The following is a 72,089-nucleotide window of genomic DNA, read 5'->3' on the forward strand; positions in this document are numbered from 1 at the left end:
GTTCTGATTCAGAGCATACCTGTGTATTTTGACAAAGACTTAATTTTATATTTTGGTAAAAAGTATTTTCCTTGTAAGATCAAAGGTTAACAAGAGTCACTGCATGTATGTGAGCAGAACTTTAAACAACTGCACCACAATATGTATCTTTAGACACTGATACCACTTTAGATTATAAAGGAGAAATGAGAATGTTTTCATTTCTCCAGGAGGGTCTTTCAGATTTTAGAAAGCATATGTAGTCCAATGACAATTGGGATTTTGAGATGTTACTGTGATTATAATACACACTAAGAATAATATGCAAACAGTGGAAACAGAAAACACACATTATCAAGATGAAGGAAGGCATTTCTACAACTGTACCAGAGCTGACCTAACATTTCACAAGGCTGGCTCACAGACCTAGAAGACTTCTGTAATAACAGTAAAGATATACATCATTCTTACAGCTAACTCCACTTACTAAAGAAACTCACCAGTTGAACTTGGCACAAAAGAGTTTAATGATCATAAAGTGCAACAGTTGGCTAAATACATTATAAATGAAATCAGCCATCATATAGCATAACATCTTCACACACAGAGAAATACAGATGGGACACCAGGAGTCAAGCTACTTGGGGAGTTTGCAGTATATATGGTTATTTATTTTGTTTTCTTTTTCTGTAACTCACTTGCCTCAAAACTGTAATCTATTTTGAAAAGAATATGTCTTGATTAGTACAAAGAGGTAGTGTTCCGAATGAGGCAAACTCCACTGGACCAATGGGTAGAGAATTGAGTTGGATTATGCAGAAAATATCCAAGTATAAGATATTAATAAATCGGGGCACTTATAGTAAGTATCTTGACATTAATTAATCATCATTTAAATCAAGGCTATTTTATCATTTTGCTTATCTAATTACAGATCTTCAAGACACATTATCTTTGGCTTTAGAAAGTCATCTTTTTTTTTTTTAAAATAGTATTAACATTTCAAGTAAGCAATTTTTATTTAGAGATGATAGACAAGGCAACATTTCAAACTGATTCATCTTTATCTTCCCTATGGTGTCCACTGATTTAAACCTATATCATGTCCGAAATAGAAACATTACCCAGATTCTAACATGCAATTAGTTTTCACCTAATATAACTGGTGATTTAAGACAAGTACACATAACACACACACACACACACACACACACACACACACACACACACACAGTAGAGCTTGGAGCAATATACAGGCAAGACACTGTAATAATTTATGTGAAGTATTTAAGAATATGGGCCCTGATAACAATTCTAAATAGTTTTTTTTCAGTGTGGTAAATACAATGTTGGAAAAGACAGTTAAAAGCAGCCATGAATATAGTTCTTATTCCAATAACTTAAAAAAGGAAACTTTATGTAAACTTTATACACGTGCACTCCTGCTCTCTTCTGTTCCAGTCTTCTTCAGAGCAACCTGCTGAGATGGAGAGCCCGTCACCAGTGTTAGTCATCCTCAACACTGTACGCCAACTGTGCGACCTCTATGTCTGCGATTGTACTTCTGGTTTCTCTAGGGTTGAAGTGTGGCTTATTAATAGCTCTGTAAAAGAAGAGGATCACCTCAGTGAAGTGGACAAGGGCAGACACATGCGTTCACTTTATTGCTATCTTCTCACAGAAAGGCTACTTACACATTTATTGTGAAGTCTTTACATATTTAACCAGAAATTACTTGTGTGTCTATGTGTACATGTATATGCAAGTTTATCTTGATCACAGGTGAACTTTAGGTGTCATTCCTTACATGCTATTCACTTAAAAGTTACATTCATTCAGAGAGAGTGTGTGCATACGTGTGTGCGTGCGTGCGTGTATGCCCCTGTATGTGTGAAGTCAGAGGAAAACTTAAGGGAGTTGGTTCTCTCCTCCCACTGAGATGGGACTAAGGAACTGGATGCCAGTTGTCGGGCTTGGCAGCAAACACTTTTACTCAATTAGCCACCTCACTGGCCTCTACCTGATTTCCCAAGAAAAGTCTCACAGTGGCCTGCAATTTGCCAATTTGGAAAGACTGGAGAGCCAGCCAACTCACTTCTTAGGAAGAAACTAGGGTACTTTAATATCTTTCTTTTCTTTTTTTCTCCATGAGCAGATTCATGATCTAGTAACACAAAGTTCATGAAGAATACTCTTTGGATCGAAATGTGCAGGCTGTAGAAAACTAAACATTATTGTGCTGGATAGTTTTATGTCCACTTAACACAAACTAAAAACATCTGAGAGGAGAAACCTCAATTAAGAAAATGTCTCCATAAGATTGGGCTATAGGAGAGCCTGTGGGGCATTTTCTTAGTTGATGATCATAGTGAAGTGCCCAGTCCACTGAGGGTAGTGTCCACCTCTGGGCAGTCCTGGGTTCTGTAAGAAAGCAGGCTGAGCAAACCAGAGGAAGCAGGCCAAGAAGCAGCTCCTCTCCATGGCCTCTGCATCAGCTCTTGCCTCCAGGTTCCTGCCGTGTTTGAGTCTTGACTCCATTCAATGATGAACAGGCAAGACAAATAAACTCTTTCCTCACCAAGTAGCTTTTGGTCTTGGTGTTTCACCATAGCCACAGAAACCCTAAGACAATTATATACCTAGAGTCTTCATCCAAGACATCCCGACTGACTTGAAGTACAGAGGATTCCACCCTTAGGATCTGCCGACCTTCTGCTCCTGACACATACGGTGATGCTTCAGGTTCTAAGGACAATGTTCTAGAAGTACATTACAACACAAAGTTACTTCTTCTGAATAAGACAGGTGTGCCTTCGCTGTCATGAAAACATGCAGCATTCTTAGTCTCCAGCCACTAAGTCTGCACAGTCAAGCGGCTAGTAAATTGCTGAATGAGGACTCAAGAGTGAACTCAGCAGCTGTAATAACTGAGAGTCTTTCCCACCACATGCATTAGTATATACCAGTGAGGAGGAAACCCCAGCTTTCTCAACAGTCAGAGTTCTAGCTCCTGAGCGTTCTCATCCTGAAATGTTCAGCCTCCTACATCTAATCGGTTTACAAGAAAGTAGGCCAAGAGCCCAGGGCATGCAGAATCAGAAATTTCTTAAGTCACATTCAGATCTAGAGGCCACTGGGCCTACAATGTGAGGAGTCAGCTTGCGGGACTGGAGGGAATGTGCCATGACCCACCTCATTCTGCTCTCTAAAGTGTCTATGTGAAGTTGTTTCTCCCCGAGCAGTTTCTTCAGGGATTCCACCTCCTTTTGCTTTTCCAGTAGTTCTCTCTGTAAATGGTAGTTTGTCTCTTCTAAAGTCTCACAGAATGCCTTTATAAAGAACATGCAGGCAAAGAAAAATTATGTACTGAAGCAGTACCCTTTTATAAACATTACTAAAGAGGAACACAGATATTAAAGAAATACATATAAAAACTCAAGCAATTTCTTCGTCATGCTTATCTTTTTAGATTACTGCTATTTTGTAATTCCCATACACAGGGGTACTTGTAAATTCTCTTCCTTGAGAATAATCACAGTAGGGAGCACTGGAAGTGGATGTATAATTACAGATAAAGTAATAGAATATCATGTAAGAAAATGAAGAATAGTATTACATGGCTTTATTTTTAAAATCATAAAAGCTGTTGATTTCTATAAGAAACACAAAACTTTTTTTTCCCAAGTATAATCTGAATAAACTATAGTCATTTATTAAAAACAATAGAAACGGTTATTATATCTGATAAACTAAAGGAATTATCAGTCAAATTAGTCTTTCAGACAAGTTCTAAGAAGACTCCAATAACAAAAGCTCTTAACAGTACTCAAGTAGCTCTGAAAAACAGAGAAAGGAATGATTCCTGACCTTAGGAAACCAAAATAATCCTAACACCAGATTCAACAATAGATAGAAAGAATAACAATACACTCAGGAATTTGATACAAAATCATTATCTAAATTCAGCAATTAAAAATGAAATTTTCAGTCGGGTGGTGATGGTGCATGTCTTTAATCCCAGCACTCAGCACACAGAGGCAAGTGGATCTTTGTGAGTTGAAGACCTGCCTGAGCTACAGAGAGCGAGTTCCAGAAGAGGTTACAAAGCTACACAGAGAAACCCTGCCTTGAACGCTGCCCTCCACCCCGCCATGAAATTTTCTCCGGCAAATAATTATCATTTGAAAATCTATGAATATAATTCATGTTGATTAAAGACCGCTCACAAGTTATCCTTACATATGTAATAAAACCATCAACAGGATACAGATACGTACACCCTACAATGTAGCAAACTAGGAATAACTTCCTAACCCACGAAGAGACAGTAACAAGTGAACAAACCACAGCTACCAACAGCTTACAGAAAACATTTCATGATGTCACAGTTTCTTCAAGGTTAGGAAGAAGTGTAAAGTATGCCTGCTATGATGGTTTCACTTTATCTCTAAGGATATATTAGCAAGCACAATAATACAGAAAAATGCCATGCACAACATTAAAGACCAGTAGGAAAAAACTGGCTATCAGTATTGTAAGGATACAATGAGATATGCAGACAACTCAAAAGGATCTACAAAAATACAGTAGGGATGTGACATAAACATACAAAATCCAACAATTTAATAACAAAAATTTAGATTATAAAACAGCAACTACTAACAGAATTATTGAAATTAATGATGTCTTGGAAGTTAAAGGAGAAAAGTAATAAAACCTTTATTGAAGAATATTCCCAAGTAAAATGCAATAGGATTTTCAAGGAATTCACGAGCTGATTATCAAATTCACATGGAAGAATAAATAGGCAACTATGAAAACAAACAAACAAACATGGGCGAGAACCTTTGCTCTTTGGACTCTAAGCTTCTAAAGCTACTATAATTGCCTATACAGAACTGGCAGGAGGAGATAGCTAACTGAAGCTGGACTGACTGGCTTCGAACAGGCCAGATGAATGACTCATGAGACAGGAAGACTTGACTAGTGACGGAGGTGAACACTTTATAAGTGGTATTGGGATGAGTGCTCACCCATACAGAAAAGCAAGTTTTACTATCAGAACATAATTTAAAGATTACATTTGCGTACTGGAGGGTAGTTAAATAAAAAGCACAGGAAATATGATGAAATATGGTAATGGGACAACTGTATCAGAGCCCTATCTAGGCATTAACATAGAACAGCCAGCTGGACACCAAGAAAATCAGCCTAGAATCAAAAGGCTAATACTTTAGGTGAATGAGGACAGGAGTGCTGGGAAAACACACAGCCGATGTGTCAACTGACAGACACTCCACCCTACATCTCCACAAGGGAGCGCTATCTTAGGAAAGGTGTCCCTAGAGACTATGCTTGCAGAATAATCACTAGAAAAGTGTGCTGAGGGAACTATTCTCCTATTAATGAGACCTCAAAACGCTTTGTGCTCTTAGGAAACAGCCAGACCCAAACTGCCTTGGATGATGGATGTGAGGTATGCAATCTTCTGTGACTGCAAATACTCATTTTCAAACGCAGTCTTAAGGCCCTACATTCATTTCGCAGAAAAATTCTAGGAGGTACAGTCTACATTGCCTTGTTGAATGCACAGGCTTAATATAGCTTTGGTGATTTAGTCCATTAGTTTTTCCAACCAAACTGGCAATGAATTCATCAGTTCTCCTTGCCAAAGAACTAGCCAGTCCCTATGCAATAGTTTTAGAGTTTCAAAAATCTCAGCTCAAATCAACTCCATTCTTTCTCAACTTAGTCAGGGCATATTTATTTATTTATTTATTTATTTATGATTTCTGCCTCCTCCCTGCCACCGCCTTCCATTTCCCTCCCCTTCCCCCAATCAAGTCCCCCTCCCTCGTCAGCCCGAAGAGCAATCAGGGTTCCCTGCCCTGTGGGAAGTCCAAGGACCTCCCACCTCCATCCAGGTCTAGTAAGGTGAGCATCCAAACTGCCTAGGCTCCCCCAAAGCCAGTACGTGCAGTAGGATAAAAAAAGTCAGGGCATATTTTGAATTAAAATATTTAAAAGATATTTTTGTAAAAAGGAAAAATGTAAAAATTAAAAATGTTTAAGAACTGTGTTGGAAGAAGGCAGAACACTCTATCTGAAAGGAACAGAAACCATGAGCTCTCTCCATGAACAGGAAAAGTAGTAATGCCAACTGTTTTGTGTGTACCTAAACTGAAACTTAAACTTTTCAAACACATTCTAGGTCAAAATAACAAAACGAGCCCAAATCCATTGACTACATATGCTGCAGAGACTAATATCACAGTTATTAAATGTGGAGACCAATAACAATCTAGAGAGCAGAAACCAGATCAAGGCTGCTAAATGCATCTCCTGAAGTATCTAGTATTTAATAAAACAATAGGAAACAGACAGACAAAACCCAAAAAACCCCAAGCACTCTCGGGAAAAACAACAGTTAATAGAAACTATCTCTAAATGACCTCAAATAATGGTATACAAAATAAATGACTTTTGAAGCAGCTTGTGCATTAGATGCACTAAAGCCAGAAAAAAATTAAAGGTGTATTTATTCTCACTAAATAGTGAATCTTAATAAGAAAGAGTGACAAATAGAAGCAAATTAAAATTTTGGAATTAAAAAAAATGCAAGGACTAAAATTAAAAAAAAAATCAGTAAGAAATACTCAATGGCAGACCTGACAAGATTGAACTGTGGATCCCCGAATTCAAAAACAAATCAACAGAAATAATCCAATCTTGAAAACAAAGAAAAATATGACTTGAGTAAAAATAATTGAGAAAAATCAACAGCACTTCAGAGTTATGCAACAAAATGAAAGTTACAGGGAGACACAGGGAGAAGGGAGTATGGGATTGAAAACAACTTCTTAGGAAACCTCCACAGCTGAGGTAAAGCAGTAGGCTCCAGGCCCGGGAAGCTCAGTGAAGGGCAGAGATGAACAAGGCCTCCTGGGGATTCATCACAATCAGGTTATTAAAGTCAGAGACAAAGCAAAGTATCCATCACATCATAGCAATGGCAATAAAATAAAGGCTAAGTTTTCATTTAGATCGACAGAGAAGGTAAGGTGATGAAATGACCCATCCAAGGGGCTGGAAGAAAAGCAACCTGGGGGAAAAGGAAGTGTCTACTGTTAATGTTTGTGAGGGAATGGAGAAACAGAAGCTCTCCCAACTACCAGTGGAAACTACTCAGGTGAAATAGTCCATTTGTTCAGAAAAGTTTCTTTAAAGTTAGATGTTAGGATGCAACAAGAAAACAATTCCTTTCCCAGCAAACCACTAAAGAGAAAGGAGAGCGTGCATGTGTGTAGAAGTTGTCCATAGTGTGACTTGGTATAAAACTGCATACACTAAGTATCATTCAGCTGGTGATGGGGGAAATGTAAGTTGGTGCACACATTATAAAAGGATAGAAGCATAAAAACGCATGATAGAAGCTATAAAATGGAATACCCTGTAAACATGCTAAGTGAAGGTAGAAAAGATTAAAGTATGTAAACTCTACCATGCACATCATATATACAAATGATTATGTATACTGCACGTGCATTGCAGATACAGACATGCCCACATTATTGCATGAACCTATATATATGAAACAAATAGAAATGGCAAATTTGTAGGGAATGGAAGCAGATTACAGATTGTCTTGGGCTGAGGTGCAGACTAAAATGTTTGAGGTGATGTGAATCCTCTAAAACTGGATTTTGGCGATGGTGCCACAGCTGTATGAATACTAAAAACTACTAAGCTGGATATTTGACAACAAAATGACAAAACAACAAATGAGCAAAGCTTTTGAAATTTTCCTTAAATAAGCTGTTTAAACAGCTACAGCGTTTACTCCAACACAAAGAAGTGCTATAGTTTAGCTGAACAAAACTGCAAGCCTACCAATTAAATCTGTTTCATTTCAATGCCATTAAACATTTGAGGGTAAACTTGCATAAAATTCCAGCTAATCTATTATAGCCAAATCTGTTTTGTGAATCTAGCCTATTGCTTCAAGAAATGGGCCACTTTAATGTGTCAATTATTGCAATCTGAGTACCATCAAATATGAGCTGAATAGCTAACAAGACCACCCTGTCTACTGCAGAAGAGCAGCTCCAGGGGAGTCTAACAGCAGGTTCCTCACTTGGAAAGAAATGACCATCATAAAATCACATGCCAATTCAAGCAAATTCCTGTAGCATTTCATTAATCTTTTTGTAGTAAAAATATAGCAGAAAGGATTTCAGATTTTTATTACTACATGCCACGTACAAAGTTTTATCTTTTCATTAAACCAGGACCACATATTTCCATGAAAGTAACCTTTGACTAAACATTAAAAGCTGTCTGTATAAAAACCACTGTAGTTTGAAGTGATAATATTTTGCTGTTTGCTAATCCATCCAAGAAACAGTGTAGTAACTGTACTGTATTATCTATTCCTATTTCACGTGACATATAATACAGCACTTACCCTGCTTTCTTCTAGGCTATCAAATGGACCTGGTGGATCATCCAGACAAAGAAATTCTCTCACTGCAAGGCTTTTCAAAGGTAAAAAAATTAGCTGGCATACAAATAAGTTTATAAAAGACAGCAGAAAGCAAAAGTTACATTGGCGCTATACAGTGTGTGAGGCAGACAATTTGTAGACAATATATAAAAAAGCGATTCATGTACGTGTCTTCACGTAAGTAGCCACATGCAAATATCAAACTATGAAAGATACAAAGGCATTATGGTAGTCATAGGACCTACAAATGTAAATAAGAATCACAAGTTTCCTGTTACACAATACACACAATTCAGAATATCGCAGAGGGCAGCAGCCTGGGCAGCCACCCCCACTCTGCCTTTCAGCAGCATCAGTACGGCACTGAGCCCGTCGCCTTGCTATGAAGAAAAGCAGTTCTTCCTTACACTCTTCTCCACAGAGTGCTTCCAAAGTCTGAAACACTGTAAAGACCGCCCTTGCTATGTTTATTATTTATATACATATTTCCCCCAGATATTAAGAGAAAAAAATCCTTAATTACTAAATGTTTTATATAATGAAGTATATTACTTTCTATCAGCAGTGGTTTAAAAAGGTGGATCATCAACTCCCTCACAATAAAATGCCCTCCTCTTTCTAACAGCAATGCTGGGCCTGAGAGCTAACTTGGCATATTCATGCAGCTTACAGGTTTTTGCTTTTTGTAAAGGAAAGGAACATGACTAACTGCCACCCTACATAAAGGAGATGCCACCCTGCACTGAAGAGAATGGGACTTGGGGTCGCTTTAGTCCCGAGACGTTTCCAATGACAAAGCCGTGTCACTATAATCATGAAGAGGTAAGTTGGGTATTAAGTGAGAGTTCTCCAAAAAGAAAAATAGGAATATAAAAAAGCAGTGTTAATAACATGAAGTCCGAAAACAGAGAGAAGGAGCCGATGGCAAGCAAATTCTAGACTATTAAAGCTTTATAATACCGGAAGAAGGACACATGTCTAGGGAGGCTGAGAAAAGACAAATGTCCATGAACACGCAAGATCGACAGTGATATAGAACCACCTACTACGTTTTTGTCCCTTTCAAGCTTCAGGCAACCACAAGTGTGTTCTACGTGTGTGTGTGTGTGTGTGTGTGTGTTTACAGAAACCACCCTGTGGGGAACCAGTTGTTTCCTTTATTTGTCTGCCCCAGGCTTCTACTTCTGAGTCTTCACTCATTCTTGGACCATTCACAGTAACTGGACAGCAAGCATTAAGGATCGTACTCCGTCTCCCGAATGCTTCCTGAACGTCTCCTAGGAGCAGCACTAATGCGCTGACACTGACTGCACCACAGCGCTTCAAATGCACAGCAGCTCTGCTGGGCAGGACATCTCCCTATCTCAGGAAGGTGTCAAAGTCTAGGCGGAAAAATGATCTTTACAGTGTCACCAAGTACAAGTGGTAGAGATGGACCTTAAATCTGTGTCCCTTTCTACCTGAAAATTATTTTGTCTTATGTTTTGGTTAAGCCAAATACTTTTTTGGAGGACACTTCTCTCTGAACACACTCAATCTGCATGTATGACTATCAAGTTCTGGCGCTTAGAATACTGCCCCTGGTTTAAGAGCACAGAGTAGGCAGGACTGCCGGCCTCTGGTGGAGGAGTTACAGCTCCTCCCACCCAGCCACTCTTTCTATGAAACACCTACAGTCAGATACAAGTGAGCTACAGGAACAAACACCTACAATCAGATACAAGTGAGCTACAGGAACAAACACCTACAGTCAGATACAAGTGAGCTACAGGAACAAACACCTACAGTCAGATACAAGTGAGCTACAGGAACAAACACCTACAGTCAGATACAAGTGAGCTACAGGAACAAACACCTACAGTCAGATACAAGTGAGCTACAGGAAAAAACACCTACAGTCAGATACAAGTGAGCTACAGGAACAAACACCTACAGTCAGATACAAGTGAGCTACAGGAACAAACTGCTCATGGGTTTAACAGGAAACTATGGATGAAAGAGAGACAAGAAAATCTGAAAACCAGGAACCGAAAAGCAAGGGAAGTCTTGACCCCTGTCCCATGGCAGACCATCTGTTAGCATGTTGGGGAAATCAGTTTAAAACTCAAGAGAAAGCAGTTTGCTGCATACAGTTCAGCCCTGTCTTTACATCCAGGAAAATCTGTGCTCTAACTTGAATCTTTCTTTTATTCTCTTAAACAAGTGTTCTCTAAGAGTTCAATTGTACCTCTAATCTATGCTCCTAATAAACTACCCCATTATTAAACTTTCATCTGATATTTAATATTTCTTGTTGCTTATTTCCTTTCATAGATAATTTATTTCCTTAGACTTTGCCAGTTTTTGAAAGATTAGTAGTTTAGTAGCTAAATAGGCTTCTTTTTTTTTTACAATTCACTTTGCATTCTAAAAGAAAAAAAAACCCATAAAACCAAGGCCTAAACTCATTAAAAGGTCAAATAAGAATCAATTAAAGAGCCGAGTGCAGTGGCACACACCTGTGTTCGGGAGGCTGTGGCAGGAGGATTATAAGCTACAGGCCAGTCTGGCTTATAAAGCAGGACTTTGCCTCTTAAAAAAAATTAAATGAAAGTATATTAAAATAGAAATACCAAATTTGACACAGAAGCCATTACATAAAAGTTTTAAGAGGTGACACGTTTAACTAATTATTCTTTATCAATAAAAATTCAGGAGTCAGATATTGGGGTAAGAACCCGAACGATCAGAGAAGCTGCGGAGAAGCCACCAGTGACCTCCCTTCTTCTTCTGTTCCCTCCTCCAAAAAAGGGCTGAGATCCTCACTAAGCCCTGCCTTACTACTTCCTCAGTCCTCCAAAACCTGGTTAAATTTGGTCAGCTAGTGGTTCCACTCTCTCATTCAAAACAAACTTTATTGTTAGAACACAATCAAAGTATCATACAACAATGAGGGATTTCAGATGAAAAGATACACACCAAGCTATTGAATATACCCTTAAAGGTGAAGACTGAGGAATCAAGGCGGGAGAGACAATCACAGTGGAGAACACTGGGAGGTTGTGAGGCTTCTCAAGCAGTGGGAAAGGGTGGTAAGGGGGCTTAGATCCTGACTACTTTCCCCGGATACTTCTAGCCCACTAGAGCCTCTACTCTAGGTGGTCCTTCGTGACCTGCAATAGTGTGACTCTTCCTCCTCTACCGCACCAGCCTACGTCCTGACCTGGAGCTCTGTCTCAGCCCACCAGCCTCCACTCACGCATGCTGTCGCCCTGGCTCAGCACGCTCACCCTGACCTGCCTCCTGGGCTTCACGGTTCAGCTGGTCTAGCACTAACCGTAGAAGCTTCTCATTACCCACCTCTCCCTTTTCTGACAGATCTGCTGTTAGGGTCTTGAAAGCTTTTTTCCACAGGACTTCTTACGGTTTAACTGGTAGATTAAAGAGTTTAAAAGGAGAAGACACCGGAAAGAGGATGTGGCGTACTCGCGAGAATAGTGACACACTGTTACGGTGCATAATGGTGAGCCAGTGTGGGAGACGGCAGAAAACAGCCGTGTGTAAACTCTGAGACTGTGCAAATAACTGTACTTCCCTCCGGCAAACCAAATACCATGCTGTTCCCAACATATGACCCTAGGCTTTACTGCTGCAGTTGATTAGAAAGTTCTGGCAAACCCTTCCTCACTCTCTCCAACATGGTACAAATACCATTAATTCTTTAGAGACTAGCCCAAATGTCATCCTGTCATAGGTTCTGACATTTCCTCAGCTAACAGATACACTTCTTTCCACTCTCACTTCAGGGGGCACATGTTCTCACTTAGATTTAATACAGGACCGACATCTACTTCATCTTAGTGAAGCCGGACTTTCACACAATATGCTCTAAATAAAAATTTCTTAAATGGGTAAAAATTCTAATACATCCCACTATCATGGAAATAGTGTTTTGTAACTAGACCTGGAAACAATATTCTGAGCACTTTAAACTAGGAGTTTTAATTTCCTTTCCCGTTTCCTCCACTTTCGCCTGTCGCAGCTGGAGCAGTTCTAATGCACTGAGTGCTGCCAGCTGTGCAGTGACAACAGCTGCGTGGTAAGGCGCTCTGGCTCCTGGAGAGTTCAGTGCACATGCTCACCCGAAGGGACAGAGGAGACTGAACGGATAGGCAATTATTTATATATAATAATAAAGATACACTTATGCTTAACTTTTTGATATTTTGCTGTATACGGGAGCTTGCCCATGTATCTGTCTGCACTACATGCACACCATGCTCTCAGAGAAGAGGTGGGAGATCCTCTGGGAGCTGCAGTTACACATGGTTATTAACTGCCCTGTGGGCACTGGAATGTGGAACTCTTCCAAAGGAACAACAGTCAGTCCCGTTAACCCCTGAGCCAACGGTCCAGCATCCCAGACAGACAGACAAACAGTGTAGGCCTTTGTGTAGGCCAGGCTAGTCTGGAAACTGAGATGCTCCTGCCTCATTCCCTGTGTGCTTGAGTATATGGTACACCACTGTACATTTCTTTGTAAATGTATACATTTTGTCGGAAATATTTATTCTCTTTTCAGCATAGCAAAAGGGAAAGATTCTTCTCTCCTATACTTTCAAGTACAATGAAGACTTTGAACAGTGAATTTTTCTTCCCTCTGCTACGCGACTTGACACGGAAGAGACCGTGGAGTCCTGCACATGGAGCACAGCAGGAACACTGCCCCCATGGCAGAATTGCTGCAAGGAATTCAGCCTCAGACAGGCTGAGAAGCAGGCATTATGTTAATAGAGGAACCAGTTCTGGAAGGTGGAGAGAGGATGCAAACACAGAGCAGGCAGCTACCATGTCAGTTTTAAGAAGCTGACCTTGAATTTCAAAACAGATCTTTGGCAGCCTTAGGCTTACTACACATCTTTGAATTCTTCCTTTTTGATTCATACATTTTTTTCTGACCCCCAAATTCAACCTTACCTTCCAAACATACAGATCCTACTTCCAGTTCTGCTCCTCCTTCCCTTCCAGTGTTGCTCCTCCCTTCCAGTGCTGTTCCTCCCTCCCTTCCAGTGCTGCTCCTCCCTCCCTTCCAGTGCTGCTCCTCCCTCCCTTCCAGTGCTGCTCCTCCCTCCCTTCCAGTGTTGCTCCTCCTTTCCAGTGCTGCTCCTCCCTCCCTTCCAGTGTTGCTCCTCCTTTCCAGTGCTGCTCCTCCCTCCCTTCCAGTGTTGCTCCTCCTTTCCAGTGCTGCTCCTCCCTCCCTTCCAGTGCTGCTCCTCCCTCCCTTCCAGTGCTGCTCCTCCCTCCCTTCCAGTGCTGCTCCTCCCTCCCTTCCAGTGCTGCTCCTCCCTCCCTTCCAGTGCTGCTCCTCCCTCCCTTCCAGTGCTGCTTCTCCCTCCTTTCCAGTGCTGCTCCTCCCTCCCTTCCAGTGCTGCTCCTCCCTCCTTTCCAGTGCTGCTCCTCCCTCCCTTCCAGTGTTGCTCCTCCTTTCCAGTGCTGCTCCTCCCTCCCTTCCAGTGCTGCTCCTCCCTCCCTTCCAGTGCTGCTCCTCCCTCCCTTCCAGTGCTGCTCCTCCCTCCCTTCCAGTGCTGCTCCTCCCTCCCTTCCAGTGCTGCTCCTCCCTCCCTTCCAGTGTTGCTCCTCCTTTCCAGTGCTGCTCCTCCCTCCCTTCCAGTGCTGCTCCTCCCTCCCTTCCAGTGCTGCTCCTCCCTCCCTTCCAGTACTCCTCCTCCTTTCCAGTGCTGCTCCTCCCTCCCTTCTAGTGCTGCTCCTCCCTCCCTTCTAGTACTGTTTCTCCTTCCCTTCCAGTGCTGCTCCTCCATCCTAGTGCTGCTCCTCCCTTCCAGTGCTGCTCCTCCCTTCCAGTACTCCTCCTCCTTTCCAGTGCCGCTCCTCCCTCCCTTCTAGTACTGCTCCTCCCTCCCTTCCAGTGCTGCTCCTCCCTTCTAATGTCTCTACTTTAAAAATCTTCATTAGACAGAGCTGTAATTTACAAACTTCCTTCTTTTACTCAAACAGAAGCCCGATTTCTCTACAGACATGAGACCGAGGAGTTATGGGGTTAACCCTTATGACAGATAAATAATCCTTCTTATGCGTTAACAATTAAAGAAACCTCTTTCACTGTAAGCTACATGTTACATAATACCCCAAAAATTAATGTGTACTTTGTCATAAAACAAAAGTATTTCATTTTCAATCAATATAACTTCTTAACTGGATTCCGTGAATCCTGATGATGTAAAACAAAAGCAGTAATAGGCCTAGATGAATAAATGTTGAAGTACACTAGATACTTTGTAAATTTTAATCCTCTAAGATGCCAAGAAAACGAATACTTTCACCATCTTACTTGGCTAAGAAACTTTAATTTTCCTGAAATGCACATTTGTAAATTAAGAAAAGCAACTACCAATGATCAGAGATGTGCTGTCTCAGTAATCTTTCAAAAAATGTTTTGAGATTTATTTTGTGCATTTAAGTGATTTGTCTGCATGTAAGTAAGTAAGCTATGAGCCTGCTGCCAATGGAGGTCAGAAGAGGGACTTGTGCCATCTTAATAGATGGCTGGAAACTGACCGCAAGCCCTCTGTGCAAGAGGAACTAATGCTCTTCTTTCTCTCTCTCTCTCTGAGACAGGCTCGCTCTACATAGCCCTGCCTGGCCTGGAACTCACAGAGATCTGCCTGCCTCAAGAGCTGGGTTTAAAGGCATGCTCTATCCCATCCAGTTTACTTCTATTCTTTTCATTTGCAGTTCTAAGGTTTAAAGTTCCGTGTATACAAGGCATATGTTCTTTACTGACCTACATCTTTTTCTTTTTCCTGTTAAGTAGATTTGATCTACTTTATTTCATCTATTTTATTTTTTGGTATGACCTTTGCACGCATCCCAGGCTGGCCTCAAGCTCACAGTCATCTGGCCTTCACCTCCCAAGAGCTGGTAGCCCAGGCTTCTGTACCACATTTGGCTGCAATGCCTAACTTTTAATGATGGAAATCTAGTCCTGGTAATTTTGAAATCTATGCATCTGAATAAGTTACATTTTGCTTCTTAAAAAGCAAATTGTAAGCAAAGTTACTTAAAGTGGTCCACAGAGTATAATTTAGCACATTTTCAGTACAAAGGTTTACTGAATATGGGCAAGAGAAAAGAGCAAGCGTGTATAGATTTCTTTATTACAGTTCCTTTATGGTATAGTGTAAGATAAATTTCAAGCACCTTTTCTATGATTTGAATACTTAACAGTTATTGTTATTGCTTTTTTGTTCTGGCATTAATAATAACTTTTCTTCTTTTGCATTTTGAAAAATGTAAATATATATATTTCTGTGCATATACACACAGAAGTATTTTGCCTCATTTGTACAAACTTCTCTTTTCTAATAGAGTTAACAACAGGTTTGGCATTCACTTATTCAAGAGATTGTGAGAGCTGACCGAGTCTGCACTGTGCTAGCATGGCACATTGCATAATAAGGAAATAACCACACAACTAAACCTTACAATCTGGTGAAAGAAACAGAACCAAATAATCAAAAAATATTTTGCAAACCAAAATATGGTAAAAGTCAAGAAACAACCGGCCTTTCTTAATGGGCATGCCATGAAAATTACACTGGTAATGGCTAAAGTGCTATCTTCTCATTCTTAAGCTTGGTACAAAGCTAGTATCATCCTACCTAGAAAAACAGAAGTTCACTACATAACCACTAGGAGAGAACTTTAAAACCAGTGATGGCCTCCTACAAATACTATGAGGAAGGAGAGACCTTGTTTTTTGTGCTGGAGAGGCAAGGGGCTAGTCAAGAAAGCCAGTTACCTAATGAAGTGCATCTGTGTTGAAAGTTTTGTGATGTATAGGAGTTACCAGAGAGGAGACGTCTGAAACACTGCCTTTCTAGGAAACATAGTTGAAGACAAAGGAGCACGATAATGTTAGATAAGGAGATGGATACGGCAGATGTACAGAGAATGGAGAAATAACGAATCCGTGATGGAAAGACAGTCAAGTAGGCTGAAACCAGAATGACCTCATCAAACTGCGTCGCAAAAGCATGAGAGGCTGCAGTTAACTACAGAAGGAAGAGTGAACGAGGGGAAGGCAGGCAAGGAGATTACAGCAATTCAGGCGGAGACCTGCTTGCAGGAAGACGGAGATGGCAGCGACACAGGAAAAGTAGACACCTGTGAGTGGGTCCTAAACACGAGGAGAGACTCAAGTCGTGAGGGCAGGTCTGGGGAGACACCAATGCGTCTGAAGGCCATTCTCAGGCCGAGGCCGCCCGCCCTGACGAGCAGGTGCTCATGCAGAGTGTGCAAGGTTGAAGGTGACATGCAAAGACGGAGCAGAACAAAGGGAAGAAGAGACACAGGGTTTCTGGTTATTTTCCATCATGATCTGAGCAGCAAAAACAGCCACAGACATGTACCATATGCTACTGTTCACTGTAAATGTTCTCTGTAGCTTTTGTAAAACAGTCCTAATTTTTCTACTAATGTAAATACGTCCAACAAGATAATTCATTAAGGGATTTTCTTATATTCAGAAGTAAAAAAAAATAATAATCTTGATCCGCTGTTCAATGTTTCCAGAAATTTATTTTACTACATGTATTAATCTAACTTCCGAATTTTTATGTTACTTTTTTATATTACCATAAAAATATTAGCCTTAAAATTATTGTTACATTAACAAAAAGTTGAATACTATATACATTTTTGTTTAAATGCAGAATTTATCTAACATGCAGGATACAAAAATAGAGTTTCCTTTCATGTTTAAAACTTTAATACAAATGAAATGACAAATAAATTCCTTCATTGAAAGAAAGCAAGGAAATTCCATGTAGAGATCTGAAAGAAATAATTAAATCCCCGCCCTCCATTATGTGCTTATATGAAGTTGTTCCTAAATTATTCTTCAGTTTAAATTGGCTTTTGAAATGATTTTATAATCTCTTATTTCAGTTTGTTACATACCAGTTAGCAATGTCCTTGTGAGCTACTAAGTTTTGAAGAAATGCTTGCAATCCTAATTGTCTATCTTCTAAAAAGTCCGCATTGTAATTATCTTTAAACCAGCGCTTTGGAGGAAGTGCTAATCGAAAGCCTGGAAACATCTCTTTCAACTGGAGAGAGAGAGGGAGAGAGAGAGAGGGAGAGAGAGAGAGAGAGAGAAACATTAAACTCAATGACATAAATTGAGTACTGTTCTAAACCATTAACTAAATGAAATTATTCACCAAACAAGCTAAGATAATGAAACCAACTACGGCTTTTTCTGCATGTGCTTCTTGGTGGCTCCCAGGTGTGCTGCAGGCATTCCAGTTGCTCCAGGGCCTGCACATGGGATTCTCCACTTTCTCTCATTAGTCATCCCTGTGCATAAGGAGTGGATTCACTGCGGCTGTAATTTGCATTTCTGATTCCATACATACTGTTAAATACTATATAACTAGCTCTCTGCATATCTTCTTTTCAGCTTCGGAGTAGTCCCTGCAGCTCTGAAGACGGAGGACTCACAAATACGGACAGATCCATGCCCTAAGACAGCAGCAATCAAACAAGTGACTTGTCCCTACAACATCAAGTAACTAAACTCTGACCAAAGCCTGAATGAGCTTGGAAGCTGATTCTTCCCTTGAGACGCCAGATAAAGAGTCCAGCCTGGCCCACGACTGGCTGTGAGCTTGTCTGGGCCTAAAAAGCACCCACACCTCATTGCAAGCCACTTTAGGGAGAGTTTTAAAAGCGTCAGCAGTAACAGAACTAATACTAACACCACAAACTTTTGTTCATTTCCCTTTAATTATAAGTGATGTTATGTAGATTTTTCTCAAACTTTTGAGGTTATATAATCATACAGAAAACATTAAACATTTACTACCTATATTAGGACAATTTTTTTATAAATACGCAGCTAACTGTGCAGATGACAGAAGATTCTTACAGTGAAATGAAGTCTATGATTTCCTATGAACCCATAAAGACAGTGAACAGATCCCTAACTCACAATTGAGAGGCAGCTTGGTATTTACTGACTACTTACTTTGTCATTCAGCCTAGAGAAGTCAGTGTATCTTCTGAAAACCACCCAGCTTTCTTCTGGGGTTTTCTTTACTAGTATTTTATATACCTAGGAAGAGAGAAAGGGAGAGATACAGAGAAAACGATATTGAGAGAAGGGAGGAGAGAGGGAAGACAAAAAGGTCAAACATTTCTAGAAAACTTTACTTGATATATCAAGTACTTTTTACACAAGAAATATGGAATCATTTAGATAATCAAATACATGGAGATGGAGACACCAAAACAATTTTTAAAACTATGACCAAGATAAAATGCACAGCACATGTGTGGAGGTCAGACAGCAACATCTGGAATCGTTCTCTCCCTCTACCATGAGGGTCCGGGAATAAGTGAAGGCCATCAGCTTTGGTGGCGAGCGCTTTTATTCCTGGAGCTGCCCCCCAGCTTGCTTCTACTTATTAGAGGCACCATTGTGGAGGTTAGGCTTCAAAACAAGAATCTAGGTGGACCAAACACTCACCCCTAGCAGACTTTTTTGTTTTTTGTTTTTATTTCATGCGCATTGGAGCCTTGCCTGCATGCATATCTGTGTGAGGGTGTCAGATCTTGGAGTTACAGACAGTTGTTAGCTATCATGCGAGTGTTAGGAAGTGAAACCGGGAACACTGAGCCATCTCTCCAGCCCCCAGCAGACTCTCAATGACTACACATTCTTACATAAGATGGGCGGGTCAAACTAAAGAAACAGCCATCAGGTCATAATTGGTGAAACATTATGAATGATGCTTTCACACAGACTTGCATCTTATCCCAGTGGTATGACAACTGCATCCTATACTAGATTGTTTCTTCAAAAATTTTAACAGTTTTTCTTGGAGGTCCCCTCCTCTAGGCATACGTTAACAGCATGAACCATCAGCATAAAAAAAAAAAACTTTACTGCAAGAAAATCCAAAAACAAACTCTTTGATCTAATGTGTGTCAGGGTTAATGAAAAACACATACAGCCCAATACGCATAAACACACAACATTAAAGTATATAAACTAGGCTGGGTGTGGTGGCCCATGTCTATAACAACAGCACTTGGAAGGCGGAGGCTGGAAGATCTGTATGAGTGCAAGACCAGCCTGGTCTATACAGTGAGTTTTAGAGACAGCCAGAGCTACATAGGGAAACCCTGTATGAAAGTACTATAAAAGAAACAAATGAATCAATACCCCAAAATATTAGAACTGGACAGATATTTTTTTAAAAAGTAGCTAAAAAACAGAAAACAAATAAATATAGATCTCCTCTAAGAGTATCAAACAGCTATACCAGACAAATCTGACCACAAGACCTGCATCGGCAACTACAAAACACTATTGAAGACTTAAAGTCGATGGCTTATCAGCTAGGTGAAGATGAAGGTTCTGTCCAGCTGATCTGCAGACCTAAGAAAACCAGTGCACAGGGTAGACACAGCAGAGGCCATCCCGAGAAACGGCATGAGTGCTGCAAACACTGGGTATTAAATCTGTACTAATCAGGGTTGTGGAACTGGTAAGACAGAAAAATGGAGCATAGAAGGGACTCACCTTTATGAACTATGTCATAGGCAACACTGGGAAAAAGCGCTTTTAAGTAAAAGTCTGATTAAGAGATTTCCCAGAAAAATAGAAACGGCTTAGCCTTTCATCATAACATGGACATAAGAATTGTGCCTGGATGGTCTGCTGATGTAAAACGTGGAAGATCTAACAAAAAACGTTGGGCAAAAACATTAGAGGAGGCAAAAATTATAAAAAAGTGCTAGGCAGAGTTATGCTTAGTAGACATGGCCTAATCCTAGCATCTGAGAAGCCATGGCAGCAGAAGGGCATGTCAGAGAGAGCCCGGGTTACACAGTGAGACAACATCGTAAGAAATGAGGGGAAAATTATTAGTAAGGAAAGAGAACAGCACACTGGGGCACGTTACGGCTGTATCTATCACACGACCTAAGGAAAAGTAAGAACAGTCACAACACACACATCTGAAAATGGACTTGCGTATAGAACGCAGAGAACAGCAAAATGGAGATGTATAAGAGAATATCCAGTAGCTAAAGAGGATGTTTGTTGGATGTTTTTTTTTGTGGGGGGGGAAGAGTTCGAGACTAGGTTTCTCAGTATAGCCCTGGCCGTCCTGGAACTCCCTCTGCAGACCAGGCTGGCCATGAACAGATCCATCTGCAATCTCCAAAGTGCTGGTATTAAAGGCATGTGCCTCCACGTTAGCTACGTAAGAAAACTCACATCTTAGCTAAACTGGAATACACAAATTAAGAAGGAAGAGAAAAGGTGACACACTAGTTAGGTGTGGAAGGAGTGGAAATCCCACACACTACAGTGGAGCGACCCCTACAGAGCACAGCTCACCAGTCTCTTTCACGGCTGGGCCTCCAAACTAGGTCTTTGCTCCTAAGTGTACTGCAAATGGAAATGTGTACGTGTGCTTCCCAACTGATCAACACTAATATCACAGCAGTAGTGTCTGGAAGAACCTAAGAAACAAGTATTGCCAACAATAAAAATGAGCTACCTAACTTATGCAAGCTTCAGGGTGACTCCTACAAGCATAATGCTGAAACAACACTGGATCCTAAAGAGTACATGCTCAACAGCCACATTAAGTCAAGGACAAAATGGGGCAAAATTAACTGAGACTACCAGAAAAGCAGCGGGTGAGTGGGTACCGGCTGTCACGGAGCATGAGGTGCTCTAAGTATGCAGACCATGTTCTTTTTCTTTATCTATGTGCTAGTTACCGAGTTATGTCTGCTGGGTAAAAGTCACAGAACTTTATGGTAAAGAATGTGAAGAACGGGACCGTCTAAAAGAGCACACGCCTAAGGACACAGGCAGCCAGTTTCTGTGCAGAAGCAACACTTACAGTAAACTTGGCTCGCTCTTCCATAACTTCATAACCCAGAATGGTCGGTGTAGAAGGTCTCTCTTCCCAGTTCACTGAGTCAGCATGCTGCTCTTCAGTGTCTCTGGGTCTAGCAGAGTATTCAATGGATGAATCTACGCCTGTAAATTTGGTCCTGATGAGAGGACTGCCACAGACTGAAGATGTACTATCCATCCGATCCTGAACATTCGTCTGCTTAAAATTACCCATATTTGGGTCTTCTAATTGGCCTCTGGAAGAGTTTGAGCTTGTGGAGCCACTACCGAAAGAAGAACTCCGTTGATTTCTGCCGGCTGTAAAACCAGAAGCTGAGTTTCCTATTGGCATGGGAACTGGGACATAAGGGGTTGCCATCTTCTTTGGCCTTGGCAACAAACCTGCACACCTTTGACTCCAACCCTTAAAGGACAACCACTATGCAATTCATTATTTTCTTCTTAGAAATTCACTATCTAAAATGAGAAGGAAATATTGAAGGGTTAGTGTTCTACCTAAAATATACTACAAAAGAATTTTTTTTTTTAAATTTGTGGTACTCAATTATTTTATGAAGATATACTTCTGATATCTTTAATTTGAATTACTTCTGTGGACTCTTGTTTGCAAGGTAAAGAGAACCAACTTACTCAATTTCTCTTTTCTTAACCCTTATAATACATGGAATTCTTTTTTCTGCCTTCTTTCATTTCTCCATTTTTTACAATACTCATTTCAAATGGACTTAATCCTAACACACATACAAACACACCCTCCCAACAGAGTTAAAATAAGAGATTGTTGTCATCTGAGAGAACTACAAGAACAGCATAGGAACAGAAAGGAAAAATCATTCACATTGCCTTTTTATATACCAAGGACGTAAGCATGCTAATCACAGTCAATCACAAACCTAGTAGTATGTATTAAGAAGTACTCTTATAGCCGGGCGGTGGTGGCGCACGCCTTTAATCCCAGCACTCGGGAGGCAGAGCCAGGCGGATCTCTGTGAGTTCGAGACCAGCCTGGTCTACAAGAGCTAGATCCAGGACAGGCTCCAAAACCACAGAGAAACCCTGTCTCGAAAAACCAAAAAAAAAAAAAAAAAAGAAGTACTCTTATTTTGGTAGAGACTTGTAAAAGATAGGCAGATACTCTACCCTTCTCAAAAAATGTTTTTAATTTTTAGTTGGGGTTTTGTTGGGGACTGCAGACCACCAGACCCTGAATTTCCTGTAAACAACTGTTTTCCTCTGCTCTGAAGCCTGCTGCTCTGAGCACGAGACACTGATGGCAGGGGAATGGGTTCTGATGGGTCTGTAGCTGAAAGAGCTGGGGCGTGGCCAGAGTCCTATATAAGCTGCCCCTGAACACAGTAAAGGGGGCATTCTTGTTTCAAGGATGACCCGTGTCCCCGTGTCTCTGTATGTTTTTAAATCTCCAGCCTAGTTCGCGGCTAGCGGACCGTACTGTAGCGCGAAGAGCACACACTGGGCTTTACAGGGTCTTGCTGACTTACCAAGATGCTCCCTGTGAACTCGCTAAGAAGTCCAGATAGACTTGAACTCCTGATCTTCTTGCTTCAGCCTCGAGCGCAGGGATACGCACCTAAACCACCAAGCCAGCAACAACTGTTCTGAAGACAACATTTTATAAAACTTAGCATCAAATAGATTTAAAAATAAATTTGATCAAGTTAATGAATTTTGAACAAAATTTAATCAAGATGTACAATCAACAAGATTAAAGGATTAGGATTTTGTTTTAGTTTCTAGATGACTAATTCTCAATCTAGGGCCCAAAAAGATGTTTGTATTTTGTGTCAGAGTCATTTTGTACTATAAAAGGTAATTATTTATCATCCCATCACTAAGTAACAAACTCTAAAATCTGAAGTGCTGACTTCTAGAAATGACAGGTTTATACACAGCAACAGGGAACCTACCAGCCCAGCTTCGTTTGCTCAACTCTATTGCCCTTGGGAAGATGCTGAAACAGGGTTTTTAACCTCGTGTGGCCAGTGAACCTTCCTTACAGTCAAATATTCAAGAACCCCCAGCTGCTGATTCACCTCTTGAGTTCTTCCTGACGCACCCCCCTCACCAAAAAAAAAAAAAAAAAAAAAAAAAAAGAAAGAAAAAAGAAGAAAGGATAACTGAGAATGACTTCTCAGAGTTCTCAGCGCCAGCGGTTGACATCTGTCACCTGAGGCCCCGGGCTGCCAAAGACGGCCTATGCGTGCACCCCGGAATTCCACCGGCCGGAGCAGCCGAGCGGAGGGCGTGTCGCGCGCATTCTTGGGAACGCCTGACGTTTGTCCCCCATGAGGATGCGCCAATGCTACCTGTCTCACTTGGACGGGAGGTGGGTGGCAGCAGTCCCGGGGGACATGGCAGGGCGGTGTGGTCTCCGCTCGGCGCTTCCAGTCCCCCAGGGTGACTGAAGGTCAGGGCTGACGTGGGGTCCCGCAGCGGCCCCGCACCCTCCGCCAGCCGTCGAGGCGGCAGGTGTCCCCGCATCCTACCTCGGCGCGCTCTGCGGCCCCCGCTTTCAGGTTACGGAAGGCGGCTCCTCTTCGACAGCGGCAGGTCGCCTCCTCCCCGGGATGACGCACGTGACCTTCACCCGGAGGCAGCTGCTCGGTGCTTTTGCTCAGCCGCCCAGCCCGGTTCCCGCGAACCGGAGAGAGGGAGGACGGCCGGGGCTGCGGCTCTAGGAAGTGACGTCACAGCATGGCGCCGCCCCCGGAGGCTCGCACTAGAGTTGTTGGTCCCTGCCTCTGAAGTAGCCAGAACAAATCTAATTTCCTCCCAGGGAATCGATGGCTTGTCACTTGCTTTATTATTAAAAGCGACTTTCTGAGAAGTGGGGCTACAGTATCTGGTTAGCCAAGTAGGTGACAAAAAGACTTCATTTCCCAGGAGGCACTGTGGGTAACCTAGGTTCAGGCTCGAGCTTTGCATTATGGGACTTGTAGTTATCACTAGTTTGGGGGCCAAAAGGTTATTAGTCATAATTAGCAGCTTTTTGATGTATGAAAACTCATTTGAAAAATAGGCACATAGAACATTATTTTATTGTGTATTAGTCCCATGTAATTTAGAATTTTTCTCTGGCAAAGATTCCCGAATTTCTTAGTAATTTATTCCAAGTGATAGCAATACTGGGCGGCTAAGATCCTATAATGTTTCAGTAACTATTGCTTGATGGCTAGAGATCAAAGTTTACAGAACCATTTATCAGTAGGATCGTGCAGTCTTATTTAAAGACCTTTTCATGATTCTAGGTCTTTGGAGCAATATCAAGAGAATAAAAAAGAAATAAAAAGGAAAAGAAAAGGAAACATGAATGCTCTTAGGTATGGTGGAGGAGAAGGTTTATTGTTTTATGTGGTCGAACATAGGTAGAGGCAGTCCCTGGATGTCCGGGGGAGGCTCATTTGGTCATGACCAGACTTAGCTGTGCCCTGTGGGAAGAGGGGGAAGAGAAGGAAGAGGGGAGAAAGGGGACCTGGTGCAGTAACCAGGAAGCCAAAAGTACAAAAAAGGGCAGGTAATCAAAACGTCTGGATTATATAGGGAAAAACAGCCCAGTACCCTTGATTGGTGAGTTCAGGCTAGGGAGCCAAGTATGCCAGCCAGGAGTATCCTGTAACAGATAAGGACTGAGGGATGCTGGGAGAAGTTGGTGACCAGGTCTGCTTTGATGCTGAACAGGGCGCTATTGGTCAGGTTTCTCTAGAGTCACAAAACTTACAGAATGAATCTATTTCTCTCTCTCTCTCTCTCTCTCTCTCTCTCTCTCTCTCCACACACACACACACACACACACACACACACACACACACACACACGATGTGAAGAAAGATGAGTGTCTTGCTTGAGAATGTTGTTGGACATACACATGTGTGTGTGTGTGTGTGTGTGTGTGTGTGTGTGTGTGTGTGAAGTTACTGGAATAATTTACAGGCTTCAGTCCAACAACAGCTAGTCATGAATGGAAAGTCCCAGAATTTAGTAGCAGCTCAGTTCCAGGAGGTTTCACTTCTGGGATCTCAAAGAAGGAATGGATGTGGCGAAGGAGGTGAGGGCAGGCAGGTGAAGAACACAGCCTTCCATTGTCCTTATGTAGACTCCCAGCAGGAGGTGTGGCCCAGATTAAAGGTGTGCCTTCTCAAGGGCTGGATTAAGGGCACGTGTCATTCAGATGTAGTCAAGCTGACAGCCAAGAGTAGCCATTGCAACAGGCACTTCCGCTGTTTGTGCCAGGGCTGAAACCTAACATCAAGAAAGGGCAAATTGATAATAATAATTCCAAGATGATTTTTATGATTTTTCACATAATTGTAGTTTTTAACTGGGGAAATACTACTCTTTAAGTATGAATGAAATAGATTATTTAAAAACAGGAAGGTAGTTTTCAGGATGAATTTGGAAGTTTTGTCTGATACTAATGCCATTGAATAAGGGGAAGGAAAAAAGCAAAGCAAAGAAGAATGAGCCTTGGAATATTTTTCTCAGTATGGACAGGGCTACAGGGGCCGAAGAAATCAAAACTTTCAAGAAATATGAGTGCACAGAGGGAGGGAAGGAGAGGTAAAAACTACAGCAGAAAAGAGGTACTTGAAATGGAAATGTATCTTTTGAAGTGATTTATTAGTTAACCAGGTTTCCCCCTTCTAAGAAATTTCTCTATTTTCTGTACTTTTGGCTTCTCCAGTGGCTAGGTTTAAATTCCCATTAATACACATTATTATTAAACTTTTTTCCAGTAGAATATTTGATCTAACTTGTATCCAATAAGAGCTCTTTCCAAAAAACTGAAATGGAGGTGTGGTTGAAGAAAGCCATAAGGTTGACATCACAGGAACTAATTTGAAAGGAGTATCTGCAGTGGGAAGTCTCTCCAAGTCTCCCTGCTAATTTCTCTAAAATCTCTCACTTCCTTTTCCCTTCTTGATTTTTCCTTGAACTCTATGAAATAACCCAATGGGTTTTTTTTTTTTCAGCATGTTAGCTTTTTGCCGAAATCTGGTCAAAGTTAGTTCTTTAGTGTAAAACCCAAAATGCAAGTAAGACAGGCAAACAGAAAATGAATAGTAGGTGCTGATAAAAGTGTTACAAATATTTAAATTGGCTCAGGGATAAAGCCCTTGCTGGACAAGTGTGGGGACCGGAGTTCAGATCCTCAGTACCACACAAACAACCAGGAGAGTGCGTGCATATTTCATTCCACTTCTGGGTGGCGAACACAGGGGAAATCTCTGGAGCAAACAGGTCTCCTAGACTAGCTGAATTAGCTCCAGTTTCAGGGACAGATCATGCCTCAGTAAACAGAAAGAACAAACAAGGATGAAGGATAATACATTCCTGATCTGCATATACATGTACAAACATCTTCATGTGCCCATACATGTGCGAACACACATGCAAACATACAAATCACACACAAATATATGCAGATAATAATTTGAATGCAAGGTTAGAAAATAAAGTGAGACACTTCATAACGGAACATTATTAGTGCATACCTTCAATTCCTCTATACAGCAAACTGATGTTTATAATGTAGGAAAACAACTCAGTAATTTACACCCAAAATTTCCATGAAATAAACCTTATTAAGTTTTTTTAAAAATAAATTTCCTGGTTCGTGCTTCTTCTCCATGGGTGGCATCCCTGTAAGCTTGCTATTTAGAATTTGTATTCTGCTGCTCTCTCTTGTCACTGTCGGGACAGTGTGAGTCTAGAGAAAGAACCAGGAGCACCGGGAGGTCAGCAAAGCAGCAGCGTGGCGCCATGACACCGAATCCAGCCCCGCGAACCTGTCACCTCTCCAACTTCTTACATTCACAGCGACAGTCATTTGATACCCGTAATGGCACAGAAATGACCTTGCCATGGGTTATTTTTCATGCTGTGTGTAAATCTTACGGGGAACATATTAAAGTGATACAAAGTTTTCCTCAAAATGAGATTCATAATCTTAGCATGAGTGTTATCTGTGAAGAAACGCCTTTGTTTGACTGAGGAAGGCTCCTAGCCACTTGAGCTCAGATGCCGCCAGAATCACACTTTCTCTTCTCCAGTGCAGCTAGGCTCTATCCTAGGTGTCTCCGACTTTTCAGTGGTTAGTGACTGCTACATTTTCAACTACGATCTGACACTTGGGGGGTTTCCATGGATTTTATGTGTGAGGAATGCCTGCATTGGACCTTTTGGGGTTATTGTTAAAGGAGGGATGGTGAAAGGGAGAGGATCAGCACCAAGTGTGGGATGTTGAGGAGGGTTAGGGACAGCCTGACGGAACTGAAAGATGTTTGTACAGTGTCACTGGACATAGAGATGGGCTTCTGATTGTCCTTCAGACTACTTCAAGTGTGACTGCCCACCTTAGATGGAATTCAGGGAAGCCACCTTCTATAACCCTATTGTCCTTGGTCCATGAGTGCAGACTGACACCATATTATATCATAAGTCCCTTCTTCAGCCTCGGGGGGTGGATTGCATGTGAGATATCTATCTGCCCACAGAACCTTAACACCACATAAGGCATTTCCCCCATGGTTACATTCTTAATACCTGGCCTGTTTTACACATTCACAGTTTCACAACATCATTATACATATTTGTACTTTTTAGCTCTAATTTGCAAAACAAAATTCACATACTTTTCAATGACCTATGAGCTCCGTTATAAAGTTTATATTATCTGAGAAAAATCAGCCAGTTATTCAGTCAATCAGTCAGCTACTTATTGGAAACCTGTCATAGGAAATGCACCTCAAAGGCCAGCTGTACCAACTATTTGACCCTCTGAGCTCTCATCTTTTTCTCATTATATGAGTCCCTGATGTTTTGGCCCCTGGTTTTCCTGTGTCCTGCACCCTATTTAAGGGTCAGAGCCTTAGGTCAGTCACTTTACACCAGTGCCCACATTTCTTTTGACAAAGCCCTGTGTGGCTTTACTCCATCTCAATCAGATTATCTCTGTGTCAGCCTCTTGAACCAGAGTGTAAACACCTCGAGGACAAGATAGTGGATTTTCTTCTCCATTGGTTGACAGATACTCCAGTTAAGTTCTGTAGGACTAAGTTGAACAAATAAATAAATGTAGAGAGGCAAAATGAAATTTATATATTTTCTTTTCTTCTGATTAGGGACTGTAACACACACCTTTTCAGTGGAATTTTGTTTTGAAGAAACATATGGAAGCTATAAGAACAACATCAGAGCAGTTTTGGTTAAGAAGAATGAGTACTATTAGTTACTATGTCAAGGGTAATGAGTACTGTTAGCTACTGTGTCAAGGGTAATGAGTACTGTTAGTTACTGTGTCAAGGAGAATTTGTACTGTTAGTTACTGTGGTCAAGGAGAATTTGTACTGTTAGTTACTGTGGTCAAGGGGAATGAGTCCTGTTAGTTACTGTGGTGAAGGGGAATAAGTACTGTTAGCTACTGTGGTCAAGGGGAATGAGTCCTGTCAGTTACTGAGGGTAATTCATTGTAAGCTACTGGTTTGGGTAGCAGACCTTTATGGTTTTCTTCAGATCTGACACTTTGAGTTTATGTTACTTGTAGTAAGAACTCTACCTGAAAACAAATACCATAGTCTAGTTAGCAGCTTTAATGTCCATTAAAGCCCCAGGAGAGTAAATAAATAAATAAATAACTAAAAACTGGGAAGCAAACTTCTGAATTTAACCTCTTAACAAGACCAATGAATCAGACTGTTATACTTTTATGGATTTTTCTTAAGATGGTTTGAGAAATGCTTCTGGCATACAACTAAATAATGAAATCTCTAATTTCCACACAGTGTTAGCATTTTCAACATCTTAGTTTGTTAAACAGTCTTCCGAAAAGGGGATTAAAAAATTCTTCCTGTTAAAAAGCTAAGACTTGGAAGGGCAGCCTGACTCCTGTCTGTCAACACTGTCCTCGTTGCTTATCTCCTCGGGGAGTCCGATACCTTCCAGGGCATCGTGTGTTAGGGTCTTCTTCACCCTTTCCCACCCGCTGTGGCGCCGCAGTGGTCCTCTACAGTTATTTATTGGTCGTGCTTTTGGAGGGCTTAATACTGACAGAAGGAACAGTAGCTTCTACCGCAATTTCTGGAGCATCGAGGCAACTACTTTTCAAATGTGTGAACAGGAGCAGTAATAATGTACTTAGACATATGGCAAATGAATGGCTATTGGCTGTATTGGCTTCATGTACAGTAATTATTTGTGTTTTCGTCTTCATTGACTTTTAGTTACTTCCGCCGTCCCTGTCTTTTTGCTTTACTGAGATAAAGATGACAGACTGTATAAATTTAAGGTATACAGTGTGATGATTTGTATGTATTAGGAACTACTTGCCTCAACAAGGGTAGTGAACATAATGCATTAATTTCCCTAATTCTCACAAATATTTCTTAGGCACCACTGTTACCGTAGATGGTACTTTACAAACCTCTACATGTGCGCACGTGCACATGTTGATAGGAACACTCTCAAAGGTGAGCCTGTTGGTATGTTGATAGGAACACTCTCAAAGGTGAGCCTGTTGGTATGTTGGCTTTCACATCTAGTTTTGTCTCCATCCTGCATTCTCAGATTCCCACTTTACTATGCTTTTCAAATCACTGCAGGACTTGGGTTGGTACCTGACTTTCATACACTGGCCAGGCATTGGTTGAAAATTAACTCAACTTAGTTACAGGAGTTGTGTAATTGTATACTTTACATAATATGTAGGAAAAGCTGATTTTGCCTCTCTTTTTTTTTTCTCATGAACCATTACCTAGTTCTAACCTAATTTACCATCTTAACCAGGCCCCTAAAATATTTGTCTCTACACCCCACTACAATTCCAATACAGTGTTTTGTCTGCATTTATGCTTGCACGCCAGAACAGGCCACCAGATCTCATTACCGGTGATTGTGAGCCACCATGTGGTTGCTGGGAATTGAACTCAGGACCTCTAAAAGAACAATCAGTGCTCTTAACCTCTGAGCCGTCTCTCCAGACCCAGACTTTTGTTTCTATCTTGACTTATTCTCTGCCATTTTTCTATGGTGCTTTTTTCATTTTCCTTGTTGAAAGACTGACTGAACCAGGAGAACTAGAAGATTGGGGAAGCAGCTGACTAGGTGAAAAGTGTTTCTGAAGTAGAGTGTAGGGGTGGAGTTAGGTAGAGCGCTATCCCAGGCAGGACTGGACAAAGGTCATTTTGCAGAAATTCCTTAAAATGTGCTACAATTCAAATAAAGGCTTGAAGACCTGATATTTGATGTGCATGTATGTGATGAAGTCTTGCTAAGCAGCCCATACTCCATATCCTTCTTCCTTAATTTTCTGTGTGCTGGGATTATAGGCACTGTCACTCGGCCTGAGTTTTCATCTGAGCACATCAAATAGTTCTAACAATATTTGTTGAACGCATGGCATATGCAGCAGTTCTTGCTCTAAGCCTTGTGGGATCCACTAACAAGATATACAAGGGCCTTGTGCTCATGGAAATCATGTTCTTGTGAATATGTGGGCAGGGGTAGTCAATAGATTTATGAAATAAGTTTTAAGAATTTAGCTAGACTTTTATTCTTTGAAGATGGTAATACAGTAATATAGTTTAAGTGGCTGAGGCAGAGGAAGCGAAACAGTTCTCTGTTGTACTGCCAACTTTTCTGGGGGGAAAATGTCCTGAATTGTTGAGATTTCAAGTCTGTAGGAGAACAGTCTTGCAAAAATCTGGAGGTCAGGTCTTCAGGAAAGCAGTCTCACACATTCTGGGAGAAGAAAAGGAAGCAAGCTAATTAGCAAAGCCTCTCTTTTCCTTCTGAGTGTCTTTTCCTTTCCAGGAAAACTGGCAGGTGTTTCTCTAATCACAAATGTGGTCTGCACACATGCCCCTGAGACATGTTTCTCTCTCTCTCTCTCTCTCTTTCTCTCTCTCTTTCTTTCTCTTTCTCTCTCTCTAAATTAATACCTGCTGCTTCTAAATCTTCACTTGGTTGGTTGTTAAGGAATCCTCAAGGCTTGTACATTTTCCCTTTCTAGAGTATTTTCAGCACCCCTAGGGGTGTAATTCAATGCTCCAGGGAACCTGTTCTGGTTATTGCTTCCACTGTTGTCAGATGAGCTACTGTCATCGTTTGCTGCTGGCTGAGTCATGCTTGCCTTGAGAGCTCTACAGACATCTTTGTCCTATCAAGATTAGATGTACAGTGTCTCTTAACTTTTCAAGCCCATACGGCTGCAAGCTGAAACTCTGCCAGCAGTGGTACTTGACTCCTCTGATAAGGGATATTCATGGAGCAGTGGACAGCTGATAATTGTCCTGAAGCGACTTCTTTCTCTTCAGCTGGAGTAGGAAAGCATTCCAGAGTGGTGAGTCAACTCTTTCAGCTCTGTTTCTCAGGGAACTGCAGGCCACGTGGGTGGCTCATGTGAAAAAGGACTCCTAACAGCCTTGTAGTGTGGGCTGAACTGGATTCCCACTCTCTGAATCTCTTTGTGTCTAAGGCGTTGGAGCCTTATGACTCACAAGAGGTCTGAGCACATTGCTGAACATCCCACATGCTCTTGGCTTCTGAGGCCTTATGAGCACTTTTGATTAGTTGAGCCATTGAGGGTGCCTGCTTCATAGGTATCTGAAATACAGGGATTAATGATGAGTTTTGAGGTTTGCCTTAAGGATTGTTTCTGGCTACACTGTCCCAAGCATTCTAGATTTTATGTGAGCTAGTTAGCATTTTTATAATGACATCATTTTTCTTAAATTGGACAGTGCTTGCCTCATAGTGATGTGAAGAAGCAAGTCAAGAGAAAGACCAAGAGAAGAGACTTATGGCCCCTGAGGGCACACAAACAAGGTAACACAGAGGCTGATTACCTTTGAGAGTCACTTTGAAGGGAAGCAGGTACCAGGGTGATAGAGGGAAGCAGGACAAAACCTTTGGATGACAACATTGAGCCTCACATCAACTCTGCTGCTGAACTTGAAATTGCCTGAGATAAAACATTCCATAATGATAAGCAAGTTTAATGCTGGATTTTCTGCTCATATTAGCTTTATAACAATAAATACAGAACATAACACCTAGTCTTTGCCAGAACATAAAACATTATAGGGATTTCTTTACAATAAATACTTCAACAAGTATTTATTGAACACTAATGTATTAATGACTCTCTATCATTACAATAAACATAATAGAAGTATTATCTATGTTTCTGAATGTGCATACTCTTTGTTGACATATGCAGAGAAAGATAACTATAGCTTGGTATAGAGGCCTATATATGGAGATACATATAGACATTGGTATTATTCTGGCTATAGAAACGGTTATAGGCACAGACTAAGACATAAAAATGTGCAGCTAGGACTAGGAAAATGGCCCAGTGGCTTAAAGCACTTGCTGCATTCCATCCCCAGGATGGACATGGTAGAAAGAAAGATCTTCCAAACACATGCTGTGATACTCATGTAACACACGCACGTGCACGAGTGCATGCTGTAATTGCAAATAAATATTTTAAAAAGCAACTTAAAGAAGAAAATGTTTATTCTAGCTCACAGTTCCAGAGTATAGTTCTGTACCGAGGCAGGGGAATACCATAAGCACAAGCTAGTGCTTGCAAACTCATAATAAATAAACAAAATTGGCCAAAAAACCTGTCAGCGGGTCAAAAGCATTGCAATTAATGACACACACTCCTAGCCAATCACAATGCACCAGCAACGACTGCCAGTTTCAAATCCTGTGGCAGTTTAATTCCCCTAACCCCCCAGAACCCCAACCCTTTTACAATATAGAGCCTTTACGCTGGAATCTCTCAGCATCTATGCCCCTTGTCTCCGTGTCTGCTCGCCCCGATCTGCACAGCAGGCAGCAGTAACGAGTCTGCAGCAACTACAAAGTGGCACCCAGTGTGGATGGACCTTTTCATTTTGTTCGTTTTTGGGTCCTCTTTACCCTCTTTTGGGCGTTTTTCTTTCTTTCTTGCTGCCTCCGCTGCTGTCCCTATCCCAACTCTCTGTCATGGTCTTGAGTTCACCACCTTCGGCTGTTTTCAGTGAGTTGACCCCTATTTTCATTTTCTAAGGTCTTAGTGAGTTGGGACTTTCTTTCCTATTCCTACATTTTCTTTTATCCTGTTTGTCTTCCTAGTTAGGAACTCTCCATCATGACTCGGTTCATTGGGTACCTTCACATAAGGGCTGACCACCCAGAAGGTAGAACCGATAAAGGACCCTTTGACTGGTACTTTTCGCCCGGAGACACTGTGTGAGCCTACGACTTCAGTCTAACAAGCCGCGAAAGCCCCTCACTATAAGCAGCACTTTAGGTCTGTGAACACTAATTTCTCTTTCACTTCCATCCATGTCCTAGTGTGGACTCCCTTGAGGCCTGTGAGCAACTGGACAACTTTTGCCTGAGTCCACTCTCCGGGGTTGTCTGAAGGATCTTTTGCTTTATGAAGAGTCCCGACTGCTTTTTGGAGTGTGGACTGTTGGGCTTCCTCCCCTAGTCTCCACAACTAACCTGGTTATGTGACCCCCTGTTAAAGGCCATTAGGGCGGTGGCCAGTCTCTTAATTCACAGGAAGGCTTTGGCTGTTTGACTGTGGTTGAATCCACTTTTCCTTCTGCGACTGGAACGTTCTTTTCAGAAGGCGGCTACTTCCACTAGCTTGATCCTGAAGTAGAGCGTGGAGACGGAGACGCAATTGTTGCCGCTCAACCCATGTCTTCTGGCTGCTTTCTTCTTTGCTGCCCCTCCTCACAGGGTCCTCCTGGGGCCCATCATGGCTGGTGCCCCTTATCTGGAGGATGGGCCTTCCCTTTTCTGCCAGTGCTATCATCACCCTCTCCCCAAAGTTGGCAAGAGTTCTGTGAGTTCTATATGAGGGCTTGCGCCCCGGATCTTGCCAGCCATTTTCACCTCTGTCCTCCCACCAAAAATATGTAGAGCCTGGAGCAGATGCTGCCTTTTCTTGCCATTTTGCTGAGCTATTTCTGCAGCACTTTGAAGCTGAGGTAACCCAGGCCTTGGGCTCACTCTCCCCAACTGTCTTGGCCCCATTGAGCCCTGGTGTGAAGATTGCGCCACCACATGACTTGTTCCTTGACAGCTGCAGGGTAGGCGGGCCCCTGGATGCTTTGGGCCCATCTCTCTCTTCTGAGGACCTGGCTGGCACCCTTCTATCCTCAATCTCTTCCTCCTCCATAATGTCCGACCTAGCCTTCAAGGCCCTCAAACTTTATATGCACCAGGACATTGGAGGCTATTCCCCCAGTCTTGTCTAGCAGGCTGCCGAACCATTCGCTGAACTTTTGATCTGTGTCACCAAGGCTGTTGAAAAGCGCATCCCATCTGCCTACCAAGGATATCCTTATAAAACAGTTAACCTGGGAGGGGCTTAACACCATCACTTGTAATGTCATCACCCCTGTTAGAAATGACAATATTCATAAGTGGGTCTTGGCCACCTGTGATATTGACATACAGAATGGGCTCATTTCTGCCCTTACGGATGCCATCAATGCCTTGGTCAATGCCAAACTTGACAAGGACGATAATTCCGCCTCACCAGACTTGCTGGGAATATGGTCACTCTGGCCACTTATGTGGGATTGTCCCAGGGCTCTTCCAAAGACCTAATGCCCTAAATGCCAAAAGGGCTACTGTTGGGCATGAGACTGTAGAAGCTCCCAGCGGGTCCTGATATGAATGATAGACTGGACAACGGCTTTATATTCCTGCTGCATGAAGGTAAGTGGTGTGCCTTGGTTTGTAATGGTTAAGATGAACTGGTTCTTATCCACTAGGCAGATCTTTTCAATTTCAGAAGCGTAGTAGATGTCATTTAAAAAGCTGGGTTGTCCCAATACTTTTGTTCTCTGTGCTAAGGTTACTTGAACAGCAGTAGAACCAACCTTAATAGAGATTTTGGTGTCTTTGTGAGCTAGTTTGAGAGCATTGTGGAATACCTTTAGGTCCTCTTCCAGAGCCCAGGAGGCAGCAGGGAGTTTCTGTTGTTCATGCTCTATGTGCTCAGCCAACTTCCCAGTACAGTCTATGAAAATAAGCCGTTTGCTGCCCTTCAGGCCAGTCAGCAGCCGCTCATGGTACCTGGTGTACTCCCTGACCCAGGAGTTACAGTTATAGATATAGACTGCAGAGACGTTGCCAGAAGCAGAGCCAGGAGAAACAAACCACCTAGCGAGGAAGTCTGTTTAAAATAATTGCTAGAGCACCCTGGCACTGGGTAATCACTTCCCTCAGGACAGATGACTTTCTGCCTCATACCCCTTTTTTTTCCTTTTTTAAAATTGATTTTTATTGAGCTCTACATTTTCTCTGCCCCCTCCCTTCCTCTCTGTTCCCCACTTTAGCCCTCTCACAAGGCCCCCATGCTCCCCATTTACTCAGGAGATCTTGTCTTTTTCTACTTCGCATGTAGATTAGATCTATGTAAGTCTCTCTTAGGGTCCTCATTGTTGTCTAAGTTCTCTGGGATGGTGGTTTGCAGGCTGACTTTCTTTGCTTTGTGTTTAAAAACCACCTATGAGTGAGTACATGTGATAATTGTCTTTCTGGGTCTGGGTTACCTCACTCAAAATAATGTTTTCTAGCTCCATCAATTTTCCTGCAAAATTCAAGATGTCGTTATTTTTTCTGCTATGTAGTACTCCATTGTATAAATGTACCACATTTTCCTTATCCATTCTCCAATCGAGGGGCATTTAGATTGTTTCCAGGTTCTGGCTATGGCAAACAATGCTGCTATGAACATAGTTGAGCAGATGTCCTTGTGGCACGATTGAGCATCCTTTGGATATATACCCAAAAGTGGTATTGCTGGGTCTTGAGGAAGGTTGTTTCCTAATTTTCCTAGAAATTGCCACACTGACATCCAAAGGGACTTTACCAGCTTGCATACCAGCTTGCTATGCAGAAGTGTTCCCTTTTCCCCACAACCTCTCCAGCATAAGTTGTCATCAGTGTTTTTGATCTTGGCCATTCTTACAGGTGTAAGATGGAATCTCAAAGTTGTTTTGATTTGCCTTTCTCTGATGACTAAGGATGTTGAACATTTCCCTAAGCGTCTTTCAGCCATTTTAGATTCCTCTGTTGAGAGTTCTCTGTTTAGTTCTGTACTCCATTTTTTTTTATTGGATTATGTGAGCTTTTGATGACCAGTTTCTTGAGTTCTTTGTACATTTTGGAGATCAGAACTCTGTCTGATGCGGGGTTAGTGAAGATTTTTTCCCATTGTGTAGGCTGTTGTTTTGTCTTGTTGACTGTGTCCTTTGCTTTACAGAAGCTTTTCAGTTTCAGGAGGTCCCATTTATTAATTGTTTCTCTCAGTGTCTGTGCTGCTGGGGTTATATTTAGGAAGTGGTCTCCTGTGCCTATGTGCTCAAGTGTACTTCCCACTTTCTCTTCTATAAGGTTCAGTGTGGCTGGCTTTATGTTGAGGTCTTTGATCCATTTGGACTTGAGTTTTGTGAATGGTGATGGATGAGGTTCTATTTTCATTCTTCTATATGTTGATATCCAGTTATGCCAGCACCATTTGTTAAATATTCTTTCTTTTTCCCATTTAATATTTTTTGCTTCTTTGTCAAAAATCAGGTATTTGAAGGTGTGTGGATTAATATTCGGGTCTTCTATTTGGTTTCATTGGTCCTCCTGTCTGTTCTTATGCCAATACCAGCCTGTTTTCATTACTGTAGCTCTGTAGTAGAGTTTGAAGTCAGGGATTGTGATGGCTCCAGAAGTTCTTTTGTTGTACAGGATTGTTTTGGCTATACTGGGATTTTTGATTTTCCATATGAAATTGAGTACTATTCTTTCAAGGTCTGTGAAGGTCTGGGATTTTGATGGGCATTGCATTGAATCTGTAGATTGCTTTTGGTAAGATTGCCATTTTTACTATGTTACTTTTACCTACCCAAGAGCATGGGAGATCTTTCCACTTTTTGGTGTCTTCTTCAATTTCTTTCTTTAAAGATTTAAAGTTCTTGTCATATACAAGTCTTCCCCCTTTTAAAATTAAAGATAAAAAATTATGTCACACCATCAAAAAAACGCTATCCTCCAAGCCACTATGTCCTTTACAGGTGCAAATAAAACTAACTTTGGGTTAATAATAATGGGAGTTAATCATAAGGAAAGGGCCAATAATTAACCAAATCCTGGATCAGTACAACTAGGGGAGTTATTGATGGTCCTTAAGGTATTGGAAGTGACCCAATCAGAACCCACAAATATTTTCTCAGAAAGTCACTATGCCACACAAGCATGCAAAATACTATCCTTTGCAAAATTAATGTTCCAAAAGGATTCAATCTCCAAAATCATGCAAACTATTCAAGACTTATTGCAGTCCAGAGGACATCCTTGGCACTTACCCCATATCAGATTTCATATAGACAACCACAGAGTAGACTGCCTAATGATGACTATAATAGCAGCCTTGCCTTTGCTGGAACAGGCTAGGCTCCTCCATCAGCAATTTCATTTGTCCTCTCAAAATTTGCATAAGCTTTTACCTGGCTTACCTTTGCTCAGCTGTAAACATTTAATCAGAACCTGTGCAACTTAACTTGACATAAGTCAAGCCATTGGATCTGTCTACCACATTCTTTGGCCAAGTATGAAATCACATAAAATCCTTGATAGACCCCTCTAAACTTGCTGCATGGTGCCTTATGGGAAGGGTGGTGGTGGCTCTAATATTTCTGTTTACTTGTCTCCTACAGCTAAGATCTTGACAACACTGGGTGAACAAGGCACATTCCAAGTGTTAATGGCTATGGAGAGTGGTGGACCAAAACCTCCAAGGGAGGTGGTCCATGCTTGGCTAATGAAAATACAGGAGGCCATTTAAAGTCATAGTTCTCTTAAAAGTCTCCCCTTGCTTCTGACTTCTTGGGACCTTCTGAGGACCTAACCCTTTAAGAACTAATAGTCAAAGAAAGGTAAGAGTCTATCTGGCAGGCCAACCTAAGACAGACATAGCCCAAAACGCTGGGAGGTCCTTGAGGTGGGGTTATAAAATTCTGTAACTCCTAGTAGGTCGCCCAATAAAAATAAAATAAAAAGGGTAAGACGAGGCAGGGCAATAGCACAAGCACATGCAGACTCACAATGAATAAGCAAAATTAGCCAAAACAACCTGTCAGTGGGCCAAAAGCATGGTAACTAATGACACATACTCCTAACCAATCACAACACACCAGCAGCAACTGCCAGTTTCAAAAAGACCAACCAAAAACCTTCATGCAGCAACTTAATTTCCCTAACCCCATAAAGTCCCTGACCCTTTTACAATAAAGAACCTTTACATTTGAATCTCTCGGAATCTGGGTCATTGCCTCCACATCTCCTCATCCCCAGCTTCCCTGGGAAATGGGGATTGCATAACAGGCAGCGGCAACAAGCCTGCAACAACTACACATTTCTCATGGTGGGGATGTCAAAACAGCAGGAGCCTGAAGCAACTGGTCATATTCATCCAGATGAGAGTGATGAATGCCTCTTCTGTTTCCATGCACAGTCCAGGGTGCCAGCCAGACAAAAGGTGCCACCCACAGTCAATCAAGATAACCCCAGAATCATGTCCAAAGGTGATTCTGTATTTTAGATTTGGTCATGCTGACAGTTAACATTAATTATCACATGTATGTCTTTTGGGTATGGTGCATAAGCAGTTCAATCCAGTAATACTCCTTGAAATAATTTTTTAACATTTATTTTTTTTAAATATTTATTTATTCATTCATTCATACAGTTACCTACTGTGTGTGTGCGCACACATGTGTGCTGGTGTTCCCTGATAAGTATGTGGAGGTCAAACTACAACTTGTGGGAATTGACTGTTTTTCTTTCTATTGTTTGACTCCAGAAAATGAAACAGATTGCCAGGCTTGGCAGCAAGTATCTTTAACTGCTGAGCCACTTTCCTGGCCTCCAGTGTCCCCTAAAATCCTTATTTGAGGGGTGATAATTCAGAGGACTGCCCTAATCACCAAGCCCACTCAGGTTCTATTAGAAAAGGCCTGAAGAGAGAGGATGGCTCGTTCCTTAGGCTGGTTCTTTCCCACTGCAGCCAATAGTGTAACCAACATCATTCCACTTTTATGCTGCAGATTGCCACCTACTTAGCCTGAGATATTACCTTATCTGTGCTTCTCTTAGGTAATTTTAATCCCAGGTTCTAAAACAGAGAGTGTTGGGAAAATATGAAATTATGGCTTAAACATAAATAAAAAAATCAATTACCTGAAAATACAAACATCGGAGAGGTTTTAGGAATGAGTGAGTTTGATGAGCCTTAGTAGTTCTGTTGCTCTCGTGACATCTATCTGATTGGCTGTGGATGTGTAGCCATTCTATGATGGCTCCTGGGATTGTGCCAATGTTGCATTTTCCTGTATAGTCTAGTATCAGAATGAAATTCTATCAGAATGTTCCAATTTAGAATCCCCACGTTTATCTTGGTTGAACGGTTTGTCATATATTCAATAATACCCTCGTGACTGTGTCAGAACAGAATATGTTTGCTTTCTTATGTCCTTCAGGGTCTATCCATGAAGTTTAGAGACTTTCAATCAACTTTGATAGGGTTTCTATTGCTATGAAGAAACAACATGACCACAATAACTCTGATAAAGGAAAACACTTAATTGGGGCAACTTGCTTACAATTCAGAGGTTTAGTCCATTATCACCAAGGCAAGGCAGCACACAAGCAGACATAGTGCTGGAGCTTAGAGTCCTTGTATCTTGATTCAAAGGCAGCAGGAAGTGAACTTAAGCACTGGGCATGGTTTGAGCATATATGAAACCTCAAATCCTGCCTCCACAGTGACATACTTCCCCTAACAAGATCAAACCAACTCCAATAAGGCCATACCTCCCAATAGTGCCAATCCCTTGGGTGTCCATTTTCTTTCAAACCTCCACTTTCATGGGCATGTAGAAGGATGCCTAAACTAAAATATGAAATCTGTTGAGTGGGGACACAGATCACAGATGATGAGACACAATAAGTAATGTCCTCTGCAAGGAGGTGTAGCATGACTAATAAAAACCCAGAGACAGATATTGGGATTCAAGCTGAAAGATCAAAGAAGCAAACCAGCCAACCACTAGAGAGCTCTTACCTCTATGAAATCTTCAGATTGAAAAGATAGTGAGTTCCAGTCTCAGCTTTATAGTCCTCTCTGGTGCTAGGATTAAAGGTGTGCACTACCACTGCCCAGCCTCTATGGCTGACTAGTGTGGCTTTGCACTCTGGTCTTCAGGCAAGCTTTATTTGTTAGATGATTAATAAAATATCACTATAAGGAGGGAAAGTGACATCATGTGGGTGCTCAATTATGGGGGAATCATTTGGATCCTAAATAAGGGGTAGAAGACAGGAAAGAACTCCAGGCAATAGGTAGAGATATGCAGTGTCTAGAGCTTGGATAACTTTGAAGATTTGTCCTCAATAAAAACTCTTTTTTATTTTCATTGAGGCTGTGCTCATTTGTATATAGGAAGTCAGGGGAGGTGGTATCTAGAGCATGCTGAGGACAGGTGTGTCCCTTCTGCATCTACTAGTAGAGGTGCTGACAGTATCATGCTCTTAGTGATGAAGAGCCCCTGCCTGCAGAAAGCAGCCCAGCTGGAGAAATGGTGAAGCTGGCCTCACCCATGGTCTTCTCTTACTCAGAGAAAGTTGTGCTCTATGGAGAAAAAGGAAAGGCATGCCCAAGCTTATGTCCAAAGGCTGGCTGAAGGTTTAACTTGCATGATGATTCCTGTTTTAAAGCCACCAATTCTTCACTCATTTTTCTCTCTCCTTATGTGTGTATCCGCTTTCTTTCTTTCTTTTCTTTCTTTCTTTCTTTCTTTCTTTCTTTCTTTCTTTCTTTCTTGGTCAGGTATAATGTTGCTGCCTACTGGTCTCTCACAATAAAAAATTGGGATTCCTTCTTCCATTTCTTGCTTCTTGTCAGAAGCAATCTCTGTCAATTATTTACAAAATACCTTCCATGATGCCTTCTCTCCTATTTAAAAATAAATATTGTCCCTAGTCACTCACACTGTCCTCTTCTTCCTCTTCCTCCTTCTCTTCTTCTGTTTTTTTTTAAAGACAGAGTTTCTCCAGGTGATGGTGGCACACATCTTTAATCTTAGCACTTGGAGGCAGAGGTAGGTGGATTCCTGTGAGTTCGAGGCCAGCCTAGTCTATAAGATTTATTTCTAGGATAACACAGAGAAACTCTATCTTGAAAAACAAAAGAACAACAAGAACAAGACAGGGTTTCTGTGTGTAACAGTGCTGACTGGCCTGGAACTGCTCTGTAGCCCAGGCTGCTCTCAAACTCATGGAGAGTCACCTGCCTCTACTGCCTGAGTGCTGGGGTTTAAAGACATGAAGCACTCAGCCCTTAACACTGTTTATCCCACCTCCCTTTGCTGATAGCGTGAGCATCTACTCATGTTATAATTCATGTTATCAAAATTCATTATTATTTATGTTACAAGGTAAGATGGAAGACCTTTACACCCTGAACTTGATGATATGATCTTGCTTCCCTTTCCAGCCTCATTATTTCTAATTTCTTTTATTCTCTCCTTACTCCAGGATCCAGATGAATCATTTACTATACATGTAATATTACTCTTTGCTGGATCCATGCCATTACTTCCCTTTGCTTTGAAAAACTCCATTCATGGTGCTCATATTTTATTCTATTTGTTTTTTAAGGTTTGAAAAATTTTAATTGTGTTTGTGTCCGTGACTATGTGTCATAGTGCTCATGTAGAGATCATTGAGTAATTTTGTGAAATTGATTATTTCCTTCCACCTTTATGTGATTTTTGAAAAACCCAAGTTCCAGACTTGTATTGCAAGGTTTTTTTTTTTGCTCATTGAATCATCTTGCTGACCTAAGGCTCACATTTTTTCTGCATTTTTAAAATTGTTTGTATTTTCATCTGCTCCTTTCCCTCCCTTCTCTCTCCCTTTCTGCCCTCTCCCATGGCCCCCACACTTTCAATTTACATCCTATGCAGTTTCATGTATGTCTCTCTTAAGGTACTCTTTGTTGTCTAGCTTCTCTAAGGTTATGGGTTGTAGGCTGTGTTTTGTTTTTTGCTTTATGACTAAAAGTCACTTATGAGTGAATCCATATTATATTTGTAATGTTCACATTAATATCCCCTGATTTTCTCTTTAATAACATTTTTTTGTAGCTTCTCTGACATTTCTTCTTCAATGCTTCTGTTTGTCCTTTGTGTGTTTTTTGGCCTTTATCATACTTATTGAATTGTTTCCCTGTTTGCCTCCCCATTCATTCATCAGCCTACACTTCTTGAATACTTTGCATGCACACGGCTCTAGATGCATTAAAAGGAGTACTTTCTACTTGTTGGCTTCAGTCAGCAGTTAGGAAGAGATAGACATTTAAATTAATAAATAAGAAAGCATTCTGGATACTGGGATGGATACTGCCATAAAATGCACGATCAGGGGAAAGAAAAGAGAAACTATTTTACATGGTATTGGGGATTGTGTCGGGTTCAGCGCTTGTCCCTTTGCATATGCTATCCTGCTCATTTTTCACCACCAGCAGTACTTACTTACAAATTGTTGCTGTACTATAAGTGAAATAGTGGAGACCTACATATGATTACTTGTTACCTTCATTCTACACATAGTAGGGATGGGAGGAGACAGACTAAGCAGGTGCCAACCATAATTTGTAAACTCCGGGCACCTCACACAGAGGAGGGGTGCCAACTCAGGCTGTGGAGTGCAGAGGCAGCAGAAGATTCTAGAAGAAAATGGCATCTACAGTCAACCTGAAGGATGAGGGTAAGGGATCCTATGTGTGCGTGTGTGTGTGTGTGTGTGTGTGTGTGTGTGTATGTGTGTGTATGTGGGTGTGTGTGTGTAGTATTTCCCAGTCATGGAATGAAAACTAGTATGGTAGAAGCATGTACTTTAAAGGCAACACGTTATGCACACCATATATATATATATTTTTTTTCCTACAACATATTATGAATACACAAATACATATAATTTTCTACATACCCCTAACTTTCTTTTTTTAAATAAAAGATTTTTTTATTTATTATGTATACACACACCAGAGGAACACACCAGATCTTATCATAGATGATTGTGAGCCACTATGTGGTTGCTGGGAATTGAACGCAGGTCCTCTGGAAGGTGCTCAAAACCTCTGAGCCACCTCTCCAGCCCAACTTTCAAGAACAAAGGTTCATTTAGTTGAGTAGGACTTTTGCATAAACTAGTATTCAGTGGGTTCTCTCTCTCTCTCTCTCTCTCTCTCTCTCTCTCTCTCCTTCACTCTATTCCTCCCTCCTTTTTCCACTCTCAGCAACAGATACAGAGTGGATACCATCTTTCTGAGGAAATTCTCTGTGTGCTTTCCTTTTGATAACATGTGGAAGTCCTGGGTCTGAATCTGCTGATTGTTTGTCTCCTCTAGACTATTCTAAAGTAAATGAACTTGACCTTCAGGACTGATTGGGATCCTTGGATACAAGGATCCCTGGACAGAGAGCAAAACCCAGACCTTTTGTGAGCTGCTTAGGATGGGAGACCCTTGAGAAGAGGAGCATTAGATGGAGATGCTTAGGGAGCTTCCACAATAATTAGATACCACCCCATTACTTATCTTTCAAAATCTATCCAGTCAAACATCAGAGACAGGCTCCTGAACTGTGGTTGGGATACCAGCAGATACTGGATTCTGAAGGGTCCTGGAAATTGCTTGAATTTTAGAAGAAAATGTAAGATAAAGCAGAAAAAGTTGACAGAGCCAACCCCACAGATTATCTACTGGAGATGGAGGCTGAGCATGCAGTAAAAGGACTAGGTCATCAATGCTCTGAAAGCAAGGGCAAAGGGCTTAACATGGCCCTGGATAAGCTTAGAAATGAACTAATTATGGGTGATAAGAAGACAGGGAGAGGAGATTGGAGTTGTAGCTCAGTGTGTCAAGTGTTTGTTAATATTATTAAATCCTCTGTGGCAAGTCAGTCACATTGTCATGAGACCCAGAAAAAACCCAAAAGAAAGCCCAAAACACCACCAAGAAATGGAAAACAAGGGAAAAAAAAGCAGTATGAGCCTATCATTGCAACAGGCTGTGTCCAGAGGAAATCAAGGGAGGTGATACTGAAGGCAGAGAGGTGGCTTGTGAGGGGAGTTACAGCCAGTCCTCAGGGTCTATGTGCTTTTTCTACCCACGGATGAAACCAAACCTAGATAAAACATACTAAAAACAAAATCATCAAAGCCATTCTGAGCTGGTTTTCTTTCTTGTTTTTATTTCCTAAACATTTTAGTGTAACAACTGTTTATTAGACATAAGTAATCTAGAGATGATTTAAAGTCCACAAAAGAATTGCATACATTATGTGCACTTAACATGTTTGCTATTATTATCTTCTGTGTGATACTAGGGATTAAACCTGAGATATAGCACCTCACCACTGAGCCAGGATCATTTTACTATGTAGTTTTATATTAGGGACTCTAGCATCTTCAAATTTGGGTATCTTTCAAACCAATATACTAGAAATTCTGAATATAGAAACAAAATAGTAGGTGTATTTGAAAGCAGCATAGAGGACTAGTACCTTGACCTCCAGATTCAAAGGCTGTCCTTTCTCAGTAAATAACACTCCACTTTGTAGAAGGCTACACCATTCTTTAAGTGGTTCTTTCATTTGGGGCTTGTGGTCTTTATTCAGGTTATTTATTATTATTTATTATTTTTATTATTTTATTATTTTTATTATTTATTATTTATTGCCAACACAAAGTTGGCAATAAGAAGCATTTTGGTCTTATAACTTTCCTGGTAGACTCAACTCTGCTCTGTTTTCCATAGGCATGGCTGGGATGCCTTGGAGATTATGGACTTGTATCTCCATGGGCTCCTTCATGAGCATGTCTATATATCGATGCTCATGTAGCATTCTTGGAACCTTAGCTGAGTCTTGTTGGCAAAGCAACCACAGACTTTTCCTTGTGTCACCAGAAAAGCCATAAATGGACTCCATGTGTAAGGGACAAGGAGGATGGCTTGAAGTTCTATCCTACCCTTGATGGCTCTCTGTGCTATTCATCATGACCACCTAATATCTGAAGAAAAGAGAATTAGACTTTATTTTTTATTTTTATTTATTTATATATTTTTTGAGACAGGATCGTTCTCTGTAGCCCTGGTTGGCCTAGAGATGATTACATAGAACAGGCTGGTCTTGAACTCTGGGATTAAATGCATGTACCACCATTGACGGATTGAGAATTAGCCTCTTGATGGGAGGAATGTTAAAGAATACATTTGTAGTAGGAGGCCATTTGTTTGTTCCCGGCTGCTCAGCCTCAAAATAACCACACAGAAACTATATTATTTTAATCACTACTTGGCCAATCACATAAGGATATTGCTAGCTAGCTCTTTTATCTTTGGTTAGCCCATTTCTATTATTTTATATTTTACCATGAGGCTCATGGCCTACCAGCAAGGTTCTGGGTGGTGGCTTGCATCTTTCTCCTCTGGTGGCTCTATGGCTTCTTCTGACTCCACCTTCTTCCTCCCAGCATTCAGTTCAGTGTTCCCTGCCTAGCTCTACTCTACCCTATCATAGTCCCTAAAGAAGCTTTTTTATTCATTAACCAATAAAAGCAACACATGTACAGAAGTACTTCCCACACCACTTCCCCCTTTCTATTTAAATAAAAAGGAAGGCTTTAACTTTAACATCCTGATTTTTGTTGGGTGAAGTAATTTTTGGGGGTATTTTCACGGTGACCTTTCGGGGAGTCTTGGTCCATCAAAACACATTAGTCTGGAAGGAATCTACAGGTTCTCACCTTCTGTGGAAACAAAGGAAACTTCTTTTCCAAAGCAACATATTCTTAGAGAGTCATATTTTGAAGACAAGATACCTTTAAAGTATATATGTTGGTTTGGCTTAGCAACCCATACAATGAAATGCCTCTCTGTACTTAGCTCCTTCACAGTCAAAAAAACTCAAAGAAAACATAATAATACACATAATCCAGACTCTTTGTGTATTTTCCATCTTTACGTGGCTTATTTTCCTTTACTCCTTTAATCTATGGCTGTTTGTACTCTGTCCTTTTAAAGACTTGACCTTTTTTAAAAAACATTTACTTCTTTTTTTTAATAACTGTCTGTATTCTTTTTCTTCTCTTTCCCAAGCCTACATACATTTTTCCAACACTGTGATAAATTTAGAGGTCTTTTCTATCTGAATTCGTCTTTAGTGTAGATCTGTAACTCTTTTTTGACCAGGATGGCTTCTTAAAATGCTAAGTGCTTCTTAAAAACCTAAGTGGCAGCATTGCTAGAACAAATACAACCCTGCCTGCTTTCTCCACTCAGTCCAACATGGCAGAAGTCCATTCACTACCTCTGAGACTGCCAGGTAGTAGCCATCCTTACCACCTTAACTCTGATAACCAGTTGACAAATACTGCCACCATGTAACTTTCAGCATGCTGCCCACAAACCCCATTTAAATGCTTGGCCTCCCGAAAGAGCCAGAGTTTGCAGCCCACAAAGTCACCATTTCAAGACTGTGCAGCTTTTTTTCTGATACTACTGAATCAGGATAACCTCTCTTAAAGGAGCTGCAGTGTTAAGGTGTGCTTAACTTTGTTCTTTTTTTCTTTTTTGGCCTATAATTCCTTCTCAAACTCTCTCAAGTTTTAAGTGGATTTTAGTCGACCATGTTGGCATATCAATTTGTTGTAGGAGATTGTTTGTTCCCAGCTGCTCAGTCCTGATATAACTACACACAAGCTATATTATTTAAATCACTGCTTGGCCAATCACATAAGTGTATTGCCAGATAGCTCTTTTATCTTTGGTTAACCCATACGTCAATAAGATTACATCCCCTACCATGGGTTTAATAATAATAACAATAGCAACTAACATTTAAAACGTACTTAGCAAACTCCTCTATGATTTTTACTCATGTTGACTATATATTCTTCACAGTTATACTTCACATTAGAGGAAACCTAGGCAAATTAAGTATTCTTCCCAACTTCTTGCAGTTTACAGCAATAAGCACAGTTTTTTCCTGAGACCCATCCAGGGTGGGTGCTGGTTTTATTTATTTTATTATTACTTTTGAGTCAAGATCTCTCTACACAGCCATGACTGTCCTGAAACTCACCATGCAGACCAGGCTGTCCTTGAACTCAGATGTGCCGACCTCTACCTCCTAAGTGCTGGGATTAACAGTGTGTGCCACCATACTCAGTGGGTGCTGGGTTTAAATGATTATCCTCCATGCTCTACTGTCTACTGTGGTATAAAATAAAGTCTGGAAAGGTATACCCTGCTAGAATGAATGGTTGTTTTGTTCTTTCCGTTTCCCTCAAATGTTAGCAAAGTTGTTTCTTTCTTTCTTTTTTAGAATTAATTAATTAATTACACATCCTAGCCGTATTTTCTCCCTTCCTCCTCTTCTACTATCCCTCCCCCACCTCTCCTGGCCCACCATTCACTTCTCCTTCATTTTTATTTAGAAAAGGTCAGGCCTCCCACTGATATAAAAAACATGGCATACCAAGTTACAGTAAGACTAAGTATCTTCCCTTGTATTAAGGTTAGGCAAGGCAACCCCTTATGAGGAATAGAGTCCCAAAAGCCAGTAAAGGAGTCAGAGACAGTCCCTGTTCCTACTGCTAGGAGTCTCACAAGAGGACCAAGCTACATACCTGTATCATATGTGACAAAGTTCTATGTCAGTCCCATGCAGGTTCCCATGAACCCTGGTTAGCTGATTCTGTGAGTTTTCTTGTGGTGTCCTTGACTCCTCTCACTCCTACAATCCTTTCTTTCTTTCTTCTGCAGGATACTCTGAACTCCACCTAATGTTTGACTGTAGGTCTGCATCTGTTTTCATCAGTTGCTGGATGAAGCCTCTCTAATAATAATTGATCTAGGCACTAGTTTGATCACAGCAGATGGTTAGTTCAGGTTATGTGTGTGCTATTGTTAGCAGTCTTAGTTGAAATCATGCTTGGAGATTCCTAGGATTCCTTTGGCACTGACCCCGAAATCCCCCCCCCCCTTCCAGTAGTCTTTTTCAGTGTTCTCACCCTCTATTCCCACACTCCCAACCTGATCCCTAATGTTCCCATCCCTACCTTCCCTCAGTCTGCTCAAGAAATCCCTTGTATTTCCCTTTCCCAGGGAGATCTGGGCATTTCCCCACGAACGCTCTTTGTTACCTAGTCTCTCTGTGGATTGTAGCATAGTTATCTCTTATTTTTACAGTTAATAACCAATTATGAGTGATTACATACTATGTTTGTCTTTCTGGATCTTAGTTACCTCACTCAGAAAAATTTTTTTTCAAGTTACATCCAGTTGCCTTCAAATTTACTGATGTCCTTTTTTAAAATAACCAAATCATAATTCATTTTGCAAATGTACCCCATTTTCTATACTCATTCTTTTTTTGAGGTGCAACTAGTCTTTTTCCAGGTTCCAGCTATTATAAATAAAACTGCTATGATGAACATAGTTGGGAAAGTGTCCTTGTGATAGAATTGAGCATCCTTTGGGTGTATGCCCAAGAGAGGTATGTAGTATGGAGGAGTGGGCTGCGTCCCACCTCCCGGTTAGCTTAACCCCCAAAATAATCCCACCTAACTTGTATTGATTAAATTACTGCCTGGTCCATTATATCTAGCCTCTTATTGGCTAACTCTCACATCCTGACATAATCCGTTTCTAATAATCTGTATCACCACTTGACTGTGGCTTACCAATATGAGTCTAACCAGTGTCCATCTCAGGCAGGAAAACCATGGCATCTGCCACACTGCCCTTCTTCCCAGAATTTAGTTTGGTCTATTCTTCCTACCTAAGCTGCTGCCCTATCAAAAGGCCAAGGCAGTTTCTTTATTCAACCAATGAAAGCAACACAAATAAAGTAGGACCTCCTACAACAGAGGTATAGTTGAGTCTTGTGGTAGATAAATTCCCAGTTTTCTGAGAAACTGCTACGCTGACTTCCAAAGTGTTTGTACAAGTGTGCACTCTCACCAGCAATGGAGGAGTGTTTCCTTCACTCAGCAATCTCTCCAGCACGAATTGTTGCTAGTGTTTTGTTTTTAGCCATTATGACAGGTGTTAGATGAAATCTCAGAGTTGTTTTGTATTTCATTGCCCTTATGGCTAACGATATTGAACTTTTTCTTAAGTGTTTTTTGGCTATTCGAGATTCTTCTGTTGAGAATTCTCTGTTTAGATATGCACCTTGTTTCTGAATTGGATTATTTGGCTTATTGATGTCTTGTTTCTGGAATTCTTTATATATTTTGGAAATCAGTCCTCTGTTAGATGTGGGGTTGGTGAAGGCTATAGGTTGCCATTTTCTCTTATTGACAATGTCATTTGCCTTTAAAAGACTTTTCTGTTTCATGAGGTCCCATTTATGAATTGTTGATCTTTATAGTGGTACTATTGGTATTCTATTCAGAAAGCTGTCTCCTATACCAATGTGTATGAGATTATTTCCCATTTTCTCTTCTAATAGGTTCAGTGTATCTGGATTTATGTTGAGGTCTTTTATCTGCTTGGACTTGAGTATTATGTAGGGTGATAGATACGGTTTTATTTATTTATTTATTTTCTAAAAGATTTTATTTATTTATTATGTATAGAAAGTCTGCCTCCATGTATGCCTGCAGGCCAGAGGGCGCCAGATCTCATTACAGATGGTTGTGAGCCACCATGTGGTTGCTGGGAATTGAACTCAGGTCCTCTGGAAGAACAGTCAGTGCTCTTAACCACTGAGCCATCTCTCCAGGCCCCATATGGTTTTATTTGCATTATTCTACTTGCCAACATACAGTTAGAATAGCAACACTTGTTGAAGATGCTTTCTTTTTTCCATTGTATAATTTTGCCTTCTTTGTCAAAAATCAAGTGTTCATAGGTATGTGGATTTATGTCTGGGTCTTCAACTCGACTCCATTGGTCAATGTGTCTGCTTTTATGCCAAGGTCACAGTTTTTTATTAGAAAGTTCTGCAGTAGAGCTTGAGAACAGGGATGACGATATCTGTAGCAGCTCTTTTATGGTACAGGATTGTTCTAGATATCCTGGTGTTTTGTTTCTTCATATGAAGTTGAGTATTGTTCTTTCAAGGTTTATAAATAATTGTGTTGAAATTTTAATGGGGATTGCATGAATTTTCAGATTGCCTTTGTTAAAATGGCCATTTTTACTCTTAATCCTATCTATCTATGAACATTGGAGATCTTTCAGTCTTCTGAGATCTTCTCCAATTTCTTTCTTCAAAGACTTAAAGTTCTTGCCATACAAGTCTTTCACTTACTTGGTTAGAGTTACCCCAACATGTTTTATATTACTTGAGGCTATTATAAAGGGTGTTGATTCTCTGATTTCTTTCTCAGCCCATTTATCATTTGTATATAGGAGGGCTACTGATTTTTTTAAAGTTAATCTTGTATTCAGTCACTTGACTAAAGCTGTTTATCAGCTGTAGGAGTTCTCTGGTACAATTTTTTGTTCATTTTTGTCATATCATCTAATGATACTTTGTATCCCCTTGATCTCCTTTTGTTGTCTTATTGCTCAGGCTAGAACTTCAAGTTCTATATTGACTAGGTATGGAGAGAGTGGACAAATTTGTCTTGTTTTTGATTTTAGAGGACTTGCCTCAGATAAAGTGGAAGTCTTCTTCTGAAGCTGTAGACCAAGTTATAAAGGTGGGGTGGAATTGTTGGGCAGGCATAGTGAGATTTTCTGGGCAGCATCTTACCTGGGGTTGCTAGGACCAACCTTGCCTCCCATAAAGCTGCCATATCTGTTGGCCCTAGTATGGAGACCAGGGGGGAGGGTATGAGCAGTCTTGCACAGCTGTTTCTTGAATGAATAATTTAAAATGGGATCCTGCTCCAGACACTGAATGGAGGGTGTGCTCTTGTGAAACGAGGAGAAATCTTGATTTTCCAGGAAGTGGCGAGAGACCCTGTTCTAGGTGACTTCATGGCAGAGTTGCTTTAGTCCTGTGCTCTGTGTTAGTTACTCAGCAAGTGTGAAGGTCCCTTTCCTGTTGATTAGTCTTTTTAAATTAGCATGTAAAGTAATTGAGTTTCTGATGAAATTTCCATCCTCTTTTCTTGTTTAATCTTCCTTTCCTAGTCATCTCTCCTCTTTCCTCTGTGACTGCTTTCCTTTCTGTAATAGTTCTGTTTTCATCAGAGCACAGCCATCTTCTCAGAGGTAAGTTGTAAGATCCTCCCTCTCTTACAAACACACACCTTAGAGTTCCCCCATTTTCCTTAGCTGACTTCATTCGTAGTGGAAGTATCTACTTATTTATTCCCATTTGTTTATTTCAAACAAATAGTAGTGTATTTATTTTAAAGGAAATTTAAAGGAATAATATATTCTCTATGGCAGAAATTTCCTTGAGCTGTTTCGTATGATAGAATATAAGAAGAGCCACCTAGTGGCAAAATTTAGTAAGTTTTTCTTTTTCTAACTAAAATATATAAGCTGCTCTAAAAGAAATCAACTGGGCAGAAATCCACAGCCAAGCACCAGTCTGAGCTCTGGTAGCCCTGTCAAAGAGAGGGAGGAGACATTATACAAGCTGAGCGGGGCGAGGGGGTCAGGACCATGATGGAGAAACCCACAGAGACAGCTGACCTGAGCGCCTGGGAGCTCATGGACTCTAGATCGACAACTAAGATACCTGCGTGGGACTGACCTAGGCCCTCTGCATGTGGGTGACAGTTATGTAGGTTGGTCTGTTTGTGGGGCGCTAGCAGTAGGACCCTGGTGCATGAGCTGACTTTTTGGAATCTATTCTCTATGGTGGAATGCCTTTCCCAGCCTTGATGCAGCGAGGAGAAGGTTGATCCTGCCTCAACTTTATATGCCATGCTTTCACTCCCATGGGAGGCCTTACCTTCCCTGTGGAGTGGATGAGGGGAGGATAGAAAGGAGATTGGGCAGGGAACTGGAAGAAATTATGGAGGGGAAACTTTGGTTGGTATGCAAAATAAAAAAGAAACATAACAGTTTTAATTTCAGAAAACAAAGATTTTCTGTATTTTCCTATATTTTTCAACATGAAGTATCAAAATAATATATACTGTTCTCTTTTGAGAATGGTACCTTAAGTGTTTGACTTTTAAAATTGTTGTGTAAGTTGTTGATTTGAATTTCTTCTGAAAAGTTTGCTAAATTAATTTTGCTTTAAGAGTAAAAATATCAACTGGACAATAAAGTAAAATGTATTAACCTTGTAAACAAAACATCCAGTATGACTACTGAACTATATGATTATATTCACACACACACACACACACACACACACACACACACACATAAAACATTATATTATTGTTGCTTCAATCTATACTTCTCAACAGTCTTCCAGTCTACAATTGCCCTGTCTTCCAAAAGTCTCATCATGGGAACATAGAGGTAAGTTTGCACCTTAGTGAGCACACCCTGGACTGAGGGAGAAGTGGCCACATGCTTGGATGAGGCCTGCTTCCTTCACCAGCATCTGAAATCAGCCGGTAGCGCTCACCGAGCACGCTGTGTCTGCCCTTTCCCTTGTTCTTCTCATTGCTTCATCTTGGCTCTCAAGTTTCACTTGTGGCTGTGGCTGTTCCTGGGCTCCCAGCTCCATTGATTCCAGATCTTGACCTGCTAAACAAGGGCTTTAAGAAAAACTAAGCGTAGCTAGAAGGATTTGAACACTCGTGAGAGTCTGGATCCTATCAGAGCGTCAGTTGATGAGGTTGATTTCGTCCTGGAATCAGTTGTGGAGTAGAGCGGCGGTTACAGCTGTGCTGCCCAGAATAGCACAGCTGTGGTCCTAGTGAGATGAATTTAGGTGTCTCCAATGAACGAACTTGACAATGGCACCACATGTGCTCTGTGACTGCTGGTGGCTGTGGAAGCTTCCATACTGGAGCTCTTATGGAGCCTTGAGAAAGTCACAGAAATATTAAATCTTGTCCATTTGTCTGGAACATAGTCTGGTATTCTATGAGTTAATACAAAAGACATGCTTACAAAAATCAAAATAAAACTAGTACTGGAAGATAGGAGAATCCCTTCCCTCCCTCCTTCCCTCCCTCGCGTCTTTTCTCCCTTCTTGCCTTCCTTCTTTTCTTTTTTCCTACTTCTTTGTCTCCCACCTTGTCTTTTTGTAGGGCCTATTTACAATACCTGGGCTTGCTATCATTCTTTTCTTATTTATCTTATTTGTATTTTTAATAAAGCCACAGAAAAGAGATTGTGTTATTTTCAACATTCTGGTTTGCTGTTACTCTCACAGACACATTGTAGGGACCTTCCTATGAAACTGCACCATGCTTTTTTTTTAATTTATTTATTTATTAAAGATTTCTGTCTCTTCCCAGCCACCGCCTCCCATTTCCCTCCCCCTCCCCTAATTAAGTCCCCCCCCCTCAGCCCGAAAAGCAATCAGGGTTCCCTGTCCTGTGGGAAGTCCAAGGAACCCCCCACCTCCATCCAGGTCTAGTAAGTTGAGCATCCAAACTGCCTAGGCTCCCACAAAGCCAGTACGTGCAGTAGGATCAGAAACCCAGTGCCATTGTTCTTGAGTTCTCAGTAGTCCTCATTGTCCGTTATGTTCAGAGAGTCCGGTTTTATCCCAGGCTTTTCCAGACCCAGGCCAGCTGGTCTTGGTGAGTTCCCAGTAGAACATCCCCATTGTCTCAGTGTGTGGGTGCACCCCTCATGGTCCTGAGTTCCTTGCTCGTGCTCTCTCTCCTTCTGCTCCTGATTTGGACCTTGAGAATTCAGTCCTGTGCTCCAATGTGGGTCTCTGTCTCTGTCTCCTTTCATCGCTTGCTGAAGGTTAATATTCAGGAGGATGCCTATATGTTTTTCTTTGGGTTCTCCTTATTTAGCTTCTCTAGGATCACTAATTATAGGCTCAATGTCCTTGGTTTATGGCTAGAAACCAAATATGAGTGAGTACATCCCATGTTCCTCTTTTTGTGTCTGGCTTACCTCACTCAGGATAGTGTTTTCTATTTCCATCCATTTGTATGCAAAATTCAAGAAGTCCTTGTTTCTTACTGCGGAATAATACTCTAATATGTATATATTCCATACTTTCTTCATCCATTCTTCCATTGAAGGGCATCTAGGTTGTTTCCAGGTTCTGGCTATGACAAACAATGCTGCTATGAACATAGTAGAGCATATACTTTTGTTGTATGATAAGGCCTCTCTTGGGTGTATTCCCAAGAGTGGTATTGCGGGGTCCAGGGGTAAGTTGATCCCAAATTTCCTGAGAAACCGCCACACTGCTTTCCAAAGTGGTTGCACAAGTTTGCATTCCCACCAGCAATGGGTGAGTGTACCCCTTTCTCCACAACCTCTCCAACAAAGGCTATCATTGGTGTTTTTGATTTTCGCCATTCTGACAGGTGTAAGATGGTATCTTAAAGTTGTCTTGATTTGCATTTCCCTGATCGCTAAGGAAGTTGAGCATGATCTTAAGTGTCTTTTGGCCATTTGAAGTTCTTCTGTTGAGAATTCTCTGTTCAGCTCAATGCCCCATTTTATAATTGGGTTGGTTAGCCTTTTACAGTCTAGTTTCTTGAGTTCTTTATATATTTTGGAGATCAGACCTTTGTCAGTTGCGGGGTTGGTGAAGATCTTCTCCCAGTTAGTGGGTTGCCTTTGTGTCTTAGCGACAGTGTCCTTTGCTTTACAGAAGCTTCTCAGTCTCAGGAGGTCCCATTTATTCAATGAGGTCCTTAATGTCTGTGCTGCTGGGGTTGTATGTAAGAAGTGGTCTCCTGTGCCCATGTGTTGTAGAGTACTTCCCACTTTCTCTTCTATCAGGTTTAGTGTGTTCAGACTGATATTGAGGTCTTTAATCCATTTGGACTTGAGTTTTGTGCATGGTGATAGATATGGATCTATTTTCATTCTTCTACAGGTTGACATCCAGTTTTGCCAGCACAATTTGTTGAAGATGCTCTCTTTTTTCCATTGTATACTTTAGCTCCTTTATCAAAAATCAGGTGTTCATAGGTTTGTGGGTTAATGTCAGGGTCTTCTATTCGATTCCATTGGTCGACTTCTCTGTTTTTATGCCAATACCAAGCTGTTTTCAATACTGTAGCTCTGTAGTAGAGTTTGAAGTCAGGGATGGTAATGCCTCCAGACGCTCCTTTGTTGTATAAGATTGTTTTTGCTATCCTGGGTTTTTTGTTTTTCCATATAAAGTTGATTATTGTCTTCTCCAGATCTGTGAAGAATTTTGATGGGATCTTGATGGGGATTGCATTGAATCTATAGATTGCTTTTGGTAGAATTGCCATTTTTACTATGTTGATCCTCCCAATCCAGGAGCAAGGAAGATCTTTCCATTTTCTGGTGTCCTCTTCAATTTCTTTCTACAAAGACTTAAAGTTCTTGTCAAATAGATCTTTCACATCCTTGGTCAGAGTTACCCCAAGATATTTTATGCTATTTGTGGCTATCGTGAAAGGTGATGCTTCTCTAATTTCCCTCTCTGTTTCCTTATCCTTAGTGTATAGGAAGGCCACTGATTTTTTGGAGTTGATCTTGTATCCTGTCACCTTACTAAAGGTGTTTATCAGCTGTAGGAGTTCTTTGGTAGAGTTTTTGGGGTCGCTTATGTATACTATCATATCATCTGCAAATAACGAGAGCTTAACTTCTTCTTTTCCGATACGAATCCCCTTGATCCCTTTATGTTGTCTTATTGCTATTGCTAGAACTTCAAGCACTATATTGAAGAGGTATGGAGAGAGTGGACATCCTTGTCGTGTTCCTGATTTTAGTGGGATGGCTTTGAGTTTTTCTCCATTTAATTTAATGTTAGCTGATGGCTTGCTGTAAATAGCTTTTATTATATTTAGGTATGACCCTTGTATCCCTAATCTCTCCAAGACTTTTATCATAAAGGGGTGTTGAATTTTGTCAAATGCTTTTTCAGCATCTAATGAAATGATCATATGGTTTTTTTCTTTCAGTTGATTTATATGCTGGATTACATTGATAGATTTGCGTATGTTGAACCAGCCCTGCATCTCTGGGATGAAGCCTACTTGATCATAATGGATAATTTTTCTAATGTGTTCTTGGATTCGGTTTGCCAGTATTTTATTGAGAATTTTTGCGTCGATATTCATGAGTGAGATAGGCCTGTAATTTTCTTTCTTGGTTGGGTCTTTGTGTGGTTTTGGTATCAGGGTAACTGTAGCTTCATAAAAGGAATTTGGCAATGACTCTTCTGTTTCTATATTGTGAAATACATTAAGGAGTATAGGTATTATCTCTTCTTGGAAGTTCTGGTAGAATTCTGCATTGAAACCATCTGGTCCTGGGCTTTTTTTGGAAGGTAGATTTTTGATAACGGTTTCTAGTTCTTCGCGACTAACAGGTCTATTTAGATCGTTCACCTGGTTTTGGTTTAGCTTTGGTATGTGGCACTTATCTAAAAACATGTCCATTTCTTTTGCATTTTCTAGTTTTGCGGCATACAGGCTTTTGTAGTAAGATCTAATGAGTCTCTGAATTTCCTCTGTGTCTGTGGTTATGTCCCCCTTTTCATTTCTGATCTTATTTATTTGCGTGTTCTCTCTCTGTCGTTTAATTAGTTTGGATAGGGGTTTGTCGATCTTGTTGATTTTCTCCAAGAACCAACTTTTTGTTTCATTGATTCTTTGGACTGTTTTCTGCGTTTCTATTTTGTTGATTTCCGCCCTCAGTTTGATCATTTCCAGTCTTCTGCTCCTCCTGGGCGTGTCTGCTTCTTTTTTTTCTAAAGCTTTCAGGTGTGCTGTTAAGTCTCCGATGTATGCTTTCTCTGTTTTCTTTAAGTGGGCACTTAGTGCTATGAACTTTCCTCTTAGCACTGCTTTCATAGTGTCCCATAGGTTTGAGTATGTTGTTTCTCTATTTTCATTGAATTCCAGGAAGACTTTAATTTCCTTCTTGATTTCTTCCTTAACCCAGGTGTGGTTCAGTAGTTGACTGTTCAGTTCCCATGAGTTTGTCGGCTTTCTGGAGGTAGGATTGTTGTTGAATTCTAACTTTAATCCGTGGTGATCTGATAATACGCAGGTGGACACTGATATTTTTTTGTATCTGTGGAGGTTTCCTTTGTTTCCGAGTATGTGGTCAATTTTCGAGAAGGTTCCATGGGCTGCAGAGAAGAAGGTATATTCTTTCCTATTTGGGTGGAATGTTCTATAGATGTCTGTTAAGTCCATTTGCTTCATTACCTCCAGTAGTTCTCTTACTTCTCTATTAGGTTTCTGTCTGATTGACCTGTCCATTGCTGAGAGAGGTGTATTGAAGTCTCCTACTACTAGTGTGTGTGGTTTGATATCTGCCTTGAGTTTTAGTAATATTTCTTTTACATACGTGGGTGCTTTTATATTAGGGGCGTAAATATTCAGGATTGAGACATCATCCTGACAAATTGTTCCTGTTATGAGTATAAAGTGTCCATCTCGATCTCTTCTGATTGATTTTAGTTTGAAGTCAGTTTTGTTAGAAATTAATATGGCCACACCTGCTTTTTTCTTAGGACCATTTGCTTGAAAGACCTTTTCCCAACCCTTTACTCTGAGTAGATGCCTGTCTTTGTGGTTGAGATATGTTTCTTGCAAACAGCAGAATGTTGGATCCTGTTTTCGTATCCAATCTCTTAGCCTGTGCCTTTTTATAGGTGAGTTGAGACCATTAATATTAAGTAATATTAATGACCAGTGGTTGTTCATGCCGGATATTCTTGTTGTTTTTGGAAGTAGAATTTGTGTGTCTCCCTTCTTTGAGTTGTGCTAGTGAAGGGTCGCTAGATGCCTGAGTTATTGTAGGCAGTGTTGGCAATGTTGGATTCCTTGGGTTGCGGTTTTCCTTCTATTACTTTCTGTAGGGCTGGATTCGTGGCTACGTATTGCTTAAATTTGTCCTTATCCTGGAATGTCTTGGTTTCTCCATTTATAGTGAATGAAAGCTTGGCTGGGTATAGTAGTCTGGGCTTGCATCCATGGTCTCTTAGCTTCTGCAGTACTTCTATCCAGGACCTTCTGGCTTTCATTGTTTCCATAGAGAAATCAGGTGTAAGTCTGATCGGTTTACCTTTATAAGTTACTTGGCCTTTTTCCTTTGCAGCTCTTAGTATTCTTTCTTTAACCTGTATATTTTGTGTTTTGATTATTATATGGCGAGGGGATGTTTTCCTTTGATCCAGTCTGTTTGGTGTTCTGTATGCTTCTTGAATATTCAAAGGAATATCTTTCTTTAAGTTGGGAAAGTTTTCTTCTGTAATTTTGTTCAAAATATTTTCTGGGCCTTTGAGCTGTGACTCTTCTCCTTCTTCTATTCCTATTATTCTTATATTTGGTCTTTTTATTGTGTCCCATCATTCCTGAATGTTTTGTGATGAGAATTTGTTGGCTTTGCAGTTTTCTTTGATCAGAGTGTTTATTTTCTCTATGGTGTCCTCAGAATCTGAGATTCTTTCTTCTATTTCTTGTATTCTATTGATTATGCTTGTTTCTGTAGGCTGTGCTCGTTGACCTAGATTTTCCATATCCAGCTGGTCCTCAGTTTGTGTTTTCTTCCTTGCTTCCATTTCAGTTTTCAATTCTTGAACTGTTTCCATTACCTGTTTGATTGTTCTTTCTTGGTTTCCCAGGGTATTATGTACATATTTACTCATTTCTTCAAATTTTTGGTTATACTTCTCATCCATTTCTATAAGGGCATTTTTCACATGTTGTTTAAGGGACTCTACTGCTTTCAAAAAGTCAATTTTTTCCACTTCTTCTGTGTTAGGGTGTTGGAGACCTTCTGTTGTAAGATCATTGGGTTCTGGTGTTTTCATGCTGATTTTCAGATTATTGGGTGAATTCTTTCCTTGACGCCTGCCCATCTCCTCCTATCGATGCTATCTAAGGGGTCTGTTAAAACTGGTTCAGGTTTCCCTGCTGGCCAGGGGCTCCTCTTACAAAATTCCCTTGCTCTGTTTCCTGGTTCCTGCCGGGGGGGCCAAGATCCCTCTCACCCCTCAGAAGGGTCTTCAAGAATAGGATCGGGCTCCTCCTCTGCCAGGGACCTCCCCAACCGAATGCCTACCTCTTTGGTTTAATTGTAGTGGGGCGATCTGTTCTCAGTGTTTCGCGCGGTCCCTGCAGCCTGCTTCTGCTGCTGGGATGGTTCCCGCCACCAGCAGCCTGTGTCCTCTGCTGCTGCTCTGGTCCCCGCCAGTTCCAGCCTGTCCCAGTTGGTCCGCCGGCTGTGCTGGGCGTCCTCCACCGCCCGGTGTTCCGGCCGCCTTCCGCCACCCGGTGTTCCGGCCGCCTTCCGCCGCCCGGCCCGGTGTTCCGGCCTGCACCATGCTTTTTATTATGATGTAACACATATTATTGTATTTGAACAGCCACAGGTAGTTCTCATGTATTTTGTTGCAATCTTGAATAATATCCTGTTGGGTCTTTATGGGCCAATTTATGTGCAGATGACAGTGCTGACATGGATATCCAGCATGGGCCTGATGAATAACGATAACGATAATATGAATATCCATCATGGGCCCGATGAGTAATGCTGGACATCTGATAAAGATGGCAGCTCTCAAGAACCACAAAATGGCTGACACTGGATATCCAGGTAATCCAAATGTAAGCAGTGATGAAATTTGTTACATAACTATTTCTGGTGGAATGTCACTTTTGTGTAGGTTCTGTACATGACCTTGAGGTCAGAGGCCAGAGTCTTTGCCTGTGTTATTGCTACTTTGTCTGTGTGTGTCTTTCTAGAGGCCTGTGTGACTAATTCCATGTGGTCTGTGTGCTAGTCTACATATGTGCCTTGGGTGACCTATGTGTGACCTGTGTGTGCCTGGGTGCCTGACAGCAACTGCCTGCCTAGCTGTCTGATTGGCATCCTTCATCTAGAATGAACTAAGTATGTCTTATCTGCCTGTGACTCTGCATCTTCTTTAGGACCATATGATCCACTTCCTTTCCTAGCTTTGGAGCTTACATGATCCAATGAAATAATAATGCACAGTAAGAATTTTTTGACATTCAAGCAAAACATATTGCAAACACTTGAAGATATAGGTGTAGGCAAGAACTACAATATAGGTGTATTGACTAGGACTCCTAATACAAAAACTAATCCCAAGAACCAACAAATGAAGTTATATGAAATTAAAAAGCCACTGCACAGCAAAACAAACAATTGTCAGACTAAAGAGACACCCATATAACGAAAAAGAAAATCGTTGTCAACCATATATCAGACAGGCAATTAATATGGAAGATATATAAAAAATACAAAAATTAAGCACCAAAAATCCAATCAACAAATGGACTAAATGGACAAGTCTTAAAAGAAAAAATCGCAAATGGCCATAAATACTTGAAAAATAGTTCTGCACTCCGAGCCATGAGAGAAATGCAAATTAGAGCTGTTTTAAAATTCCATTATACCCAATTAGAATGATTGCAGGCCCACACCTCCAGCAGAAGTCCCTTGCCCCACCACAGGTTCCCAGGTACCCAGATCCCTAACCTCTGATTCATTACAGGCCATACAGGCCAGAACTCCAGAGCATCCCCAGCTAGACCAGGGGCAATGTCAACTGCATAACTCCAGCCTCCAACTCTGACAGAAAACCCTTGATTGACCAGAGGCCACCCCAGCCATCAACACAGGCAAACTCTGTACTCAACCACAGTTAAATCTGGCCAGAAGAACAGTGTGGGAACAGAAGCTGAGGAACAAAACACCCATCCAATGAAGACAAACTCAGAAATGGACACCTAGACCTTTAATCACTCCAATCCAGATGCCTAGGCCGCAGCATAAGAACACAATCAACAACAGCCAGGGCAAAATGTCACCACCAGAACCCAGCTATCCTACTACAGCAAGCCATGAATATTCCAACACAGCTCAAGCACAAGAAATATACCTTAAAACCAACTTCATGAAGATGATAGAGTTCCTTAAGGAGGAAATGAGTAAATCCCTTAAAGAAATTGAGGAAACAGCAAAGAAATAATTGGAGAAAAATGAATAAATCTCTTAAAGAAAGCAAAGAAAAACAAACAAACAACAACAACAAAATAGAGGAAACAAATAAAACTCTTCAAGACCCCAAAATAAAAATAGATGCAATAAAGAAAATACAAATGAAGGGAATTCTGGAAATGGAAAACCTGGGTAAGAGAACAGGAATTAAAGATGCATGTATCACCAAGAATACAAGAAATATAAGAGAGAAACTTAGATGTTGAAGATACCATAGAAGAAATAGGTACATGAGTCAAAGATAATATTAAATCTAAAAATTTCTTGACATAAAAACATCCAGAAAATCTGGGAAACCATAAAAAGACCAAACCTAAGAATAATAGACATAGAAGGAAAAGAATCCCATCTGAAAGTTGTAGAAAATATTTTAAACAAAATCATAGAAGAAAATTTTTCTAACTTAAAGAAGAATATGCCTATACTGCTACAAGAAGCTTACAGAAAAAATAGATTGGACTTGAAAAGAAAGTCTCCTCCTCACATAATAATCAAACCATTAAACAGAAAACAAAGAAAGAATGGCAAAATTTACAAAGGAAAAATTCCAAGTAACAGATAAAGGCAGAGCTATTAGAATTACATCCAATTTCTCAATGGAAACTCTGAAAACCAGAAGGTCTTGGACTGACCTCTTGTTTTAAGAAAGCAAACATGCTAGCCCAGATTTCTATACACAGTAAAACTTACAATTACCATAAATGGTATAAACAAGATATTTCATTAAAAGTCAAATTTAAACAGCATCTATCTACAAATCTAGCCCTACAGAAGTTATTAGAAGGTTACACCCCTCAAAATACAAGCAATAAATAATCTCATAACTACTAGCAAAACCTAAGGAAACCTAAGGAAGGAAAAACACACCCACCCACCCACCCACCCACCACAACCACCACCACCACCACCACCATAGCAACAGAAATTAATAATCATTAGGCATTGATACCTCACAATGAAATATTTTCCTTTGTAGCAGTTGTAGTAGTCATGGTGTCTCTTCACAGCAATAGAAACCCTAACTAAGACTTCCACAAAACTGGAAAAATTAAAATAAACAGATGATTTTCTTGATAAATACCACTTTCCAAAGTTAAATCAAGATCAGATGAACAATTTAAATAGACTATAATCCTTACTGAAATAGAAGCAGTCATTAAAAACATCCTAACCCGAGAAAGCCCAGGACCTGACAGGTTTAGCACAGAATTCTACCAGACTTACAAAAAAGATTGAGTACCAGTCCTTCTCAAATTACTCCACAAAATATAAACAGAAAGAGCATTGCTAAATTCTTTCTATGAGGCCACAGTCACCCTGATATCCAAACTACATGAAGATTCAACAAAGAAAAAGTATTACAGACCAATTTCCCTTATGAATATTGATGCAAAAAATAAAAATGAACTCAATAAAATAGCCACAAATTGAATTCTAGAGCACATTAAAAACGATCATGATTTAATGTAGGTGAGAGTTGCTTGTTCATCCCGGCCACCCAGCTAGCTTACCCCCAAAATAATCACACAGAAACTATATTAATTAAATCACTGCTTGGCCCATTAGCTTTAACTTCTTATTGACTAACCTTTACATCTTAATTAAACCTATTTCTAATAATCTGTGCATCACCACAAGGTCGTGGCCTACCAGCAAAGCGTCAGCACATTTATCTCTGACAGTGGCTCCATGGCATCCCCTGCCTCCACCCTTCTTCCTCCCAGCATTCAACCTAGCTTTCCCCGCCTACCTAAGTTCTGCGTTGCTATAGGTCCAAAGCAGTTTCTTTACTCATTAATGGTAATCACATCACAGAGGGGACTCCCACAACAGTTTAATGTACAAAAATCTGTCAATGTAATCCACCATATGAACAAACAGAAAGAAAAAATACCCAGATGATAATCTCATTAGATGTTGAAAAAGCCTATGGTAAAATCCAACACCATTTCATGATACACATCTTGGAGAGATGAGGGATATAAGGCACATACTTCAACATAATAAAGGGAATTTACAGCAATCCTATAGCCAATATAAAATTTAATGGAGAATAACCCAAAACAATTCCATAAAAATCAGAAACAAGGCAAGGCTTTCCACTCTCTTCACATCGATTTTACATATACTTGAAGCTCCATCTAGAGATCAAAGTTATACAAGTTGGAAAGGAAGAAGAAGTTCTATTTTTCCTTTGAAACACAGCAGGGCAGTTGCCCATATGAACTCACAGTGGCTGAGACTGCACGTGCAAGATTTACACAAGATCAAGGAAAATAAAATCCAAGAATACAAGGGTGAGGAAGCCAGAGTCCCAACCCTATCTGAGAGCTACTGGCAGTTGAGGACTGCTGAAGGACAGGGAGTCAGTCTTCTTCAGGAGTACTGAAGGCTACCCATGCATGTGCTAAGTGCACTCCTTGGTTTGGAAAACCAACACATGCAACTGAGAGGGAATAGTAGTTCTGGTGAGCAAGGACAGGAGAGAACTTGTTAGGAGGCAATGGGGCTATTTGATCAACACATATGCATGATTGAAATTCTCAAAGCTTTATTTTAGAATACAAAAGATAACAAAAGCTGACAAGGATGTAGAGAAAAAGAAACCCTTATTCATTGCTGGCAGGCATGTAAAATAGTCCAACTACTACAGAAACAAGTATGGAGGTCTCTCAGAAACATGAAGACAGAGTGACTGAAATGACTCTTTCATACCAATCTTGCTATATACACAGGGAATGGAAGTACTTGCACATCTGTGTTTGCTGCTGTGCTGATCACAACAATCAGGAACAAAAACTAGTCTAGATGTCTACCACAGATAAATGGATACAGAACAGAGAACTTACATAATGAGATTTTATACAGAAAATGAAATCATGACATTTTCAGGAAAATGGGTGTAAATAGAAATTATGTTCAGTAAAGCTGGACTCAGAAAGACCATGCATTTTCTGTTATATACAGAATCTTGATTTTTAAAAGTGTGTAAGCGTGTGTCTGTGTGTGTGTGTCTGTGTGTTATACAACCAGGAAAAGGCTTACTACAAGGTAAGAAGAGATCTTAAGAGAGTAGAAAATCAGGTAAGGAAAATTGTGTAATGAGAACATGGAAGATAGGGCTGATTGTAGGAGACAAGAGAAGGAGCTGGAGTTAGGAGCGAGCTGAGGAGAAAGCTGTGGGAGAGGAGAAAAGTAAGAATAAGTACAATAACACAGGTGTTTCAAGATGCAATGGTAAAACCCATTACCTTGGATGGGAATCTGAAACAATTAAGTAATCTTTTTTTATAGCATTCCTAAAAGGGAGTGATAATGTTTAGCTAAGATAGGTTTCGGTGATATGCTCTCTAAAACATGTAAGTCTATAAACCTTCTATATTACAGCACTTATTGATATATTTGAGTCTTTTTCCTACATCTTTGCAAAAGCTGATATTAATGTGATTGAGCAGAGGAAATTGTAACACAAGAGGTAAAGAATTTCAATTTCAATGAAAGAAGGTTTGTTGATTGACATCTGGTTTAGCATTCTTATGCTTCCCATGACCTGTGGTGTAATCTTGGGCAAATACTTGCCCTTTTTGCCTCTGAGCCTTCATCTATAGAACACAGGCAATGGTAACTTTTCTGGATTGTTGAAAAGTTTAAAGAGTAAAAGAAGTAACTATATATATATAAAGAAAATGTTGGATGAAATTCATAGAATTGAAAATTGTCATTTAATTAACTTTTGCTTTTCTTTATCAAATCTGTATTTAAAAAATTTTAGAATATAAACTTTACTACAAAATTCTTGACTAGTAAATTTCAAAAGAAAAATACTTCAGATTTCTTCTGAAATTATAGTTTCAATCGAAAAATACAGTTGGAAGGATGAGCTTTGATTTTGCAGCCCTTACCTCATTTTAAGTGTCATTTTGCTTTCTTTATTCAGCTGTGGTGGTTTAAATAGGAATGGCTCCCATAGACTAATGTGTTCGAATGCTTGGCCCATAGCGAGCAGCATTGCTAGAAATCCTGTTAGAATAGGCACGGCCTTGCTGGAGGAAGGTCTTGAGGTATCCTATATTCAAGCTACACTGAGTGTGGCACACAGTCTCATCCTGTTACCTGTGTATCAAGATGCAGAAGTCTTAGCTCCTTCACCAGCACCAGCTCTACCTGCTGCTGCCATGTTTCCTGACATGACAATCATGGACTTCTGAATTGTAAGCAAGATCCAGTTAAATGTTTTGCTTTATAAGAGTTGCTGTGGTCATAGTATCTCTCCACAGCAATATAACGCCCACTAAGACATCAGCCATATAATAAAAACCATAGCATTTATTTACATATTTGAGTCTTATAAAAATACTTTGGCATGCTATGTCATGTGAATGAAGATATTCTATAAGAAAATATTTAGAAAAGCTGAATATGTATTTGCTCATACAAACATTTCCCCAAACTTAGAAAACATTGCTGCATCACAATGACAGGGTAACTCCTATTGGCTTTTTTTTTTAATAAAAGTTGCTTGTGCTAACTGATATTGTTCAGTTTGTAATGAGTTTGAGAAAGCAATGAAAAGAATGAAGGTGTTGGAAATGAAATATGTTTTTTAATTGAAAAGAGACCATGATTCCCCCCCCCCCCCAATCTAAATCAAATTGTTATGGTGGTGTTTTCAGGCAATTGGAAAGATGAATTATTCTCTGGAAATAATGATCTCATTATGCGGTCTAAAAATAATAAGCTAAAAAACTCTTTAGTTGTCTTTGTGCTGCAACAAATGATTTAAAAGTGAAAATATTTTTGGAACAGATATGCAGAATTAACTTCTGTATAGGCAGTAGAAAAAAATCCTTACTGAGATTTCCATTCACTCTACAGCAAAATATAAATTATCTAAACAAGACATGTGAGGCTCTTTTTATTGAATATATAAATAAATGCTTATATTTTGATATATTTTTATAGAAATTTCAATAAATTATTTTTTAAAATATATAATTTAGTGTGTTTTATTTTCAATAACTAGAATGCCAAATTTTATATCATATGTCTGTAAATGGAGACTGTGATTTCTTTTGCTGGCCACCCAGACATGAATAATTACACAAAGCTAAATCAATTACATTTCTGGCATATTCCTGGCTAGGCATATTCCGAGCTAGCTCTTACATCTTAAACTAACTCATTTCTATTATTTTGTGTTTTACCATGAGACTTGTGGTTGGTTGTCTCACCTCTCGCTTCTTGGTGGCTACATCGTGTCTTCCTGACTCTGCCTTCTTTCTCCATGCATACAGTTTAGTTTCCCTACATAGCAATATTCTGCCTTGTCATAAACCAAATTGGCTTCCTATTAACCAATGGTAATAAAACATATTCATAGCATACACAGGGGAATCCCACATCAATATGTCTTAGTTAGGTTTACTATGATACAACACCATGACCAAAGCAATTTGGGGAGAAAAGGATTTATATGGCTTATGCTTCCACATCACTATTCATTATCAAAACCAGTCAGGATAGGAACTCGAAAAGGACAGGAGCCTGGAGGCAGGAGGAAATACAGGGGCTATGAAGGAGTGCTTCTAATGGGTTGCTCTCCATTGCTTGCTCGCTTGCTCAACCTAATTTCTTCTTTTCTCCTTCCTTCCTCACTTCCTTCCTTCCTTCCTTCCTTCCTTCCTTCCTTTCTTTCTTCCTTCCTTTCCTCCCCCACACATAACATTTTTACTGATTTTCTCGGAGTTTCATATCATGTACCCTGATCACAATCCCTATCCATTCTTTTCATGTCTGCCCCCTCTTGTGACCGCTGCATTAAAAGAAGTAAAACATAAAACAGAGTCTACTTTGTGTCATCTATATACTTTCTGGAGCATGGACAAATTCTAAGTGGTCTGCCCCTTTAGAAAGAACTCAGTAGTTCCTCTCCCACACCTCCACCAGAAGCCTCTGTCATAGAAAGCTGCTCCTCAGCATCCCAGTCACACTTTTTAAGGGTTTTCTTTGGTGGTTCCTGTTTAGGCTGATACTTTTTTTTAGGGGACTGGGTTGGGGTGGAGTTAGGAATTGTCTCATGGGCCTTCCATGTCTTTCCTCAACTATGTGTCTACAGTCATTGGCATCATCATGGCAAAAGTAGTCTCCTTGCCTTTTGCAGTCAATGGGAGCTTCGATCATGGGTCTCCACTTGTTTTCTGGCAATAGCACAGACCACGAACATGAGACTCTACTGAAGAAAGCTTGCAGACTCAGACAAGGACCTTGGAGTCTGCCTGGACTACAGACCTCATCACGGCATCAGTTGACAGCACAGGCCACTCACAGCAGCACAGCCTGTGGACATCAGCAAGGCTTCAGGCTGCAGCACAGACCACAGGCATCTGAATGGCCTGTGGTTTTGACAGAGGTTTCTATCTTGCCCGGTTTCATAGCTGTTCAGTTCCAAAGAAACACATAGAGCCCTACATTAATTATAAACTGGTTGGCCTATTAGCTAGGGTATCTTAGTAATTAACTCTTACATCTTACATTAATCCATAATTCTTGTCTATGTTAACCATGTGGCGCTTTTTTTTTTTTTTTTTATCAGTGAGGCGTTTTCATCTTGCATCCTCTGCATCTGGGTGACAACTGCAGAGTGAGTCTTTTCTCTTTCCAGAATTGTCCTGTTCTGGTCACCCTGCCTATACTTTCTGCCTGGCTACTGGCCAATCAGCATTTTATTAAACCAATACAAGTGCCAAATATTTACAGGATAGAAAGAAGACCATTGTCCCACAGCACTTCCCCCTTTCTTTCTCTTAAAAACTAGAAGTCTGAATCAAATCTCTTTTAGAGATTAGCTTTTTTTTCCTGATCATTATCCATAACAACTTTTAACCAACACTCTAAACAAAGACAAATAGCCATAATCCATCTTTTGGGAATGTAGTTTTCTAGGCTATTTCCTGATGATTGGGGGAAGCTGATAATCTTATGGGAACCTAAAGAAAATTTAGGATTATGGTTATGTCCTGACTGGAATATTCTGTGAGACTTGATCATCTCAACCAGCAGTCTTGAGGCTGTAGAAGTCAGAGAAAACCCCAACAGAGGTCCTCTGAAATGTTGGATCATCAGGGCCATCTGTTCCTATCAGGCAATTTTAAGGGGATCTGGTTCTATAAAACCACATTAATCTGGAAGGAATCCACAGGTTCTCATCATCTGTGGAAACAAAAGAAGACCCTCTTCTTGAAAGCAAAATATCCTTGGCCCCAAATTTTGAAGATACCTTTAAAATATATATGTTGGTTTAGCTTAGCAGCCCATACATTAAAATACCTCTCTGTTCTTAGCTCCTTCACAGTCAAAAAATTGAAAGAAAACACAATAATATACATAATTCAGACACTCTGTGTACTTTTCATCTTTATGTGGTTTATATTTCTGTACTCCTTTAATCTATGATTTTCTTTATATACTCTTTAAAGACTTCGTTTTTTTAAATAACCATTTACTTCCTTTTATAACACTCTATATTCTTTTTCTTTTCTTTCCTAAGCCTATGTACATTTAGATAACACTGTGACCTATTTAGAGGTCTTTTCCATCTAGATTTGTCTTCATTGCTTATGTATCTGCAATTATTTTTTGACCAGAGTGTTTTTTTTTTTTAATGTGAAGTGAGCAAGACTAGGACCAACTCCATGGTCTTGCTTGCTTGCTCCACTCAGTCCAACATGGCAGAGGCATGTTTGTTGCCTCTGAGAGACATTCTTTCCACCATGGATGCAGGGTTGCAGCAGGTCTGTGTCACCATTAAGTAATTTGTAACATGCTGCTCACAGACCCCATTTAAATGCTCCATAGCCAGACCTCCCGAAAGAGTCAGAGCCATTTATGCTGGTGAATTAGGAAGCTGCCATTTGTAAAGAAGCTGTGCAGTTTTAACTGCACCTCTCTTAGAGGAGCCCTGACACCCCCACTCACTGCAAGCCCATCAGACAAAAAAAAATTGTGTCTACTAAGAAACTGTGCTTTGTTCTCCCATTTTTGTGGGTCTAGTAGCCCTCTTTTTAAAATGCTTTTTTACGTCTTATGTGGATCCATGACCCAAACACTGGGCACCATTCATTCCCTAAATGATTGTTTATAAACGTTTGTTTACATTTAAAGCGTGATAGGCTATAGAGATGGATACTTTGCATTGGTATGGATGTTGCTTTATTAATATAAATTTTAGATCAATTTTGTCATATGTATATTTCTGCTCTTGATTAAGGTATTGTTTTTGTGTAACTCATCTAAAAATGTAATGTATAATTAAGAAATATTGGTTAATAGATAATCATCTATAATAGTCAAGTTTATAGTCATGTTAGTTAGGTTTTCCAGATATATGCAGATATACTTCAGTTAGATGATAATCTTCAAATCTTTAAAAGACCTACAGAATATGACATTTAAAATGTTTTAAGAACTGGACTTTTCATGATAGTGAGATGCATTTGTTCCTGGCAGCACCAATCTACTTCCAGAGGATGATGGGCATTGAAGAGGCTCCTTATGGAGTTTGTTAGCCATTTGGGAAAGAAACTGCTCTTGCCAGGACTGCTTGATGTTATGCTGTATATATTGTATGTGTACAACCCACAGAGAAATGAGTATTGATCTTGCCTAAAGGTGAGATGATCCTTTGGGGTTCCTGCTTCATAAAAGAGTTGGCCAGACATTCTGTAGGACACAGAAGGAAGTGACTGACAAACTGCCAATATAGGCGGAACTCTCTTTGAAATTTCTTGCTTCATGGAAAAGTCTACCAGATACTATGGGCCTGTAGGCTGAAGACAGATGCTCCAATGATACAGAAGAACTTTGGGTGACTGTTCAGGCAGCGAGATGTCTTTGTCCTTTCTAGAGTTCTGGAAGTTACTTACAATACACTTCCTGCTAACTTAGGTAATCTTCTGTGATCTTTGATGGAGTTGAAGATGCAGATATACTTCAGTTAGATGATAATCTTCAAATCTTTAAAAGACCTACAGAATATGACATTTAAAATGTTTTAAGAACTGGACTTAAATAATAGTTATAGTTTTCCTTAGTTAGGATAAAAGATAAAGTGGATATAAATATTATAACTGTAATTTTTGCTTAATTCCTGTCTTGTTAAATGTAATTTTACTATGTTAAAGTTAAAACCTTCCTTTTTATATGAACAGAAAAGGGGAAATAGTGTGGGGAGTCCTTTATATGTTTGTTTTTTATTGGTTAATGGTTAAGAATCTGCTTTGGCCTGTGATAGGGCAGAATAGACCTAGGTGGGAAAATTAAACTGAATGCTGGCAGAAAGAAGGTAGAGTCAATGGGACACCATGTAGCCTCTGCAGAAGACAGATGTGCCTGAACCTTGTTGGTAAATAAACCTCATGGCAAAATATAAAATAATAGAAATGGGTTAATTTAATATATAAGAGCTAGCCAGAAATACACTTAAGCTATTGGCCAAGCAGGATTACAATTAATATAGTTTCTGTGTAGCTATTTTGAGTCTGGGTTGCTGGACATGAACAAGAAGCCTTTGTCAACACTGTGGTGGTAATTGTAAACCCTGGATATCAACACAGATGCTGGCAGCAGTAGGGCCATGGACCCAGACATGGCCATGGAGATGGCTTGGGCTCAGATATAACAATGGCCCTTGATAGTAGTGTTGACCACTCAGATCAATATGGTTTCCAGAAGCAGCATCATCCTGCTTTCTTATAGAACCCAGGATCTTTTGTCTGAAGATGAGTACACATACAATGGACTAGGTCTCCTTTATCAATCACAAATGAACAAAAATGCTTTAAAGGTTTGCTTAAAACCCAAATGAGGCATTTTCTTAATTTATTCTCTCTTACTATAGCAAAGCCAGTACACCATACCAACAGAACATAACCCAAGTACATAAAACAAAAAGCAAAGGAAAATCTAATACATAGGATGGAGCCTGTTATAAATATTGTTGCAAGTGAAGGAAGCACAGCTCAACAGTGCCACCAGGAGAATGAACATGTCTGAATATTTACTTTCATCATTTAGGGGAAAATGCTGTGTCCCAAACTTCAGGTCTCACTAGACTTCTAATAATGTAAAATACCCACAGCTTAAACCTCAAGAACCACCACTAATCATCCAAACCCATATGTTAGAAACAATTACTGAGGCCTTCAGTCATTTTCCTTTTCCCATTTGCTGGTACATGGACCGTGTAAATTATACTGGGAAAGTAAGTTTTAACTATTGGAATCTGATCACAATGGCAATTTCCACATTTTAGAAACCGGGAAATTGACTAAACATGCAATAAGACTTACCTGTCTGGCTATATGTTGATATATCCAGTTACAATCAGTCAATCCATTCTGCCCATAGACATACTTATTTCTCACCAGTCTACATACGGTACGTACACTCCTCTTTTTGCTAAACTTTCATCACAAATATCTGAGTGA

The 72,089-nt window shown here is 40.4% G+C and overlaps 1 protein-coding gene across 2 annotated transcripts; it reads right to left on the minus strand.

Annotated features, from left to right (window-relative positions):
• Nucleotides 1-482: 482 nt before the first annotated feature.
• On the minus strand, nt 483-24,093 carry LOC121458355 (sorting nexin-16). 2 transcript variants are annotated; one of them, XM_041667584.1, is made up of 9 exons: nt 23,927-24,093; nt 22,922-23,033; nt 21,406-21,878; nt 18,510-18,596; nt 17,441-17,589; nt 8,444-8,513; nt 3,172-3,308; nt 2,619-2,738; nt 483-1,582 (listed from the first exon to the last, which is right to left on the minus strand). In XM_041667584.1, exons 3-9 carry the CDS (start codon nt 21,778-21,780, stop codon nt 1,486-1,488), a joined length of 1,035 nt encoding a protein of 344 aa, XP_041523518.1. In that variant the 5' UTR covers nt 21,781-21,878; nt 22,922-23,033; nt 23,927-24,093; the 3' UTR covers nt 483-1,485. The 2 variants fall into 2 exon arrangements, with proteins under 2 accessions (XP_041523518.1, XP_041523517.1); XM_041667583.1 differs by having other exon boundaries at nt 22,922-23,038.
• Between the last annotated feature and the right edge of the window lie 47,996 nt (nt 24,094-72,089).

The sequence above is a fragment of the Microtus oregoni genome, unplaced genomic scaffold, assembly GCF_018167655.1.
Source record: "Microtus oregoni isolate MIOR12 unplaced genomic scaffold, Mior012 000017F_ref0000208, whole genome shotgun sequence".
Taxonomy (NCBI): Eukaryota; Metazoa; Chordata; class Mammalia; order Rodentia; family Cricetidae; genus Microtus; species Microtus oregoni.

What these genes read in the sequence shown, in the direction of transcription:
- LOC121458355 (XM_041667584.1), bottom strand. Translation starts at nt 21,780, where the DNA reads ATGGCAACCCCTTATGTCCCAGTTCCCATGCCAATAGGAAACTCAGCT. An exon ending in TCTCTAGGCTGAATGACAAA is followed by an intron (nt 17,590 to 18,509) that starts GTAAGTAGTCAG and finishes CTCTCTCTCCAG; the next exon opens with TTGAAAGAGATGTTTCCAGG. An exon ending in ATAGCCTAGAAGAAAGCAGG is followed by an intron (nt 3,309 to 8,443) that starts GTAAGTGCTGTA and finishes TTCTTTATAAAG; the next exon opens with GCATTCTGTGAGACTTTAGA.